The sequence below is a fragment of the Pinus tabuliformis genome, chromosome 2_2 (assembly GCF_031772625.1).
Source record: "Pinus tabuliformis cultivar Carrire ecotype Pingquan chromosome 2_2, CPIR1, whole genome shotgun sequence".
In the NCBI taxonomy this organism is placed as follows: Eukaryota; Viridiplantae; Streptophyta; class Pinopsida; order Pinales; family Pinaceae; genus Pinus; species Pinus tabuliformis.
In genome coordinates, this window is record NC_142300.1 from 786,746,889 (window position 1) to 786,818,977 (window position 72,089).

Here is a 72,089-nt window from a genome sequence, read left to right on the forward strand (position 1 = left end):
GAATTCTCTAGAAACTCACATGGATTGACTTAGAGATGATATCAATCATCGATTAAGTTTTAATCACGTTTGTTGAAGTATCAACTATAGATTATAAGAGGAGGTTGATGGGTAAATGGAAAAATAGATAGACAGAGATAGAGTGAGAGCCATAAGTGTGAGTTCCTTGGTAGGTCAAGTTATCCATCTTCAAAGGTCAAGAAAAGGAAGAGAGTTTGAGCAAGAAGTGACAAAGAGGGGTAGAGGCAGTGATTTTGAAGGAGGATTCTAGTTCCAGAGAGTCAGGAGAGGAGGCCAAGTTATTTCTCCAGCAGGCTATGCAGGTCCTACGCAAAGCCTCAAAGAGGCAATTTGATTTAGCTGAGTTGTAGGTAGATTCAATTTCCAAAGGTCGGGAAATTTTCCAGAAGGGCAGGAGGATCGTTTCCAAAGTGGCATCAGGCAAAACGACTTGAGCAGTAGTAGTTTCAGGCTGATTGTATGACAGGTTGTGCAGAGGTGACACAAAAGCCTGTGCAGAGGGCTTGGATGGCTCATGTGGAGTTGTCAGATTGTTTTGGGATTGCTTGGAGAGGAGGGTAATTTGCCTTAGTTAATTTTTCCAGTATTTCTCTCAAATAAAATTCCATTTTGGCATCATTTTATTGTACTCAAAATTTCATTGTTGCATAATAATAAAAACCCTCAAATGTTGCATCGATTTTCCCACTTGGGTTTTTCCAAGGACAATTTTACAAAAATAATTGTGTCTTTTTTATGTGGTTTTACTAGCATTTCTCAGTTCCTTTTTTTGCTTCCATGGTATTTTTTTATGGTGAAGAAATTGCAGTGTGAATTATTCATTGTTTCTCATAGCAAATAAACTACATAATACTTAACCAGTTAGAAGAATAATTTCCAGTTGTTGCAATTTAAGGAAAATTTCACATGGTATCAAAACATATTTGATAGGTAAGAGGTTCAGAGTCGAAGAGGAAAAAATTTGTTGTTCATAGGGAGGAACAAGATGAATTTTTCAAAGGTTGTGCAGTGCCTAGCCAGACAATGTGAATTGTTGGACAAGGTTCAATTTTCGAGTGGTAGAATGCAGGAAAGATCGATTTGTCCGAGGAAGCAATTCCAACAGGGAGAGGGAGCAACAAATCAGTATTTTCATAGAGCATATTTCTTGTTTATGCGTAGTAGGTGTAGAATTTTAATGCAAAATTGCAACTACTCAAGAAATTTTAATCTAAATCAAGAGAAACAATTCTACTCAATTGTTCTACGGACATTAATTCACAACTTAGAACAAAAATTTCGGACATGCAATGAGAAATAACACACATGCACGGTATTTTTCTAGGGGAAAGCAACTGCTAAAAACCCCTTAAGCCTACTTGCATTAAATCAAATGAATAGAGATGTATTACAATTGCTAGCTTTGTCTGAGCTCAACCTGCAAGTGAATAACCTATCACTATGCTCAATGAGAAGCTTTGACCCAGAATTAATCATTTTGTGATGCAGGAAAGTGTTCCCTCTGCGGACAGAGGCAACCCCTCTAGCCCTAGAGTGGGTCTAGTCATAGCAAGGACAAAACAACAATTAATTCCCTTAAATAGTCATCGTTGGAGGCCTACCTCAAACCAATGGTCGATGAAGTTCCGTTGCATTGCTCCAGCTTCCGTTTCCTTCTCCTTAACAAGCGATCAACCTGAAACACCACAAAGAAACAACAGAGCACGTAACCGAGAAACAACAATGATCTATTTACTCATAAAGTCAAGAAGTCATGAGCTATCAAGTAAATTACATACAAGACATAGGAAATCATCATTGATTGTATTAATAATAAATCAAGAGCAAAGCTTACAACCAAGTCTTGACGTCGCAAGCCTTCTCAGAGGGTCCAACTAGTGTGTTTCTTCAAGCATTCACTCTCAAAGATGGGTCTCCCAAATAGCAATATATCTCTCTCTCTCATTCACAAGCTTTAACATAAGGTTAAGGGCACTCCACACCTTCTTGCAAACTATAAAGCAATCCCACACTTGTCACACTCACACCAAAACTATCTACCAAACTCAAAAGCAGTAGTAGCACTGTACAACCAAAAGAACTAGCAGATGATAGCAATGGTGAGTGATTTTATAGGAGAAGGAGTCTCCATGAAATGAGGGAGAGGGAGCTTATCCTCAGGGCAAGCAGCACAAAATATGGAACTACCATGCCAGAGGGGGAAGGGCAACCCAAACTGACCCAACAACCAGGTCCAGAGACATCCAAAAGGCCGACTGTTGGAACGAATTTGCTCAATCTGGATTGTCGTTGGTCGATAACTAAGCTCTAGCGCTGACATCGCTAGGAAGCAATGTATTCAGTCAAACCGTCGCTAAAGATAGCAAATAGCCTCGTACCGGGGCATGAAATCCGACCATCGCAGGAAACAGATGTACTCCTGCGACGGGGGCGCGACTGGACTGTTTATGACAGGGGTCCGTCACGTATATTAAGTGTATTCTCGCGACGAGGCAGAAAACTTAGGAAAAGTGGGTCAATTGGCAACATAAGAGAGAATTTGTTCAATATGAGCATGTTTTACTGGACACATGACACAGTAGAAGGACTGGGGTGAAGGTAGTGACAAATTACTGTGTAAAAGATGCCCCCTAAAGTATGAAGCCCGAGAGAGTGGGAGGGGTGAAATTCTTTATGAAACTGTCTGAACTGGAACACCACTTGGAAGAACCTACAGGCACAAGGACAACTGATAACTCTGATAGTGAAATACATGTAGTCGAGGCATGGGCGCAGCCATCCAAAAGACATACGAACTAGGTCTATGGTATGGACGCAGCCATCCAGCTAGTAAGACCATGATAATGATAAAGGTATGGTCGCAGCCACCAATAATGCCAATGGCTCTCAAGGTACTGTCTAGTACAATCCACAAAGTGTGAAGAATGAGCTGAAGGAACACTCATGGAATCACCTAATCAACAACCAATGATGAAAGTCAACCGTCAAGTGTGAAGAACTTGCCATTGAGGCATGCAAGCTCCAATGTACCAAAGGGGATCCCTAAATCAATCTCCTGGATAATGAGCTGATGTCGATAGGAGACGATCCGTCACAGGAGGGCCATAATGTTTCCCTCATCAATGACACGAGATAAGGAACAAGTGGTAGATGGTGAAGCAGAGTATCAGAGGAGGAGGTAAGGATGTGAACTGCAAAAGGATTATACTCTTGAACATGTCGGCGACATGACTCCGGAGGGTGGCAGCATTCAGGTACCAAGGGATCAGAGGCTTGATGGAGACAACATGGATCAGATGGAATGAGGCTAAATGGCAACCCAAAAACCCCGGAAGGCCAAATGACGATGTATGGATATCCCAACCCGACAAGAAGCAAAAGTGTCGATGTTCAAGAGTGACTAGCTGCTGCAGGTAACCAATGACAACTTCCAAATTTTCCCCCACCATTGCTGGCGAGTACCCCAATTATTTTTGAAAACAAGCTTGAAGGGGATAACATATGCTTGTAATATAAGTTTGACCTTCGGTCGAATCCAACCTAGTAATAGTTTAACGAGCCCTAGGGAGGAGAAGCTCAAGTCTCGTCATGGTGATGAGTCCAACATCGTCAGGGTTTAACGAGTCCGACATAGGTAAAACTCAAAGTCTTTTTCATGTTTAGGGAATATGAAAAAGACACGGAAAAGAAAACTCTGGGGGGTCCTTTTTCGTAGATTTGTGTCTCTCGAGCCCGAAAAAGTATAAAACAACACTTGAGAGAACCGCTTGACCATTACGATGTTATGAAACCAGCTCAAGAAAAGATAGAAAAGATAGATCAACGCCTTAGAATTCAGCCTCTTCGAGGGGGCAACCTCCTTTACATTACATAAATGAACAATTCTTGGATGATTCAAATGACAAAACCTCCTTTCTATATATAGGAGTCTAAGGAGTCACAATATAATCCAGCCGACCTAACAATAATAATATAAAGCCACAAAAATAACAATAGAGGGATTCTATGGGGCACAGAAATAACAATATGGGGGTAATAGGGGCACAACAATATAAATAAGGGGTATAACTACAATAGTAATGGGGTAATCACTAGTATTATAGGGACCCAACATGCCCCTCTCCTTCAAAAAAGTGTTGTCCTCAACGCTTGAGTAGTTCTGGATACTTCTGCATAAAATTCTCATCCTCCCATGTGGAATCTTCAGCGGATAAGTTCTTCCACTTGATAAGATACTCTGAAATTGATCGATTTCGTAGCTGTCGAGTTCTTGTTTCTGTGACTGCTTCCGGTTCCAATATAATTTTTCCTTCCTCGTCAAGTTCTGGCAATATTGTTTGAATTGGGAGCTTGTCGCCTATAACCTTCTTTAAACATGAAACATGGAAAACTGGGTGCAATCGAGAAGCTGCAGGAAGCTCCAATTTGTATGCCATAGTACCAATCTTTTGCAACACCTTGTACGGACCATAATACTTTGGTGATAATTTATTATCCTTCTTAGCTTGCTTTAGGGACATTTGCTTATATGGTTGTAGCCGTAGGAATACCCAATCACCTACATCAAAACTTCTTTCACTGCGATGTTGATCTGCCTGTTGTTTCATTCTATTTTGTGCCAACACGAGGTTATCCTTTAAGAGTTGGAGGACTTGTTGTTGATGTTCGATGTGATGTTCCACTGCCTGAACCTTAGAATTTTCTCTTAAATATGATGTGATGGATGGTGGTTGATACCCATAAAGTGCCATAAATGGGGTCATTTTTGTTGCTGTATGGAAGGAAGTGTTATACCACCATTCAGCCAGAGGCAACCATTTGACCCATTGTGTCTGTTTATCAGATACAAAGCAACGAAGATATCCTTCCAAACATTTGTTTACTATCTCAGTTTGCCCATCAGATTGAGGATGATAAGATGAGCTATGAGCTAACTGAGTACCAAGACAAGAAAATAATTCTGTCCAAAAATTTCCAGTGAAAATGGGATCTCTGTCACTTACAATAATCTTTGGGTTTCCATGTAGCTTTTGAACTGTTTCCATAAATGCAGTAGAAACTGTACTGGCTTTAAATGGATGTGATAATGCACAAAAGTGTGCATACTTGGTAAGTCTGTCAACTACCACCATGATGACACTCTTTCCCTCAGACTTGGGTAAACCTGTGATAAAATCCATTGAAACCTCCTCCCAACGTTGGCTTGGAATGGATAAAGGTTGTAATAGACCCGGTGTCTTAATTGTTTCAACTTTATTTTGTTGGCAAACCAAACATTCCGCCACAAACTTTTGAATATCTGATTTAAGGCCATCCCAAAAAAATTCCTTCTTAACCCTGTGGTAAGTTTTTAAAAATCCTGAGTGCCCTCCTAAGGGAGAAGTGTGCAATTCCATAAGAATCTTTTGTTTTAGCTGGGAATTCTTACAGAGGTATAAGCGATCTTTGTACCATAACGAATCATTTTGCCAGCTAAATGTATCAGAAGTACTGGAATCTTGTTGTAGCTTTCGAATAAGTGCCCACACTTCTTCGTCATTCTTCCATTCCTCCCTTGCTTCGTTTATCCAATCTGGTTGGATAATAGAAATGGCACACAACAATGCTTCCACATCCTCATCCTTTCTTGAGAGTGCATCTGCCACCACATTTTGCTTCCCTTTTTTGTAGATGATTTCAAAGTCATAACCCAACATCTTTGTGACCCACTTTTGTTGCTCTTCAGAGGATAATCTTTGTTCTAAAAAGTATTTAAGGCTATCATGATCCGTTTTTACCTTGAAGTGTCTTCCCATTAGGTAGGGTCGCCATTTCTTAAGTGCATGGAGTATTGCCAACATTTCCTTCTCATAAATAGCTTTGCTTAAAAACTTTCCCTTGATTGGACGACTTTCAAAAGCAATGGGTCTTTCATCTTGCATTAGAACAGCACCAATTCCATTTCCTGAAGCATCACATTCCACAATAAAGGTTTTTGTGAAGTCCGGTGTAGCTAAGACCGGTGCTTGGCACATTGCCTCTTTAAGATGTTCAAAGGCCTTTGTTGCTTCCGGAGTCCATGAAAATGAATCTTTCTTCAATAATGTTGTTAGAGGTGCTGCTATTCTCCCATAATTCTTAACAAACTTGCGATAATACCCTGTCAACCCAAGAAATCCTCGCAGATGCTTTATGGATGTGGGGATTTTCCATTCCTTAATGGCTTTAATTTTGCTAGGGTCTACCTTAACTCCTTCATGAGATACAATATGACCCAAATATTCCACCTCCTGGACTCCAAAGAAACATTTGGATCTTTTTGCATATAATTGTTTCTCCTCCAATAGTTGTAGCACCCTGTCAACATGTTCAACATGATCCTTCCAAGACTTGCTGTAGATTAGTATATCATCAAAAAATACTAACACAAATTTTCTAAGGAATGGTTTGAAAATTGAATTCATCAAACCTTGAAATGTTGAAGGTGCATTGGTAAGGCCAAAAGGCATGACCAAAAATTCATAATGACCCTCATGAGTTCTAAATGCCGTTTTTGGAATGTCTTCAATCTTCATTCTGATTTGATGATATCCCGAACGAAGATCCAACTTGGTGAAGTAAATTGATCCATGCAATTCATCAATGACAGGAATGGGGAACTTATCTTTAATAGTGAGCTTGTTGAGCTCCCTATAATCCGGACACATGCGCCATGATCCATCCTTCTTGTGCACCAATACTACTGGAGCTGAGAAAGAACTTTGACTCGGTTGAATTATACCAGCCTCTAGCATTTCTGCAACCATACGTTCAATTTCACTTTTTTGGACATAGGGATATCTGTACGGCCTGATGTTTGGAGGAACACTTCCTGGAATCAGATGAATAGCATGATCATGATCACGCATAGGTGGGAGACCTTTGGGAGTCTCAAATACCTTGGAATGATTGTCCAAGACTTTTTGGAGATCTGGAGAAATAGATGATTCCAATGTGGAAACATCTAGCGAACATAATTGTGCAATTACACCTCTTTGCTCCTTTTTTAGAAGCTTTGTCATGCCATTAGAGCTGATTATCTTTCCTGGTTTCCCTGCAATACCCCTTAATTCAACTTCCTTTCCTTCCATAGAAAATTTCATGAAAAGTTCTTGAAAATTAAAAGCTATTGTACCCAAGGATTGTAGCCATTGGACTCCTAGTACAACATCGACACCTCCCATTGGAATGGAAAGCATTGGGCTAGTCAATACATATTCTCCCATGGATAGCTTGATATTATGGCACTTTCCAGAGCAATTTATTGTTCCTCCATTTGCAATCATCACTTGACACTCTGGTGCTGGATATAGGAAGCAATTCAATTCTTTTGCTACCCTACAATGAATAAAATTGTGGGTGCTTCCTGAATCAATCAACACTATTACCTTTTTCTTCTTGATTTGTCCTTCTATCTTGATGGTTTGAGGAGTGGTAATTCCCGCCAATGCATTACAAGATATGGTCGGATTTATTTGTTCTTCATCTAGGCTTTGTTCCTGGAATATATCCTCTTCTTTTGACCTTTCTTGCTCCTTTTCTTCTTCCTCTTCACAATCTATGTAGAATAATTTCTTCTCAGCACACTTATGACCTTTTGTGTATTTGCTATCACAACTGTAACAAAGCCCTTTTGCTCTTTTTTCTTCCAATTGTTGTGGTGTCAACCTTGTAGGTTGTGGAAGACTAGGGGCAACAACACTTCCGTCTTTATAGTTGTGAGTGGTATGCTTCCTAGTTGCCATAATTTTGCTTTCCATTTTTCTTGCTAACCTGAATGCCTTCTCTAATGAATCAGGTTCCCAAAGGCGAACATCATGTTGGATATTATCCTTTAAAGACCCTATGAACACATCAATCCTATGCTCCTCTGGAATATCTTTTACCCTTATGTTCAATTTTTGGAACTCCTCAATGTGCTCCATTATTGAACCCTTTTGTTTGAGACTTATCAATTGGCTAAAAAAAGTGTTGCTTTTTGTATCCTCATAATGTGCTATCAATTCTTCCGTAAAAATTGCCCAAGTGATAAATTGTTTACGAGAACAAAGCCATTGATACCATACAAACTGATTTGGTTCCAAATATACAGTTGCCATACGTACCTTTTGTGTGTTTTGCACATTATTGAGATCGAAGAATTGCTCCATCTGTAATATCCATGTGGCGGGATCCTTGCCATCAAACTTCCTCATATCGATTTTTGGAATATGGTGATTCTTCGATCCAACATTAGCGTCTATGGAATCATGATTAACATTTCTTTTGTTCTCATCATGAGTTTCCTTTACTACCTTTTCACCATTAGTAAGTATTTCTTGTAGAAAATTTGTCAAATCTGTCTTCAAATCTGCCATGCCTGTCTTCAAATTTGTATTCAAATCTATCTTCAAATTGTCCATCTTAGCTTCCACGCCATTTATCTTAGCTTCCACACCATTTATCTTAGCATCTGTTAACTTTTGTGAGCATGACATTTGTTGCACTTGTTCTTGTAATTTTGATATATCATGTAGCATTTCTTCCTCTTCTTCATGAGTCATGCTAGAGCTTTCAGGTTCCTTACTAGGTGTTTGCATTTTCTTTCCTCGGGGCATCAGTTACCGATAATAATTCTCTACTATGCCCTTTGAATTCCTTCAAAATAAATTTTCAAACCAAGCTTAAGCAAAAATTTAAAAAAATCTACACACCTTTTTTCACTTTGTAGGAGCTCGATATTGCCTCTGATGTATCTCTGTTCTTTCCGATCATCTAGTTCTGAATTTGTGACCTGTAGTAGCTCTCTGTGTCCTCTTTCCAATGCCACCAGTCTGATCCAAATTGGATTCTCCAAGAAAGAGTTATGCACAATCTCCCAAGATGACCTGATTATAGACCTTTCCAGAAGAGCGAAGTTGTATGAAGTGCCACGTGTACAATTTTCGATATTTGGTTCTGAAAATGATATGCAAGAAACTACAGTCCGTCCTCTTTCTGTACCTTCTTACGAAATTTCAATCTGATTCCCAGAGAGAAAGTTATGACAATTTTCCCCAGGTCACATGTTTTGAATGTAATTCAGGAGTTTGCAAAAAGACCAATTTCCTCAGATCATATCTCCGAAAATATCGCGCAAAAAGCTCTGAAGTTTGGATCCATGGTTCAGTGCGATTTCTTCTCAAATGGGTTTTTTTTGCGACTTCTGAAACATCACAGAAAAAAATCTATAGCGAAAATTCCACGATGACCTGTTTGGAGCAGCGAAACCCTAGAATCCAAAACTCTGATACCAAATGTTATGAAACCAGCTCAAGAAAAGATAGAAAAGATAGATCAACGCCTTAGAATTCAGCCTCTTCGAGGGGGAAACCTCCTTTACATTACATAAATGAACAATTCTTGGATGATTCAAATGACAAAACCTCCTTTCTATATATAGGAGTCTAAGGAGTCACAATATAATCTAGCCGACCTAACAATAATAATATAAAGCCACAAAAATAACAATAGAGGGATTCTGTGGGGCACAGAAATAACAATAAGGGGGTAATAGGGGCACAACAATATAAATAAGGGGTATAACTATAATAATAATGGGGTAATCACTAGTATTATAGGGACCCAACATACGATCAAGGAGTACTTTTCATCATTAGTGACCTCGATCCGAAAGAGTAGAAAAGCGATCGAAGACACGTCGTTTCGTAACCAATAACGAACCCGAAACGACAAAATCCCGGCAATATTTTCGTGTTTATACGGTCGGAAAAGAGCTCAAAGCGGACCGCCTCTTATTTCGTTTAACGAGTCAAAAGGAATAACTCGGCAATATTTTCGTCTTTTAAGTCGGAAAAGAGCGTTAAAGAAGACTTTTTGGAAAATACGGACCAAGTGTATACAAAGTATGACATAACCCCGCCACCTATAGTTCTGCACAAAACACGTCAAACATAAGACCCATTCGACATAAATAGATTATATATGTGGAAAATACGGTCAAAACCCAAAAAACCCTAATTAAAAATGCGATATAAATGAAAAAACCCACACCCTAAAGTATAATTTTTTTTTTTTTTTCAAAAAACTACTATAAAAAGGGGTGTGGTAATTCATTTTTTACCATTTACATTGCACATTTTTACCTTTGGCTTTTGGAGCACCAACCTGAGCGAATTTCCCAAGTCGATTCCGGCATCATCAGTCCACGGTTCCTCCTGAAACCTTCGCCAAGTAAGTACATTCTTCCTTGCACTGCATTTGAGTGGTTTTTTTATGCAATTTAGTGTTAGATAGGTGGTTTTAGGTGGATTTTCAAATCCGAGTCCACCTCTCGGTCATCGCGGAAAAGCCGCTCGGGTTCGCGACGACCGAGCGTGGTAACACGCACCACCTCCATGATCGTCGCGAGAAACAGATGTACTCTCGCGACGATCGCGGGAAAAATGAACTATTGACCTTGCGCCGTCACTGCTGTTTGGAAAACAGCCGTGATGGCAACGTGAAGTTGAAAGTTTTATAAATTATGGATTTAAGCTTATGAAAAGAGTTTTAATTCATTTTTCTTTTAATGTAGGGCATCATGGCATTTGTGTGGCAAGAACAAACTCATGATATCAACGATGAACAAGCGTTCAATGATGTTGGGTGCTGAAATGCTTTACGTGCTTGTGGATTGCTAAAATTTTTTCTCACTCCGCATCTTCAGGCCCAACCCTACTTGTTAGAGTTGCTAATTCGTGCTTGGAAGCCAACAGACAGAAAGTTCATTATTTGGGGCAAAGACATTGAGTTCGATGCTACGGATATATATTTCATCACTGGATTATCTCGTCACGACGAGAGGCCGATTCTAGAGGGCCAATGAACCGGTGGTGAATCACTGGACATGCTGATAGCACGGGTGTGCCCAGGGGCACATAAATCAAACTCTAGCGGGAAATTGGCGATCCCAACAGTAGAAGACCTGGTTCTTCGCTCGGTTCTATTTATGGTGACGAGGGTAGCGGGCTCCCAAGCCCAACACGAGGCAACAAAGACCCACCTTCGGTTGGCTCTTGATTGCCTTAACCCGACCATGTACAACTGGGTGGAAGCAGTGACCATTAACATGAAGAGGCAGCTCACCAAATGCCGTCACGGGGAGGCGAAGCAGTTTGGTTATGGATCCATTTTGGTTCCACTCATGCTGGAGCGAGTGCCATCCCTTCAGTTGCAGGACATGGACTTGGACAGACCTAGACCGCGAGAGACCCGAATCACGCGGATGACCAGTGTCATGGGGGACACTATTCTGAGAGTGGCTAGATCGCCAGATGATCTTCGTCGAGGACTGGCCATACGCTGGTATGGATTTTCGTGGAGACCCCGACATGCAGCTGCCCGTTGGCGAGCAGTGGGATGATGGAGGTAAAACACCTGATCACACTATTTTTGTATTTTGTCTTTTATGATGTTTTTGGATTTTTTCATGCATATGTCTTAATGATGTATCTTATGTTACTTGCAGATGTGGGACCAAAGAAGCCCGTGGGACTAGCTCCAGAGGCACGGAGGGATCCACAAGGCATCAGAGAGTTGGCCTTGGTTCCCCCAGTTGGCAGTTCAGTGGATACGGTGGCCCGCAATCTTGAGGGCCTGACAGAGGAGATCCCTGATTACAAGCGGATCAAGGAGGTCCCCATAGAGTATCAGATACATATAGTAGGGGTGATACCTAGGGTGCATAGACTCTTGAGGTGAGTCGCACGAGCAGTGGTGTGCTACAGGGAGCATAACCCACCGCAGTAGATGCCTAGGTTTTATTTTCCGCTGATTTTTTGAGAGACATGTGTCTCGGATGTATGGAGAGCACAGACTCTATTTGGACATATACACTTATTTTTTGAGCGCCTCGGTGCGCCACACGATATATATATATATATATATATATATATATATACATACATATTTCTATGGTTCATTATTGTGTTTTGAATGCTTCTATACACTGTTTTGATTACATGTTGCATAAATGTCTGTCTAATACATGATTTGCTAATGCATCAGTTAATGTGTTTAATCTTCTTGGAATGTGTTGATATGTAATAAAATCAAAATTTCTTTCCAACAATTTAACACGTAAATACAACCTTAAAATGCGATGATCTCTGACGGAATAATGCCCGTTAAGCTAGTGGACAACAAGCTGAGAATCCAGATTCACAACCAATGTATGAATATCGAGGTTGATAGCCTCGGTCAGTAATTCAATGACAGCACTATATTCAACGACATTGTTTGTGGTGCAACCCAGATAAACACCTTGAAGGTCTACTAACTCACCATGAGGATCGTAGATCACCCATGCCACAGAAGAAAGGTTCCGGGTACTGCGGCGAGCACCATCGGTGAAACCAACATAAGGTGTATTAGACATCTGCACAAGAAGCAAAAAGACACAATAAGTGGCAATTATGCCTACACACCAAGCCAAACATGAAAACACACACACAACACACCTGCTGAAAACACACGTATGTACAAATCAAATGCATGAGATTCATGCATAATATTTTTTCAGATAAAGCCCATTTCGGGGCTTATCTAGAGGGTTCCCTTCATAATCGATCAGCTCATAGGCCCCTTTTTGCAAAACTTGTTTCACAATGTAAGGCCCATGCCACATAGGCTCGAATTTGCCTGCCCCCAGCTTATCATTTGCTTGATCATAGAGCAGGACTAAGTCTCCTTCAATGAAAGAACGAGGATTGACAGCTTGGTCGAAGTGAGTTTTCACTCTCTTCTTCTGCGCTTCAATGGCTAGAGAGGCTAGTCAATGAGTCTCGTCTAACCGCTCTAGGTAGAGAAGACGTTCTTCTACCGAAGTAGCGTTGGGGAGTAATTCAACGGCTAATTTTGAGAGAAGGGATCTCACACTCAATCAGAAGGGTAGCCTCCAAACCGTAAACCAATTGGAACGGGGTGAATCCAGTGGCATCCTCCACTGAAGTTTGGTAGGCCCATAACGCGGAGAACAACATCAAATGCCAGTTGGACTTGTGCATGACGATGGTGCGTTGAAGCATCGTGACTAAAACTTTGTTGACAACTTCCACTTGGCCATTGGCCTGAGGATAGTACAGTGTTGATCTATCATGCCGCAAGCCCAACTGGGTTGTTAACTCAGTCATCATATGATTACGGAAATGTTTGCCATGATCAGTGACGATAGCCTGAGGGACTTCGAATCATGAAATGACATGATTAAATAAAAATTGCGCCACTGTCTGACCGTCCTCAGATAGTGTAGGCATCACCTTGGCCCATTTCGTGAAATAATCAACGGAAACGATGATATACCCATGCCCCCTGACCGAGCGAGGGTTACAGGTCATATAATCAATGCCCCATTTGGAAAAAGGGCCGACGGTAACGACAGGGTGCAAAGGAGCAGGAGGCGTGCGCATCTTTCGTTGGTAGATTTGGCACTCATGACAAGAGCGGACGGCAAGAATGCAATCCTTAAAAATAGAAGGCCAAAAATAACCAGCACAAAGGATCTTCTGAGCAGTAGCATACCCAGACATATGACCACCATAGGCACCAGAATGGCAGTCATTTAGAACTCATTCAGCTTCCTCGAACGTTAAACATCAGCGGAGAACAGAGTCGGCGCCGAGACGGTACAAGGTGTCCCCAATAATGCGATAAGGTTGAGAATGATGGCGAATCCGTCGCCGAGCATCCTTGGAAAAATCTGGACGAAAAGAGGACGTCTGAAGATATAAAATAATATCCCCGTACCAAGGATCGAGGGTACTAAACAAGAATAGAGTTTCATCCGAAATATGGTCCACTGAGAGGGTGCGGTAACAGATGGTAGGGAGCAAAGCAACTCAGCGAAGACGAGGGACTTCTTAGACTTGGCTGTAGTGAACTCCAAGTCGAACTCTTGAAGGATGACAATCCACTTTGAGTATTTGCCCCCCAGTAACTGACGTGACAAGATGTATGTCATTGGGTTGCAATCAGAAATCACCATCGTGGTGCACAATAATATATAGTGGCAGAAAATTTGGATGGCGCAAACAGTGACCAATGCCAACTTCTCGACATAGGCATATCGAGTTTCCGTATCAAGTAAATTGTGGCTGAGATAGTAAACGACATGCTCAGTGCCATCATCATCGTCTTGGACTAGAACCATGCCGATGGTGGTATCGACAGCGGCTAAATAAAGAGTGTAGTCACGGTGATAATCAGGCGGATGTAACAACGGAGCAGAAACAAGGAGGGCCTTGAGGCGCTCAAATGACTCTTGTGCAGCGGAATCGAAAAGAAAAAGGGTGTCCCACTTTAATAACCGCGTATAGCCTTTGGCCACTTCAACATAATTCGGAATGAAACGTCGTAAAAAATTTGCTTTACCCTGCAAACTCTGCAATTGCTGCAAAGAAGCAGGGGGAGGGAGATTCAGGATGGCTTCGACTTTAAGGGGATCCAGACGGATACCCTCCTGGGAGACGATGAACCCGAGAAGTCTGCCGGATTCCACGCAGAAGACACACTTATGTGGATTAAGACGGATACGATAGTGTTGACAGCGAAGAAAATTTCGCGAAGGTGGGTTGGATGGTCTTGGAATTTCACTGAATGAGTCGGAAGGTCATCCAGGTAAGGCTGCACAATGTGTCGAATATCATGAAATGCATAAGACATTGCGTGCTGGAAGGTGGCACCAGCATTTTTTAAACTGAAGGGGAGCTTTTTATAAGCGAAAGTTCCCCACGGACAGATAAAGGCGGTCTTGTGTTGATCTGCAGGCGAGATATTAATCTGGTTATAACCAGAAAAGCCATCCATGAATGAATATATCTCACTCCCGGCACACTCATCAATGAGTTGGTCAATGAAAGGTGTAGGGTAGTTGTCTTTGGGACAGGCACAATTAATGTCGCGATAATCAACACATACCCTAATAGTGCCCTGTTTTTTAGTCATAGGGACAATATTAGAAACCCAATCTGTGAGCGGGATAGGATAAATGAAGCCAGCCTTAAGAAGTTTTTCAACTTCCGCTTTAATAGCTGCATCCTTTCGGGGGTGCATGGGGCGTAGACACTGTCGGACAGGTTTGGCACCCGAATATGTAGGTATTTCATGCACCACGATGCTAGGATCGATGTTGGGCATCTCTTCGTAAGACCAAGTGAACACATCACGAAATTCGCGAAAAAGATCAGTATAAAGCTGAATCTCCTCCAGAGTACAAGTTACTCCAACATGGATGTGCTCGAAAATCCCTGGTTTAACAGAGATGTTAATTGGTTGAGTTTGCGTAATGTTCCCCATATTCCCTTCAGAAGACACTTGATGAATTTGGATGGGTGTCTGAAGGGGTTGGGATGGGAGACAAGGAGAAAACTGCTCGAGACAAGTAAGCATTTCCCAATGGGTAGGGAGAAATGAGGAACGATGGTGATGATCAGACCAAGGGGGTTCCTCAAAAGACATGGTCTCAATAATCACTTCATTAGAAGGAAAAATTTCCTTTAAAGGATCTGAAGAAGTGCCATCTCCAAGCCAAGGGGATTGAACGTATGAGTCAAGAGCTCTGCTCGAAGGAGCAGGTTCAAGGGATGGAGCCGATACAGAAACAATTTCGACGTAGTTGAGCTCGGCAGGACTCAACAACATCTCATCGCCCCAGGATTCTATCTGATCAACAGGAGGAAGAACCCAAGGATCAGAGCGAACAGAAATCATATTAACGGGAGCGATGTTGGGAGGTGGGAGTGAAAAAACACCCATAAGGGCAGGATCTTTAAAGAGTCCAGCACCCACACTCTCACATGGCACGGAGGTATGCTCCACGAAAGGCATGTTTCCATCAGAGGAGGAAGAGGCGAAGGACAACTAGTCTACCGTGACGATTTTCCCCTGATGAGGAAAACGAATAACATGAAATAGAGATGAAGCCACGGCTCGCATGGCATATGTCCAGCTTCGTCCTAAAAGGAGGTTGTAAGTTAAATTGGCATCGACAACTTCAACCTCCACTTCGACCGTCTTCCCTTCCAGAGTAATAGGCAAGTGTTGGAGTATACCATAAGGACGAGACTCTCTCCCATCAAAAGCTTCCAAGGTCGTGGGAGACTGGCTCAGAGTCGGAGAACCAATAGCCTTCCAACAAGCAATAGACATAATGCAAGTAAACGTGCCTTCATCAATGACTATGCGATGAATAGTTTTAGAATTGATGATGATCTGAATAAGGAAGGCAATTTGGTGAGGCAATCTCGGTATATGACTGTCTAGGTCAAAAGTGATCAAATCCGATTCATCTAGGTCAATGCCACCGATGGTCGATAGCAAGGACTTCCTCTGAGAGGGGTAGCTCTAGAGGACTTCTAATGCGGACATAGCTGACAGAGCCTGGGCTAAGTCCTCAACGATGCTATAGTGCTAAGCAGCACGAGCATTAGGGTTGTAAGAAGACTTCTAGAGCACCCCTTTAGGAGGAGGTCGGATGACCACTTCAGTGCTAGGTCACTCGATATGGAGAGGACCAGAGCTGGACGGAGGAGCATTAGAGGGGACCTCAGTTTCCTTCACGGCAGGCGACATATACTCTTTTGACTGAGTAATAATGTGGATGGGAATTGTCCCAACCATAAATACCTGAGAACCAAAGGGAGAAGAGGATTGAGATGGATCAGCCACCATTTGAGTTTGCTGCGAGGGAAAAGGCTCTTTGAGCATGGTAGGAGTCCCAGAGGCACCTTTTAACAAACGACTAACTTCAGACCGCCTCGGGCAGTCTTTAGTATAGTGATCCTTGTCACAAATAAGGCAAGGATACTTAGGCTTGTGTTTGGCACCTTCCTCGGGTGGAGGTTTAGGGGAATCTTGCTTCGGTTGATCGGCCTTATTCTTTCCTTTTCCCTTCTTCTTTCCTTTCGAAGCTTTGTTCGCCGTGGTGGAATGAACGACGTTAACCTCGGAAGTGTTACCAGAATTGGATACGGCCTGAGAAGCATTTTCATTCGAAGCATTCGACTTTTGCTTCCTAGGGTTCACAGAAGATTTCTTAGAGGACGTATTGACAGAACCGATGACACCATCAACAGATGGTGTTGATGGGGCTTTAGAAGTTCCGGGTCTCGGAGCGTTAGGCAAATAATCATATAGTGTACCAGACTGGGAGTAAACCAAGTCAAGGTACTGAGCACGTGCGATAGCTTGCTCTTCAGTTACACATTCCCTCATAGCAATGTCCCGGGCTATCAGACCGACAAATGAGGTTGTAAACCAATCAATCAGACGCTGATCAGGAGTCCAGAATTTAATCAAACGACGACGTCTCCTCCATTCATGGATATGATCGGAGATATGTGTGGCCATGGTCTGTTTTAAGGATGTCAGGAGATGTGTGCCCGTTTCATATCAAATCGGCAACTGAAAATGAGTTAAAAATGCCATAGCCAACGAGTTAAAGTCCTGAAAAGATCCGCGAGCTAGCTCAATATACCATTTAGCAGCAGAGCCAGTGAGAGTTCGTTGAAAAAGGCGGAGCCGAATTGAATCATCAAGCCATGAGTTTGACAAACACCATAGATGATAAGTCATGACATGGGCTTGGGGATCTTCTCCAGCTTTACCGTCAAACTTGGGACAATCACCGGGAATTTTAGTTGGAACCGGTGGCCAATACGGATTATGAAGAATGGGATCATTTGTCAGTTTGGACACATCCAGTAATTCCAACATTGCTAAAAAGGGTAATTGAGGGTTAAAGGACATCTGAGGCCACGGGTAGGAAGTAGCACCAGAGTTCCACCTAGTTGCTTGTTGCCCCCATTGATTTTGTCCGGACGGATTCGGCCCATAAGGGTTTTGTCCGTAGGGATTTTGTCCATAGGGGTTATAATTGTAACTGGACGGTTGACCCTGGATTTGACCCCCAGCATTCCACTGATTACCAACTTGGCCTGCAGGAGCAACATATGGTTGCTGGAAATTCTGATAAGGATTAACCTGCGGCTGTTGATAATTTTGGTATGGGGCAAATTGGGTTTGCCCTTGGGACTGCTGAAAACTTGTTGAAGCCCCGAAAATCGGGTCTACAACAAGGGGGATACCCACCTAGTCCGGACCTTGGTTAGCAGCTCCTTTTCCGTTTGGTGTAGTGGGTCTAACTGGGGATATGGGACCAGTTTCCCAATTTATGTGTGTGTGTGTTGAGAATTGATATTTCCTTTCTAATAATTTCTAAGTAAAATGCTTTTATTCTAAATATAATTTAATGACATGCAATTGTATTCTAATAAATAGAAATATCTAATTCTAAAACTACCCCGGGATTTGATCTTTCAATTATGCGATCTAAAATAGTTTCTACAGCAATTGGTAATAAAGATCATTCAATTGCTATAAGAAAGGAATTCAATAAAGATGATCTGTTTCGTATAAAAATTTAGTCGAACAGTTGTGAAAAACATATTGCATAAGAAGTCACTCATATATTAAGCATAAATAAATGTCTATCACTGTACAAAAGTGCCAAATGATAACTCAAGCATTTAAGCATTCATACATAAATAACTGAACATGAATATCACCATAACACATAAGCAGAATTTGTTAAGAGATAAAAGTACAATTTATAACGAGTCCTACTCATGAGTTCCGACAATAATGATCTATCTCTTCTTCATCCAACATCCACTAAGAGTACAAAATTGCAACATCAGTAGTAGATATTAAATGCAGATATCAATAAATCATGTTCCATTCATTCATCAAAAACTTCTCGGAGGGTGCAAAAGTGCATGTTCCGAGGACAAGTTTTTGATAAATTTCAGGACCCTTCTCTAAATGCATGAGAAGGGTTTAAATACTACTAGATAAATCTAAAAATAATTTATTATAAAAATGTAGGATACAGTTTAAATGACCATCCTCATTTTAGGCAAAAATAAAGCAAAACTAAAACTAATAACTAACTATCTATGTATCTGTTCCTTGTAGTCGCAAGCGTTCAGCATTTGCTTGAGGAGAGTTGGTTGGCCGACTTCCGACTTTAGCTGTCCTGCGAAAACGGAATCGGCAAGAGCTGGCGCCATCTTCTCGGCAGAATTAATGATACATTTGAGAGTCATGCACTGGCTGTGTGGTTTTACCAAGTACGTCCAGTAAGAATCCCAATTCAACTTGGTTAACCTTTTGATGGACTCTGCTTTTTCTTGAGCCTTTTGTCTCCAACTTGTCTATAGATGTTGTACATTTGGTAGATATCCTAGAGTGGTCTCTGATATTAGATTTTCCCTGTGCAAATTTTCATTGATGCAGTCAATGATATTATTTGCTGCTGTGGCTGCTTCTTCTGCCGATTGTTCTGCTTTCCTGATCTGTGCATCCCACTTGTTAAAGATCATTTCTTTGTGGGTTTCATTGATTATGGGTGCGCCTGCCCTTTTTCCTTCTTCTGATTCCTTCCAAGCCAAATATTCAGTAACTCTTTTATCAATTAAATCATAATCATGTCGCAAGTCCACGACTTGATTAGTAATTCTATCGCTTATTTCGCAATAAGAGCTCCATTGTGATATTCTTTGGCACAATGTTTCTTGTTGCTGCAGTAGTTGATCATTTAAGGAAATGGATTCTATGACGAATTTTGTAATCTTAGGATCATCCTTGTGCATCTCTTGCATAACCTGTAACTGTTTTTCTCTTTCGGCCAAACTGTTATGGTATCCTAGCTGCATCTGTTGAAAGTCCTGCTGTAGTTTTTCAAGTTGTTTCTGTGCTTCGCTGTTGGCACTGGCTTGTTGTAGCTGTTGCTGCAAAACTTGTATTTGATCTTCTTTTTCTTTCAGTATTTGTTGTACCTCAGATGCTTTATCAATGGTCGCAAAAGCATATGCTCCTGCGATCTGAGATAATTTAGTGAGATTTTCAGTAGGATCAGTGGTGGGATCTTGCCAAAGGATGTCTAATTGCTCTACATCATGAGAGAGCATGCTTTCCAATTTCCTCTTCTTTCTTTGTCTTCTCACTACCACCTTATGCTGCGGACTATAAAATATATCAAGAGGAAGAATTTCCTCTATTTTGAGCATAAGTTTAGAAGATGGGGTAATGGGAATATGTTCCATTTCTGGGACATTGTTGTTTGTCTATGTGACTATATCATTCACTGTCTGTACATTACTTTCAGGTGTCTTTGTGCTTTTTCCTTCAGTATTGATTAGGTCATTGAATGTCTCCCATTCTTTATCCAGCTCAGTTCTGATTGGTGGTGGCTGGACAATGAGAGGGGGAAGATTTACTTGTGGAGAGGTCAAAACCTGTTGTTCTGGGTGCTCCTTAGACTGGGTCGTATCTCTTACTGACCCTTCACTTTTATCATGGTCACTTTTGGACTTCTTGGAGTGTTCTGACGTTTCTTTCCTAGACTTAGATTTGGACCTGTCTGTGCTTGAACTTCCACTGAGACTGATACTGGGAGTTGGTTCCCTTACGGGTTCCAAGCGTAATTTATCCAAAGGGATATTAGCTAACCTTCTTTCTCTGTACATTTTGAACTCTTGAAATTCTGCTGGAGGAAATCGCATTTGGGCCGAATGCAGAACTTCTTTAAGTGTACTTTTCTGTTGAAACATATCATCAAAAATATCATCTTCTTTAGAAAACACTTTTATTTTGACTGCAGTAGTGAAATTCTTAATGATATCAGAAGGGTCGAACGGTCTTCCTGGAAATTTGAACAATCGTAAACATAACATGTTGTTTACTTCTTTGAATGCATGGCCTAAATCAAATAGTGAAAAGGCCCCACAGGCCACAGGAAATTGCGGCCAAATGGCCTTTTTCTTGTCCTTCAAATCTTTACTCATACCTCCTTCTTCGCAGGTCTAATAAGCAATCTATCGTGCCAATATTTTATCAGGAACATATAGTGGTAGGACATGAGGGGAAGTGAGACTTCCGAATACCCTGACATATGTGAAAATTTCTTCTCCGATCCATCTCGCGACAGGGAGCATATCAACCTCCACTTCGGGAGAAAATCTTGGAGGGTCTTTATCATACAACATTTTGTACAGAGGTAGCATGATTCCATGACAAATCTTGTAGAAATACAGAATGAACTTGGAATCCCATAATTCTTTGTGACCAATATGAATGGGTAAGGGGTCTTGAGTAGTCCATTTCCAGCCCATTAGAGGAAACTTGGAAATATAACAGATTGCATCCATCACATAAGCAGATAAGTAGAAAGGGGGATAAATCCTTTGAGCTGTAGTTCTTTTGGACTGGTAATTCAAAATGGTTGTGGCTAAATTGTCAGACAATATCTTATCCCAATCCACAATAGTAGCATTAGTGGTGGCATCCAATAATGGAAACCATTCAGATGAAAATTTGTTAACATCTGGCTTTCCAAAAAGTCTATAGAGCATAGCAGTAGCAAAGCAATATGGGGAGGTGAGAGAACCAGTACTATACATACCGTGCTTATCCTTTTTAAGTGGTTCGTCCCTTCTTGACCAGTCCTTGGTGCATCCTGCCAAATCTTCATTTTCTTTAGCGAACTTCTCCATGAACCGTTTGTTATAAGTCGCCTGTGACTCTGGTAGATGATACATGAGCCTCAAATCTTGTGGAGTGAACGAGCCAATGAGTCCTTGACCCTGAGTCTTAAATTGTCTACTCGTGATATCAACGCTATCCAGTACCCATTTGACCATGTCCATGTATGGAAGAATTTTGGGCCTCGCCGCTATCTGGTGCAAGAAAGAACATGATAGTTCTGTAATAGACGATTCAGATGACCCATGTGAGCCAGCAGTAGCTGTAACCTCCATTACCGAGGGATTTTCTTCCTTGAGTAGACTTTACATGCCTTCCCAAGTAGTAATACCAGCATCTTTGTTACAAGTGGTGTCTGTGTATAAGGGCATCATCTCTTTATCTTCAGAACTTGGAGCTTTACCCTTCTTTCCCATAATATTCTGAACACTACTATGTACACTTCTCTGTTTTTCACTACTGCAGTTTACAAATGAGGCAAGGCTAATGATAAGAAAAAAAAAGTGACGGGAAAGCTTTAAATGCCGAAAACATATAAAATATATCACCTTACGTGAAATGGATCCTCGATCAGATCAAAATCATATTTCATTAATGATTGCCAACTAAATCATTAATTAATATTAATGTGCATAACTGGGCATCGGTTTATGGAAAAAAGCTTTCTCGAAAAACGAGCCCTGTAGATCTGCGATAAGGCGATTTGCTTCGCAATATCGCAAATTCGTTGCATGTGGCAATCATCCATTACAATGTGTTTTCTGCGAAATGCGGTTTGTGAGATGCGTCATTGCATATCGGCGGTTTGAGGCATTTCAGCTTAAGTGATATTTGAGGGATGCGATGCGATGAGGGTCTTTTAATGCGTGATTTTGCATCACAATTTCGCAATCTTAGGATTCCGCTTGTAGGAAGGCATCCATTACCTTTTTGCGATGTGATGCTTTTTATTAAGGGAACGGTTTTGTTTGAACTTATCATAAAACTCAAGTCTTTTTGGGATTTTTGGGTATTCTCCTAGGTTTTATGATAGTAAGATTTATTCAAAAAGGAAATACAAGTCCTAATTTATTTTTTTGAATTTTATGGATAAGGGTCCCCACTTATTTAGTATTAGAAATAAAACTAAATAAGAAGGGGGGTTGTTGCTGGCCACAACAATTGGCGATTCACTTGGAAGAACCAGTTATCTCTGCTTTTCTTTTGAATTTTCTAAACTTCCAAAACATAAAATTTTCCAGAAAATCAAACTTTATTATAGAAAGATAAAGAACACCATGCTTTCAGCTGTCAATGATAGTTTGTTTCTTCTATGTCAACTTTGTTATTTACTTCCTAGAGCTAGTCATTGTATCTACATCAGTCACTACTTAGTTTATAAAGATAAAAACAAAGGCTTCTCTGTAAATCAGTTTTAAATATGCTCATTTGTCGTAGGTAGAGCCTCTGCTGCCAGCAGGCGTTTATAGCCTCGACAGGGTTACCTGTTACCTAGCAATGGCCCTGTATCCTACTTAGAGAAATATACGATTTTCAAAGGGAAATCCATATCCACACTTATTGCTTTTTATTTTATTTTAATCCTTAAAGAACAATGCCTTGGTTTGGTAGCCAAATTATGACAATGCCACTCACTTGATTTATAACTTTGCTGAACAAGCTGGCTCGTGATGAGACCCCTTGTATTTTGATTGCAACAATCTCGAGTCATTGCCCTGTTGTGGTATGCAGTTTTGGCAAAGTCAGCAAGCTATAATATCTATGATCATGATAAGTCAACTCATGATGAGACCTCTTATTCTTTAAGTTAAAGTGTATCACTGGATTATTCCTTGAGGCTCGTAATTCCCTAGGTGGGGAGGAAGTCATTGTTTCCTTAAGAATAGCTTTGGACAACAATGGTAGAGTTTTTGGAAAGAGCTTTTCTACAGAGAATCTTCGTTTTGTTATTGATACCTTTCATTTGACTGATATAAAACAAATTCCAACTAAAGGTCACTTTTTATCAAAATTTACAAAGTTGAAACTAGTATCATTTTGAAGCTTATAGCCCTTTGACAATATCTTATAATAATAATGATCAATTTTCTAAATCGGTTCTATTTATACAAGCGAAAAAACAAAATTTTAAAAGAAATACTTGTCTTTTTCGTGAATTCCAAATGTAACCATTTACAACTAGTTTTATTATCAAAATAAAGGAAAAGCTAATTTACAAAAATACAGAAGAATGATCTCCTATGGAAAGTATTTTTTGAGGATTTGTCCGTTAACAGGTAAAGATTCTCTTTTTCCTGTTAAATCCTGTAACATAAAGGTAGATGGACCTACGATTTCTGCGATTTGGAAAGGGCCAAGCCACATTCGTTGAAACTTCATATGTTTGCCCTTTTCCTCATGAGCCTTATCCCATTTTAAAACTAGATCCCCTATCTGAAAGTCTTTTCTGGACATCATGTTTGAGTCAAAAGAAGCTTTTACTAATGCTTGGTGATGCGCATGAGTTATTTTAGCCTGTTCTCTTTGCTCTTCTAGCTTAAGGATTTGCAGCTGCCTTAGTTGTAAGGAAGAGGTTGGTGTTTCATCAATATATTGAACTAAGGCCAATGAGGGAATTGCTAGATGAGTTGGAAGGACCACTTCTTTCCCATAAACCAAATTAAAGGGAGAAGTGCCAATGGAGGCTTTCTGCGTTATTCGGTCTGCCCATAGAGCGTATGTTAAAGATTTGTGCCAATTCTTATGAGTTTGATCAATGGTTCGCTTAATGATTCTGATTAAGTTTTTATTTGTTGATTCAGCTAACTCGTTCCCTTGCGGATAATAATTGGCAGAGTATTTAAGCTTAAAACCTCTTTTGAGCGCAAATTCAGTCATAGCATTGCCAAAAAAATACGATGCATTATCAAACATTAATGCAGAGGGTAAACCAAACCTGGTGATTATGAACTGATCTATGAAATCAATGATGTGTTCGGCATTGGATGTCTTGAGAGGAACTGCTTCTACCCATTTATTAAAATAATGTGTAGCTGTAAAGATATATCTATGTTGTTTAGAAGAGTGAGGAACGATCTCACCTATTATATCCAATCCCCATTGATCAAAAGGTTGATCAATATCCAGCAGCAGTTTGACAAACTCGACATTTCCTCATGTAGCTATGCGCATCTTTAAATAGTGTAGGCCAATAGTATCCTGTGCGCAAGATTTTATGCGTTGTAGTATCTCCAACATAATGTCCCCCTGCTGGGCCATCATGGAGTTCTTGCAACACTTTTTCAGATTCAGCTTTCTCAAGACATCGAAGGAGAACAGAATCATAATTTATCCTAAAAAGTACATTGTTTACGAGTTGATATTGCTTAGCCTTCAACCTTAGGGCTCTTTTCTTTGTATAATCTAAGTTTGAAGGAGCATATCCGTTCTTTAGATAAAATATGATATCAGCGTACAATGATTCAATATCGTTTAGGCTTACCTCATACATTTGTACTTCTAAAGACAGTATTTCGGAAATAAGCGATGCTCCAGCTAGCATTTTACAAAAGCCTTGACCTTTTATAATATTTACTGGTTTAATCTCGATGTCGTATTCTTGTAAGGCAGTAACCCAATTTGCTCTCTTTTCACCCACATCTTTCTGTACTAAAAGATTTCTTACCGCTGGAAACGACACAATGATTTTTGTATGGGTTTTAAGTAAGAAGGGTCTGAAATGTTTGATCGCTTTGAAAACGGTGTAAGCTTGCTTCTCGACGTCAGAATAATTTAATTCAGCCCCTTGTAGATTTGAACTAAAAAAGGCAATTGGGGCTTCCGCCTTGTCTTGATTTGCTTGAGTGAGTATCGCAGCATATGATCTATCAGAGGCAAATGTATATAAAATGAAAGGGTCGGAAAAATTTGGAGTTGCTAAAGATGCGGCATTAACAATCGCTTGTTTAATCAGATCGAATGCTTCATATTCGTCTTGGCCCCATTCGAAGATTGAATTCTTTTTAATCATTGCTTGTAAGGGAGATACAATTCTTGCAAAGTCGGGAACAAATCTCTTTACAAAATTAATCTGGCCAAGGAAAGATTGCATAGCTTTCTTGTTGTGAGGTAAGGGTATTTCAGAAATCTCCTTGATTCTGTCGGGATCAATATGTATTCCAGATTTTGACACTATAAATCCAAGAAGTTTTCCTTCACTTAATGCAAAAAGGACTTTTTCGGGTTAAGTGAAATTCCGTACCTTTGGCAACATTGGAAGATCTGTTTCAAATCTCTTAGATGATTACCTCGTTTTTTGGAATATACAGTTATATCATCCAAGTAGATTACTACCGATTTGTTTACTAATCCCTTAAATGCGATGTCCATGGCTCTTTGAAATGTGGCGCCAGCATTGATCAGACCGAAAGGCATCTTTTGATATGCATAAGTGCCCCATTTGGTTCTGAATGTAGTCTTTAATTGATCATCAGGGTGGACCAAAACTTGGTTGTAGCCGAAGAAACCATCCAAAAAGGACATTAATTTTGATCCTGCAATTGCTTGTAATATTTGCTCCATGGGAGGCAAAGGAAAATTATCCTTTTGGCAGGCTTTGTTAAGATTTCGAAAGTCAATGCAAATTCTAATATCTTCGTTTTTCTTTCTAACGGGAACCATATTGGAAACCCATTTAGAATGTCGAACGGGAAAAATGATTTTGGCTTTCAATAACTTATTGAGCTCAGATTTAATCTGGTTTTCTAGGTTAGGATGGATCTTTCTCAGCTTTTGCTGGACAGGTTTTTCATCATCTATCATTGGGATCGTATGCTGAATGATAGAAGTGTCGTAAGTCTTAAGTTCATCATAGTTCTAGGAAAAGACGCTTTTGTATTGTTTCAAGAGACAAACGTATGCTAATCTTTCTTCAAGGGCCAGGCCAAGACCTAGATTGATATTCTGTGGCTTGGTATCAGTTCCTAGATTTACCAATTCATAGTTTAGAGTTGAACTTTGAAGTTTTGAATTGGTAGATATTTTGAATCGGTCTTTCAAATCGTATAAGTCTTCCAATTTGACTACTAATTTTGGCATAGCATTATTAGTGCTATCTTGTTGCAATTGTTTGTCATGTTGGTCTTCATCTATAATCTGATTATTGTAAGATCCCTCTGATGTGAGGAAGCTTACAATATCAGGATCATCATTGAAAATTCTCCAATTTGTAATGTTATCAGGAATCGAGGGTCTAAAGATTAATTCGATTGAAAATCTATCAGGGCTAAAGTCTTCTAAGGGAATAAGCTTGGAAGCTACGTTTGCCAAGAGGTCAGCACTAGCATTTTGGAGTCTAGGAATTGATGAAATATTGAATGCTATAAAATGTTCAGTCAGATCTTGTACTAAAGATTGATAATGCTTTAAATGACCTAATAGACAATGTATAGTATTTCGTACCTGTCTAATTACAATCTCGGAATCTCCAAAAACTTGTAGATACTTGATATCTAGTCCGATTGCTTTGTATAATCCTTGGATTAAAGCCTCATATTCTGCAATATTATTGGTACAATCGAACTCGAGTCTGCAAGTTAACATAATTTTGTTTCCCTTTGGACTAACTAATACACATCCTGCTCCTGCTCCCTCGTTAGACTTAGAACCGTCAAAAAATAACTTCCAAAATAAAGATTTATTTACAGGACTATCTATAAAATTAACACATTTAGAACTATCTGTTTGAGAAAAAATTTCCACTTGAGATAAAACAGAATGTTCTAAGTAAGGTGAAGTATGAGCATTAAAATTTCCTAAGAAGGAATCAACAAAATAGTTGCCAATTATATTGTTGTTGTATGCTACAGGTTCATTTTCTCCTTCCAATTTTGTTACTATGTATTTCTGATGTCTTTCTCGCTCAACCTTTATTTGATTTGGTTTACCATTGTAAGGGAGCCACATATGCGACCAATGGGTTGAAAAATATCCATGAAGCTTTTCAGACCAATCTCTGCTAAGAATTAAGCCATAAAATTCTGGAATATCTGTAGCTAAAATATTGATAACTTGACATACCTTTGGATTAGATGACAGCCTTATGGTAACCTGATTTAGTTCTCCGATTACTTCAACCTGCAACCGGTCCAGCTGAACTATGCGCACTGCAGATTTTTGGGGTTGAACGTTTAGCTTTGCACATATTGATTTAGGTAAGATATTGGATGAAGCTCCTGAATCAACTAAACAATTATGCAAATTTTTATTGAAAATTTCATAAGTAAGAAGAAATGGTGGAGTATGAGATCTTGACCTTCCTCCAATTAGAGCGATGTCGTTAGGATCAACTTTACTAGTGATAATATTTGGAGGTCTTCCCATCTCGTGGGAAGCTTGCAAGATTACAACGGCAGGCAAAGGTGCAACTGGTATTGCGTGCAACTCTTTCAAAAGTATCTTTTGCTGGTGTTTTAACTTGCTCAATTCATAAAAAGTGATGTTAGCCCTAGTATTCTTCATGTCTTCTATGATATTATACTCCATCTCATCAGAAACAATCAATGTTTTATATGGAGTTAGTGAATCTGTTTGGACTGGGCTTGTTTGAGTCGCTTTGGGTGACGTTTTCTTAGCTGTGACTTTATCCTTAGTCATTGAGCTTGTGCTCTTTGGCTTAGGAGTAGGTTGAGGAGGATCGAGTTGATTTCTACTTCTAGTACTGATCGGTGATGCCTCTTGATCCTCTTCATCTAAGAGGATAAAATCCCACATTCCCTGTACTTCTACAATTTCTTCTTCATCAGTAGGCTCTTCATTGGAAATTTCCTCTTCTTCTTCCTCTGATTCAGCATTCCTAATAGCATTGGGAGGCTTTGAATCAGTTGAAGGATTTCTTCTATAAGGCTTGTAAGGTTTTTTAGAAGAAGTCTCTGCTACTTGTTTCTTTATGTCAACCATTTCGTTAGACATGGTTTTCAAAACTTTCTACAATCCCTCTAAATCAAATGGGTCTTTGGGCTATTTTTTCTTTGGATCTTCTTTAAAAGTAACCTTCTTAGATTTTTGTTCATCAACGACGTTTTTCTTTTCTAAAGCTATGATACGTTTCTCTACCGCTATTGCTTCCTTCATATTGTCAGCTAAAGTTGTTTTGTTAGCTCTATCAACGAAGATTGCTATGTTTGATGGTAGAGCAGATATGTACCATTCACTTCGAACTTCTTCGCTAGGTTTGGAGGTGGTAGGAATTTTGTTCAAAAGTTTATTAAAACGCGAGTTAAAATCTTTGACAGGTTCCCTTGATTCAACCCTAAGGTTAGATAGGTCATTGATTAGTGTCGCAGTGGACCTGTCATCACCGAACTTAGTCAAGAATTGTTCTTGGAAAATATCCCAACTAGTGATAGATCGGATGGTAATGAGAAATACCATGATCCGGCTACTCCTTGCAAAGTGTAAGGAAAGAGCCAAACGACAGTGTCTTCATTAGTAACCCCATTGAGATTTATGGATAACATAAAGTTGTTTATGTGTTCTTCTGCTAGCATACCTGCTTCAAGATTAAACTTATGCAGCCATTTTTTGGCATGGGCCGGTAATTGACTCAAGGGCGCAGGCATTAAGACTGCCCCTGGGTTATTCCATGGCATTTGGGCCATCGTTGAACTACTAATAGAGGAAAGCGCAGAAGATGATCCCTGCGGTTGGGAAGATGAGGATATTACAGTTCCAAATGATTGAGAAGGAGATGTCGAAGTTCCAGTGGTCTGGTGGACGATAATTTGAAGTGGAGGAGTGGATGGTTGACTTCGCGATGGAGAGGTTGAGATGGATGATGATGACGAAAGAGTCTCACTATCAGACCCTTTAGGTGATTTCCTTGCTCTCTTCCTTGTAGGTAGAGGTAATTCAATTGGTTCGATACCAAACTTTTCACTCTGCAATCTGGTAAGGGGATGAGAAGGGTTATATTGCGAAGTCACACTACCTTGAGATTTTTCAGATTTTTGAGGAGATATTGAAAATCGCTGAAGTTTATGGATCAAAGATTCAACTTCAGGAGGTTCAATAGTAGATTTCTCTGAAATATTCGAGTTTGTGGCAGTGGTTGTTGTTCTATCGACTTCTCGCTCAATATTTAAAGATTCTAAATGCGATGGAGAAGTCGAGGGAGATGGTGAGGGCGATTTACTCTCAGAATGGTATTTAGATTTAGATTTACTTGCCATTCATAGTTCGGAGGCCCTCCTTCTAGCGCCAAATATGTTGAAGCCCCGAAAATCAGGTCTACAACAAGGGGGATACCCACCCGATCCGAACCTTGGTTAGCAGCTCCTTTCCGTTTGGTGTAGTGGGTCCGACTGGGGATATGGGACCAGTTTCCCAATTTATGTGTGTGTGTGTGTTGAGAATTGATATTTCCTTTCTAATAACTTCTAAGTAAAATGCTTTTATTCTAAATCTAATTTAACGACATGCAATTGTATTCTAATAAATAGAAATATCTAATTCTAAAACTACCCCGGGATTTGATCTTTCAATTATGCGATCTAAAATAGTTTCTACAACAATTGGTAATAAAGATCATTCAATTGCTATAAGAAAAGAATTCAATAAAGATGAACTATTTCGTATAAAAAGTTAGCCGAACAATTGTGAAAAACATATCGCATAATAAGTCACTCATATATTAAGCATAAATAAATGGCTATCACCGTACAAAAGTGCCAAATGATAACTCAAGCATTTAAGCATTCATACATAAATAACTGAACATGAATATCACCATAACACATAAGCAGAATTTGTTAAGAGATAAAAGTACCATTTATAACGAGTCCTACTCATGAGTTCCAGCAATAATGATCTATCTCTTCTTAATCCAACATCCACTAAGAGTACAAAAGTGCAACATTAGTAGTAGATATTAAACACAGATATCAATAAATCATGTTCCATTCATTCATCAAAACCTCCTCGGAGGGTGCAAAAGTGCATGTTCTGAGGACAAGTTTTTGATAAATTTCAGGACCCTTCTCTAAATGCATGAGAAGGGTTTAAATACTACTAGCTAAATCTAAAAATAATTTATTACAAAAATGTAGGATACGGTTTAAATGACCGTCCTCATTTTAGGCAAAAATAAAGCAAAACTAAAACTAAAACTGAATCTAAAACTAAAACTAATAACTAACTATCTATGTATCTGTTCCTTGTAGTTGCAAGCGTTCAACATTTGCTTGAGGAGAGTTGGTTGGCCAACTTCCGACTTTAGCTGTCCTGCGAAAACGGAATTGGTAAGAGCTGGCGCCATCTTCTTGGCAGAATTAATGATACATTTGAGAGTCATGCATTGGCTATGTGGTTTTACCAAGTACATCCAGTAAGAATCCCAATTCAACTTGGTTAACCTTTTGATGGACTCTGCTTTTTCTTCAGCCTTCTGTATCCAGCTTGTCTGTAGATGCTGTACGTTTGGTAGATATCCTGAAGTGGTCTCTGATATTAGATTTTCCCTGTGCAAATTTTCATTGATGCAGTCAATGATATAATTTGTTGTTGTGGCTGCTTCTTCTGCCGATTGTTCTGCTTTCCTGATCTATGCATCCCACTTGTTAAAGAGCATTTCTTTGTGGGTTTCATTGATTATGGGTGCGCCTGCCTTTTTTCCTTCTTCTGATTCCTGCCAAGCCAAATATTCAGTAACTATTTTATCAATTAAATCATAATCATGTCGCAAGTCCACGACTTAATTAGTAATTCTATCGCTTATTTCGCAATAAGAGCTCCATTGTGATATTCTTTGGCACAATGTTTCTTGCTGCCGCAGTATTTGATCATTTAAGGAAATGGATTCTGTGACGAATTCTGTAATCTTAGGATCATCCTTGTGCATCTCTTGCATAACCTGTAACTGTTTTTCTCTTTCAGCCAAATTGTTCTGGTATCCTAGCTGCATCTATTGAAAGTCCTACTATAGTTTTTCAAGTTGTTTCTGTGCTTCGCCGTTGGCACTAGCTTGTTGTAGCTGTTGCTGCAAAACCTGTATTTAATCTTCTTTTTCTTTCAATATTTGTTGTACCTTAGATGCTTTATCAATGGTCGCAGAAGCATATGCTCCTACGATCTGAGATAATTTAGTGAGATTTTCAGTAGGATCAGTGGTGGGATCTTGCCAAAGGATGTCTAATTTCTCTGCATCATGAGAGAGCATGCTTTCCAATTTCCTCTTCTTTCTTTGTCTTCTCATTACCACCTTATGATGCGGACTATAAAATATATCAAGAGGAGGAGTTTCCTCTATTTTGAGCATAAGTTCAGAAGATGGGGTAATGGGAATATGTTCCATTTCTGGGACATTGCTGATTGTCTCTGTGACTATATCATTCACTGTCTGTACATTACTTTCAGGTGTCTTTGTGCTTTGTCCTTCAGTATTGATTAGGTCATTGAATGTCTCCCATTCTTTATCCAGCTCAGTTCTGATTGGTGGTGGCTGGACGATGAGAGGGGGAAGATTTACTTGTGGAGAGGTCAAAACCTGTTGTTCTGGGTGCTCCTTAGACTGGGTCGTATCTCTTACTGACCCTTCACTTTTATCATGGTCACTTTCGGAATTCTTGGAGTGTTCTGACATTTCTTTCCCAGACTTAGATTTGGACCTGTCTATGCTTGAACTTCCACTAAGACTGATACTGGGAGTTGGTTCCCTTACGGGTTCCAAGCGTAATTTATCCAAAGAGATATTAGCTAACCTTCTTTCTCTGTACATTTTGAACTCTTGAAATTCTACTGGAGGAAATCACATTTGGGCCGAATGCAGAGCTTCTTTAAGTGTACTTTTCTGTTGAAACATATCATCAAAAAGATCATCTTCTTTTGAAAACACTTTTATTTTGACTGCAGTAGTGAAACTCTTAATGATATCAGAAGGGTCGAACGGTCTTCCTAGAAATTTGAACAATCGTAAACATATCATGTTGTTTACTTCTTTGAATGCATGGCCTAAATCAAATAGTTAAAAGGCCCCACAGGCCACAAGAAATTGCGGCCAAATGGCCTTTTTCTTGTCCTTCAAATCTTTACTCATACCTCCCTCTCCACGGGTGTGATAAGCAATCTCTCGTGCCAGTAGTTTATCAGGAACATATAGAGGTAGGACATGAGGGGAAATGAGACTTCTGAATACCCTGACATATGTGAAAAGTTCTTCTCTGAACCGTCTCGCGACAAGTTGCATATCAACCTTCGCTTCGGGAGAAAATCTTGGAGGGTCTTTATCATACAACATTTTGTACAGAGGTAGCATGATTCCATGACAAATCTTGTAGAAATACGGAATGAACTTGGAATCCCATAATTCTTTGTGACCAATATGAATGGGTAAGGGGTCTTGAGTAGTCCATTTCCAGCCCATTAGAGGAAACTTGGAAATATAACATATTGCATCCATCACATAAGCAAATAAGTAGAAAGGGGGATAAATCCTTTGAGCGGTAGTTCTTTTGGACCGGTAATTCAAAATGGCTATGGCTAAATTGTCGGACAATATCTTAGCCCAATCCACAATAGTAGCATTAGTGGCGGCATCCAATAATGGCAGCCATTCAGATGAAAATTTGTTAACGTCTGGCTTTCCAAAAAGTCTACAGAGCATAGCAGCAACAAAGCAATACGGGGAGGTGAGAGAACCAGTACTATACATACCGTGCTTATCCTTTTTTAATGGTTCGTCCCTTCTTGACCAGTCCTTGGTGCATTCTGCCAAATCTTCATTTTATTTAGCGAACTTCTCCATGAACTGTTTGTTATAAGTCACCTATGGCTCTGGTAGATGATACATGAGCCTCAAATCTTGTGGAGTGAACAAGCCAATGAGTCCTTGACCCTAAGTCTTAAATTGTCTATTCGTGATATCAGCGCTATCCAGTACCCATTTGACCATGTCTGTGTATGGAAGAATTTTGGGCCTCGCCACTATCCGGTGCAAGAAAGAACATGCTAGTTCTATAATAGATGCTTTAGCTGACCCGTGTGAGCCAACAGTAGCTGTAACCTCTATTACCCTGGGATTTTCTTCCTCGAGTAGACTGTACATGCCTTCACAAGTAGTAATACCGGCATCTTTGTTACAGGTGGTGTCTGTGTATAAGGGCGTCATCTCTTTATCTTCAGATTTCAAAGCTTTACCCTTCTTTCCCATAATATTCTGAACACTGCTATGTACACTTCTCTGTTTTTCGCTCCTGCAGTTTACAAATGAGGCAAGAGTAATGATAAGGAAAAAAAAAAGGTGACTAGAAAGCTTTAGATGCTGAAAACATATAAAATATATCACTCTACGTGAAATGGCTCCTCGATCAGATCAAAACCATATTTCATTAATGATTGCCAACTAACTCATTAATTAATATTAACGCGCATAATTGGGCATCGGTTTATGGAAAAAAGCTTTCTCAAACAACGAGCCCTATAGATCTGCGATAAGGCGATTTTGTGATTTGCTGCGCAATATCACAGATCGCAATATCCCAAATTCGTCGCATGTGGCAATCATCTGTTACAATGTGTTTTCTGCGAAATGCGGTTTGCAAGATGCGCCATTGCATATCGGCGGTTTGAGGCATTTCAGCTTAAGTGATATTTGAGGCATGCAATGCGATGAAGGTCTTTTAATGCGTGATTTCGCATCGCGATTTCGCAATCTTAGGATTCCGCTTGTAGGAAGGCATCCATTACCTTTTTGCGATGCGATGCTTTTTATTAAGGGAACAGTTTTGTTCGAACTCATCATAAAACTCAAGCCTTTTTGGGATTTTCGGGTATTCTCCTAGGTTTTATGATAGTAAGATTTATTTAAAAAGGAAATACAAGTCCTAATTTATTTTTTTGAATTTTATGGATAAGGTTCCCCACTTATTTAGTATTAGAAATAAAACTAAATAAGAAAGGGGGTTGTTGCTGGCCACAACAAAACCATAAGGCGGCTAGGCTCCAAACTGAGCCTAGGGACTAGACTGCGTTTGATAAGCAGGTTGGGATTCGGATCCAACCTGAATTTGGAGACCAGATTGGGTCTGGAGCTCAAACTGGGGCTGAAAACTGGGTGGAGCTTGAGAAGCAACGATCATTTGAGTGTCTGGTTGAGCAGGCCCAGAAGGATGTCCTTGAGAAGATAGAGGTTGAGCCATCTGGCTAGAAGGTTGGCTCAGTTGAGGTTGAGGTTGGCCCATTTGCCCAGAAGTTTGGACTTGCTAGGGATTGGGTTGACCTTGCGGAAACGAAGGCTGTCCAGACTGACCAGATGGTTGAGTAGGCTGGACAATTGGCTGGCCTTGTTGAATTTGAGGCTGACAAACTTGTCCAGAAAGGTGGCCTTGTTGGGTACCAAGTTGGCCTTGTTGAATGTAAGGTTGTCCTGGGTTACCAGAAGGTTGCCTGAAGTATGTGAAAGAAGACCCACTGAAGGCCAAAGGTTGTCCCTGAATGGGTTGTCCTTGTGGGCCGACAGTTTGCCCTGAATAAGGTTGCCCATAGTACAGTTGTCCGTAAGACTGTTGTCCATAAGACGGTTGACCTTGATAGGGTGGTCCTTGAAAATTTGAAGACTGTGCTTGGCCACCATGGTAAGCTGTGGTACCCCAAGCAACAGACAACGGAACCGAGACCTCAACAAAAGGTTGAGATGCTATGGGTCCAGGGTGGTAAATATGGGTTCCTCGAGAATCATAGTAATTATACGGATTTTGAGGATCCAGATTCTGAGGAATTTGAAGATATTGATCATATGCCCCCCCTACTGGAATGGAACCAGAAGAAGGTGGGGCACTAAGGCTAGGGTCAACAACCCTAGATATGGGTGCCGAGGGGCCACTATTTGAAGGACCTGCCAAAGGTCCAGCAACAGTGGTCACAACTGAAGATGCAGTGACGGCACTAACAATAGGGGCTGAGGAAGCCACACAAATGGTTGGAATAGTCAGGACAGATGTCACATTGTGAATCTGGGGAGTGAAAGATCCTGAAGTCGGAGTGACAGTACGAGACCACATGGAACTTGTAAGGGGAGACCTAGAACCTATGATATCAGCCAGAGCATTATAGCGTAAAGGCAACATGATACCAAGGGAGGTGATACAGAAGGGTGAAGTTTCTGTAGGTATAGGAATTTCACCACTTGCCATAAAGGACTCTTCACTCGTGACGGGGTTCGTCTCATCCATGTTAGAAGAAGACATTGGGACCGAAACACCAGGAGGAGTAAGGGGAAAATATTCTTCGGAAGGCTCCCAAATGGGGTTCCAACGAATATCGTAAGACTTGTCTTCTAGAGCGCGAGAGTTAAGCAGTTGGATACTCGGAATAACAGGAAGAGTATCACTAGCAACCGGTACCTCAGGAGCGACAAAAGATGGGGATCCTTGGTCACTTGGAACGGGAGACGAGATTGGTGATTCCGCCAGGATGATTTAACTCAAAAGCCCTAGGGAGAACTAATCAAGTAAGGAGGAAAACCCTACGCAAACTAAAATGCAACAAGATCTAACAGGGTAAGTGTGAACGTGGCCGAATAAATTTTAAGACACAGGAACAGAACTTGACCTTTTCATCTTTAAAGAGTCGAGAAAAGGATGAAAAGATGACTCTAGTCGCCTTCAAATATTTAATGAGCCTGAAGTGACAAGTGCTTAGATGGACCTTTTCTTTTAAGGAGTCTGAAAAGGAACGAAAGTGACTGCTCTGGAGAAACTAGGCAAAAGGTTTACCAAACATCCCATAAAACTGCATATACACCTTGGCGATCATATGAAAACCAAGGACTTTCCGTACAGTAGTCAATCTTCCTGAATGTTGTGTTCAGTGCGTTACGGTTTGCAAGGCGGCAGACATGGCTTCCTAGGGATATAGGATGATAACCTAGTGGGGTCTCCCAACATATACTCGACGGTACTGGGAGCACAATTCCGTACTAGACCGCTATTGAGTCACAGAAGGAGGAATCACCCAACCTTGAGTGAAAACAATAGTGTCTAGGTTTAACGACGCCAAAGCATGTATCTAGCCTAGACCTCTAAATAGTGTGCATTATGTTCCAATACGTTGTTAAGTTCATTTTAGAGTTGAGCTTGAATTATGTTTCAGTTTTCAGGCTTTATCGTATGTATACAACAAAAACATAGGATGCAGCTAGAATGAGTGAAACATCTTTTACTTCATTGAACACCTACCTACATGAGGGTAGAGAGATCATTCCCAAACCAAGAAAACCAAGATAAGCTAAGAGACACAATGCAAAAACACATCAACCCTACAGTGCACGAATACTACTGATGATAGATTTTATCATTTGCTTTCCAATATGCAAACTTGAAATGCAAATACACTTTCACTTTCGTATACTAAATGAATGCAGTCTTTTGATTTTGATTGTTTTGAATTTAAAAGAAACAAACAAGCAAGTGTGAAAACCGGTCGATCCAAACAATTGTGATCTATGTTCGGTAGTGAAAAGAAATCGAATCAATACCAAAGATTGGTTCAATAATTGTCACTAAAAATCAACCAGAAAGAAACAAGCAATGGAGAAGGCTCAAACAAATCGACAAGAAGGCTGCAAATGAACCTTGGGCAAACAAGCAACCAAGCCAAGTAATTCAAGAACTTGAAAGAACAAACTAGGTCACAAAGCCAAAAATGCAAGATTCACTCAATAAAGCCAAAGAAAGAGTACCTTAACCATAAGCAATCAAAAACAAGCTACTGAGCAAGAGAAAGAAAGCAAGGGATCAACAGGACTGGTGGATTCAGGAGGTAGAATTGAAAAAAACAATTCTACAGGAATCGTCACGGGCATAACACCAGCAACTAGGGACGATCAGCCACTAGCTGTAGCAACAGAGCGACGTCGTCGCAAGAGTACACGTCTCTTCCGCGACGGGCCGATTTCAGGAGTCGTCACGACTGTACGACGGGATTCAGCGACGCACAGGACTTTGCAAAAGAGACAAAGCGACGTCGGCGCGACTGTTAAACTATTTTCAGCGATGATCTTAAAAACAATGACAAATGAACAAGAAACTCCCAAACAAAAACCAGTCAATCCTACAGGCAATAGAGGGATTTCCCAGATCGACCCAGGTAACCCAAAAGACTGATAGTTTATCCCCAAAATTCAAGAGACACCAAATCAAAACCAAAACAAGAGAAAACAAGAGAAGAAACATGCAAAGGACTCCCCAGTGGAGTCGCCAACTTGTGATGCAGGAAAGTGTTCCCTCTGCGGACAGAGGCAACCCCTCTAGCCCTAGAGTGGGTCTAGTCACAGCAAGGACAAAACAACAATTAATTCCCTTAAATAGTCATCGTTGGAGGCCTACCTCAAACCGGTGGTCGATGAAGTTCCGTTGCGCTGCTCTAGCTTCCGTTTCCTTCTCCTTAACAAGCGATCAACCTGAAACACCACAAAGAAACAACAAAGCACGTAACCGAGAAACAACAATGATCTATTTACTCATAAAGTCAAGAAGTCATGAGCTATCAAGTAAATTGCATTCAAGATATAGGAAACCATCGTTGATTGTATTAATAATAAATCAAGAGCAAAGCTTACAACTAGGTCTTGACATCACAAGCCTTCTTAGAGGGTCCAACCAGTGTGTTTCTTCAGGCATTCACTCTCAAAGATGGGTCTCCCAAATAGAAATATATATCTCTCTCTCATTCACAAGCTTTAACATAAGTTTAAGGGCACTCTACACCTTCTTGCAAACTATAAAGCAATCCCACACTTGTCACACTCACACCAAAACTATCTACCAAACTCAAAAGCAGCAGCAACATTGTACAACCAAAAGAACTAGCAGATGATAGCAATGGTGAGTGATTTTATAGGAGAAGGAGTCTCCATGAAATGAGGGAGAGGGAGCTTATCCTCAGGGCAAGTAGCACAAAAGACGGAACTACCATGCCAGAGGGGGAAGGGCGACCCAAACTGACCCAACAACCAGGTCCAGAGACATCCAGAAGGCCGACTGTTGGAACGAATTCGCTCAATCTGGATCGTCGTTGGTCGATAACTAAGCTCTAGCACCGACATCGCTAGGAAGCAATGTATTCAGTCAAACCATTGCTAAAGATAGCAAATAGCCTCGCACCGGGGCATGAAATCCGACCGTCGCAGGAAACAAATGTACTCCTGTGACAGGGGTGCGACTGGACTATTTATGACAAGGGTCCGTCGCGTATATTAAGTGTATTCTCGCGATGAGGCAGAAAACTTAGGAAAAGTGGGTCAATTGGCAACATAAGAGAGCATTTGTTCAATATGAGCATGTTTTACTGGACACATGACACAATAGAAGGACTAGGGTGAAGGCAGTGACAAATTACTGTGTAACACATTTTATGCTTCAGCTTGAGCCACTATTTCCTTGCGCAAATCCTAAGGAATTAGGCCCCTATTATTTAGGAATTTTCCTCCAATTGATTATGCAATTCACAAGGTTGATCATCTCACTCCATGCAACACCTTTACACTCAAGACCAGTCTACATGATCCAAGTGGATCCAGAGAGACACACAGGACAAAGATGGCTTAAAAATAAAAGTGTTTGGATTATGCTCGAAACAGGTTCATGTTAAGTATCTCGTCGTCGTGATCATGGAGGTGTGAATGGCTCGTCAAATCGAGCTCGTATGCGAAAGATAGAGCTCTTCAAAGTTTGATATGACAAGGGAAAAGAGGGGCCCACAGTGTGCCACATGGCATCCCAGTAAGCAGGTGGGACCCACATGGCAACCCATCAAGCATTGACACTTGGCGTTTTTTTCATTGGTCTCCTAAACCTGCATAAGAGACAAAAATCATTTTTATGGAAAATGGTTAGTAAATAACCATATAACAAAATTTGTTTTAATATATAGTTCTTAAAATAACTATATAAAACAATAAACAATATATATGATTTCGGTATCGGTGGCCATAACCCCCGCCGAACCCTTTAAAACCATCGCATATATATTTTAAGGCCGACAGCCATAACCCCCGCTGGCCTTATCGCAATCGCAACCCATATATATATATATATAGATATCGGCGATCGGCGTTTTAAACGGCATATGTGTTGGGCCGATATATATATATATATATCGGCCCAACACATATGCCGTTTAAAACGCCGATCGCCGATATCTATATATATATATATATATATATATATATATATATATATATATATATATATATATATATATATATATATATATATATATATATATATATATATATATATATATCGGCCCAACTCCTTATATCGCGCTGATTTTATCGGTGCCCGATACCATATATCACTGATTTAAAATGCCGATCGCTGATTTAGTCGGCGATGATCGCTGATATATAGGTGAAATCCCATAAATCACGCCGATAAACGCTGCCAGCACCCATGTTAATCGTTGATACCATACGCTGATCGCTAATTTTGGATAGCACCGATATTTACTGCACCGACAACAGATTAAGGTGATAATGTTGTTTAGTGCGGGGTTTAAGGGGCAGGCTGCCCAATGCGGACCCAACCCCCATTTCAAATACATTTATGGTTATAAAAATATATATATAGAGGGGTGGGATTTGATCCCCCGACCTCTCCTTAACCATTTGCCCATTTTACCAATGCGCTAACCGAATCACATTGGTTAATCCGCCGAGGAAATTAATTTAAACAGTCATTTTTTCCTCTGCACACAGTTCGAGACAGAGGAGAGAGACTGCAGGCACATATTTCGAGGCAGAAGGCAGGCATGGATTTCGAGGCAATTAATTAATATTTTAATGCAGGAACCATGAATTTTGCAGGAGGGCAAAATTTTCACTTTGTCAGAATTTGACAAATTTTATATGGTTTTTACACCTCTCGTCGCCATGAGCGCAATGGTGTTGTCCATTTCTCCATCAGAGTTCTGCAGTTTTAGTTCATTTCCAGAATGCACACGGAACCATGATTTCAGCAAAAACAGGGAGTGGAACCATGAGCCATGAAATTTTTCCAAGGAGGTAAAATTTTGACATTTTAGAATATAATCAAGTTTATACTTGTTTTTCATGGTTTTCCGCAGGGATCATAATGGAAAGATCGGATTCGCCAATTGAGTTGCAGATTTACAGTGCATCCATCGAACAAAATCTTTGAGGAATCCCTGGGGAATCTAAGAGATTCTTGTGCGAGCAGCCATGTTTATACGAACGATGCCTTGAGATCGATGGTCCGAGCAGCTTCAGTAGTGTGACATCCACTTCTTTAGATGGCCCTTGGTTGTGAGGTATATATTGTGTTCATGTACTTCTTCTTTATGTATTATGTTGCACAGATCCTTGATTGATGTTGATGCAAGATCTTGTTTCTTACATGTTGTCATGATTCCTTGCTTGATTTGATGCAGAATCTTTTATGTGATGTACTTGTTGTCATAACTCATCATGTTATGCTTTGAGATCCCTTGTTGTATGTTGCTGGGATACTCTTGTTGTCGTCATACATGATTTTGCATTGAGATCCCTTTTGTGCCATGTTGGCAGGATGCTCATCATGTATGTTTTTGTATCATACTGATAGGAGTCTTTTGATTGAGAATTCCGGTTGTGGAATATCTCTTAGAGCCACTCCTGTGTGAGGGAATTTTTCCTTGTATGATTGCGACATCATCTCTTGTGTACATCACCTTTATTGACAGCACTTAATGTAGCGGCCTACACCATCTTGACACCGAGGCCCAGAGACGTAGTCCCTCCTGGATGAACTTCGTTATTAACGCTTATGTTTTCATGGGTTGATGATTGTTATGTTCCTCTTCTTTATAGCACACAAATGTATTCATTAATGTTCTTTTAAAAACACAATTTTAATACATCACGAAAGTAAAAGGTCTTGGCAGGGTCCTTCTTCACACCCGAACCTGGATCACTACAACTGATGTTACACAGCCTTGGAATCCCCACCATAGTTGGGGAACTCGAATTCCTTTCATGCACTAGCTATTTTGGGTTGATTGATTAGTTAACTAGATGATCATTGATTTAGACTATTGTCCCACTGCACAGCTGACCTTCCACTAGTTCCATCAACAATTAAAACTAGTTTAACTAAAAAGCAACTTGAAATAGTTGACCTTGATTGCTAAAAATTAGCAATCACACATGCTTAATTGAAATCCAAGTCATCTAACTTGAATCTACTAAGCTAACTAAGTGACAAGAGCCATGTCACACAAGTTAATTGCCTCCAAGTTATTTTCTCATGTGGAAATTCAAATTTTCTCAATTTAACCAAGGCAAAGTCAAATTGAGACTTTATTGTTGCATTTTCCAACACTCCCTCTCAGCAAGAAAGCAATTATCAACCACCCCTATCCAACACCTATGGAATTCAAACTTCCCTCTTGAAAAGGCCTTTGTCAAGATGTCAACATCTTGTTCCTCTGTCGAAATGTATTGTAGCAACATTATTCACCTCTGCACACAATCCCATAAATTGTGATACCGAATATCTATACACTTGGATCGAACGTGAAATATCAAATACTCAAAGAGATTGATGCAACTTTGATTATCACAATAGATCACAATTGGATCCATCATCTAACCAAATAGTCCCACAAGTATCTTTCTCATCCAGATCACCTCACATGTTGCTTGACTTGCAACCATATATTTTGCTTCTATCGAGCTTAGCGCCACAAATATTTGCTTCCTGCTATGGCAAGAAACTGCTGTGAATCCAACACTGAAAATTCCACCTAATGTACTCTTTTGGTCACATGGACTCCCTGCCGAATTGGCATCTTTGAAGCCACATAACTTCACTCCTTCTATCCATCTATACCATAATCCATACTGGGTAGTTCTTTTGAGGTACCGTAAAGCAAGATTCACTACCTTTAATACAATCTGGTCGGCCTAACCATAACTTGGCTCAGCTGGTTGACTGCATAGCACATATCTGGTCGTGTGGTCACAAGCTACATGAGTGAACCAACTAACTTCCGGTAAATGGTAGCATCCACCTCTTCACCTGAAGTGGCAGTATCCTTCCTCCACTTGATCTCTAGAGTTGTCTCCATGGGTTTACAACTCTCCATGCATAATCTTTATAGTATCTCATTGGCATACTTTCCTTGAGACACAAACAATTTCCCATCACCTTGCCATACTTCCAGGTTGAGGAAGTAGTGCATGAAAACCATGTCCTTCATTTCAAATTCCCTTGCAAGGTCCTCCTTGCAAGAGTTGATTAGCTTACCATCACCGGTTAATATTAAATTATCAACACATAAAACAATGATAAGCAATTTACCTTCTACCAAAATGTGATAGAGGTTCGCATCCGCTTCAATTTTGGTGAATCCAAAACCAATGAGATAATTGTCAATCCTGATGTACCAATCATGGGGTGACTGTTTGAGACCATACAACGCTTGCTTGAGTCTACACACATGAGACTCCTAATCAAATGTCTCAAAACCTTATGGTTGCTCGATCTACACCTCCTTCTCAATAAAACCACTGAGAAATGTTTTTTTTACATCCATCTGGTGCATCTTCCACCGCATCTGCGCAACCAGTGCAAGAATAGATCTAATGGATGAATACCTTGCTAGAAGACCAAAAGTTTCCTCATAGTAAATTCCCTCTGGATGGTTTTGCATGAGTGGATGTCTCAACTCTCTGCTCCTTAAGTTGTGGTTGCTCCATAACTTCCTGAGGCTCCTCCTTTGGAGCTAAAATCTCCTCTTATGGTGGGATCTGAAGCTCCCTCTCAAGAGAGCACCACATCACTTTCTCCTCATAAAATTTTACATCCCTTTGCACAATTGTCATGATGAGGGAAGGTAAGTACACATGGTAATTTTGTGGAGTTTCAGTGTAGCCCACAAAAACTCTCGACTCTGTTTTCAGCTCAAGATTCTTCAGTGTTTAGAAGCTACCAAAAGTTGTGTTGAAGATTACAATATAACAGATAATAATTAAAGCATTTCATAATACAATGTGTTTAAGAGAAATTATGATAATACATTGTGGTGCAAGGAAGAATATATTAAATCATGCATTGAAAGATGAATGTTGGTGCGTTGAATAGGTTACATTAAACACTACAAACGATGTAATGAAGATTGTGCACAACAGGTTTCATAATTCCTCATTGACATGAGGACATCATCTAGAGCCAATACTACAAGAAATAATAACCATTCAACAAGTGTTAGATAAGGATTGCAAGTGTGCAGAATACCTAACCCTAAAAATTGTAAACTTCAATAATCCTCGAGATGATTCCTCTTCCTCTGCTCAATGCAGTCCATCTGAGCATTTCTCATGTTGAAAGAAAAAATAGTCACAACTCCTACATGAATAATTTTTCCTCTGAGTTATTGATCAAATTAATTGTTGAAAGGCTCATACCGAATTGCATAACAATCTCGTGGACGATTATTGGAAATAATGAAGCAACTTTGAATATTGATCATGTTTCTACAATGTCAATGAACTTACTTTCATGATCTTTTACCTTGTTATTTTTGTTGTATTGTGCAGGATCGACATTCTGGAAGACATATTGAGACCGACGGAATATATGGCGACTTTGCTCATTTACATCACCTTCATACTTATGCCTTTGTTATGCATATTGCATCTTAAATGTTTTCACTTGTTTTATGGCACAATATATTAGGTTATATTATGTTGCTAGACCTAGGTATATGCTCTCACAAGCAAGGAGAAACTTTGGGGCGATAATTGTTACCAGATCTCCAAATCTTCTTCACTATTTCACGAACACATTAATTTGATGTGATATTGTTTCAAATATATTTCAAAATAGTTAATATATCTTTCATTATTTCTGTAAGATATTAACCTATAATACACTATGGTTTCCATTCCAATCTGTTCCCTGAACTCTTTACATGTTCTATGCCACCAATGAAAGCAAAAGAACGAAAAGGGATTAAAAAAACATAATAGTGCAGGAAGCCTGGGAAAGTTTGTTTTACCAAATGGATGAAAGGGTTAATCAACTTTGACCTCAAAAGGGAGAATGAATTCGACATTTTAGGGATGTAAATTAATTTTGAATTCCTAGTGCAAGATATATTTATTTTGCAATTCAATGTGGTAAATAAAGCAGTACACTTAACCATTTTGTATATTGCAACCTAATATTTTGATTGTGGTTGCTTGCTTGTAGGAATGAAGCTAGATGGAGCTACTTGGAGGATTACTCCATTACATAAATTCATGGCATTAAACCCATTGTGTTTCAGTTGCCCTATTTTAGATACTATTGTATTCTAATGGTTGATTTGAAGATGAAAATGTTATTTATTTCGAAGATCATAATCATAGGAAGGCATAAGGCATAAATATCAAGGTTATAGAAATCTAATATGTCTTTGAAAAGTATAAGTATAGAGAGGCACCTACTAAAAATTGTGCCCTAGCTTGTATCAACACTTCTGCTTATTTTTCTTTTCATGATTTTCATGGTTCAACCATTAATGCATAAGCATCATTGGTCATTTTAGTGTAAACTGATGCATTATTGAAAAGGTACTCAATAAGAAAACTAATAGGATTTTTAATTGATTGCAGGAATGTTACCAGAAAGAATCCTATGAATATGACTCAATTAATGCATTGTAGCTCTTGCTAACAAACTCAAGAGTGTTATAAATCCTCTATTACTATTTAAAAGGAAAAACTACTAAGAGGATTGTCGGTCATAATGATTTTCATGTTGAAGCCTATTCCATTCCTTTTATTATATTGTTATTTTATGTCAATGATTAAAAATAAAAATCATCTAAGAGTTACTTGGAAGGCAAAGAGTTATATGAGCCAGATAGGCAATAAGGGAATCTGAAAGGTCATGGGAGAGGTGAACAATCACCCACCCATTTGCATAAAAGACCCTCATGCCTTATTTATAGAGGGGGTATTTGGCTCTTGAATACTATAGCATTCAAGGCTTTAACGCAACTAATCTTGGAAGTTTATAGGTTGAGGATTGTGAGGCTAGGGTTTGTGTTTTAGATATGATATGAACTCCTCTTGTTCCACTATTAGATTTTGAGAGACTTGCATATGCTTGAATTTGTCATCATTTAATGAGAAGTTTTCACTTCATGCATTGATTCTCATGCATCTTAATAACATCTGCAATGGATATCCAATGCTTTTGTTGGTGTGTTTACATATTGGATACATGTTAATCAACTAATTTGTTGCATGCATCTTGTATCTTCACTTTGAATCTCTGTTGTTTCATTCCATGCAAATGTTAGTAATTAATTATGAACTAATTTGCAATTATTTTATGATACTTTCCTGCTTTTGTATGTCTTGGTTAGTCTCAGCTATCTAATTCTCTCTTAAGGCATACTCTTCCTCATTATTTTGTTGTTACTTTCTTGTATTATGTTCTACAAGTCATCAATAGAGAGTTGATCTTGTCCTTATTCTTTTGAGATATTACACTTTGTCTCACACTTGTTTCTTTGCATTAGAAATCCAAGAGTAACACACACACATGGTGGCAATCGAGCCCATAAACCAAATGGGGCTCCTATCCCAAATAATGTGAGGTTTAATTGGGACTTCACACCAAGGAGACTCCCTAGAGTTGGCAGCACATTCTAGAACTGTCAATACAGTAGCAGCTTATTGCACACAAGTACTTTGGATGAAACAGACTCTTCAAGACATTAAGGTAACATACAATGAACCAATATCTATCAAATGTGATAATACAGGTGCAATGAGCATATTAAAGAATCTAGTGCTACATTCTAAAACTAAAACATTCCTATAAATTATCATTTCCTCATAGAGCATGTTGCTGAGAAAATTGTGCAACTAGAGTATATATCAACTAAAGAACAAATAGTTGGTATATTCACCAAGCCTTTGGCCAGGGAGCCCTTTGAATATCTAAGGCAAAGTTGGGAATAGTCCTGTCTCCTTATTATCATTAGTTTAACTCTAAGGATTGTTGGATAATTGAAAATTGATGGATCATCTAAGGGGGAGTCTTGTTCAAAAGTGCAATAAAAAGGGCATTACTATCCTTGACACATGAGTATCTCTCTAACATTATAGCAACAATATTATTGGAAAAATAGTCATCTTTGAATTCATTGTGACAAATCTTGAGGCGAAAAGAGATCGGTTATAGCAGCAGAGACTTGAGAGAGCTCATGAACAACATCATGAAGATTTGTGTATATTATAGACACAATTGGAGCAGACATAATGACTATTGGATGAATAGTTATAAGACAAAGAAGTTATCATAACAATAACCAATTTTCATCACATAAATAGCAACAATTTTTTTATATATAAGAAGGCATTTCTAACTCAATGTTGGAGGAGTAATGGCCAGGCTTGAAAGAGGATTAAGTTTCATTTTCAAATCCTAGTATGAATGCATGAGGAAGAAAATGCACTAATTCCATAAAAGTTATATCCAACACTCCATTGGAAGATGAGAGTTATCATGCTTGGTTTATGAACAGAGTAATGACTAAATAGATAAGTCACACCTTGCAATCGAATAGTGATGAAGCATAGTGCCTCCATGCATGGGGAGAAAAATAAATAAACAGAGACAATAAGCATTGGAATTGCCTTAACTAGACTAAAAGAGCGAAGCTTGTAACCATAACACATAGGAGAGAAGCATTCCATATTTTCAAAAGTGAACTACACTAGTAAGTAGTCAAACATATTCGTGCTTCATAGGAATAAATAAATTACATGAATAACAACTGAAGAAGAGATGTTGCCTCCATGTGGAATGAGAAGATGCACTCGTAAATGTTAGAATTATGAATATTTCTGATAAAAATCACATTAAAAGCATGAAAAAATGACCCAGTCCCAACAGGCATCGATCTTCAAAGGCATAAATACTAATAACTCAATCAAGATGCAATCATCGGAAGCAAGTCTGGCTCTGGAAACACGCCATAACATCATCAACTTCATGCCCTCACCAAGTTATTCAAAATAATTCTCCTAGAAAATGTTTATAACCACTAGAGATTCACTGATACATGAATAGTCATGCGAATAAAAACGACAACCACTGCATGTGTATCCAAAACAAAGAAAGATAAATATTGATGGAGGAAGGAACTAGAGAATTAGATCATCACTATGGCCCTCGGCATCGAGGAATTGTATCAAAGATTATTTTTTTGATAATGAAAGGAATATTGGCACCATTGTTGGATGCACCACTTAGTGAAGGAAGGTATACTCCATTATAGTATTTTCAAGCTCTTTCTATTGGTGATAAATGCAAATATATTACTCACAAAAGCCACAATGCTTAGGAGCTAAGTCTATAACATCTGAGTGAATGCCTTCACGAGGAACAAATAAAGGTGAAATTACTTGGCTAATACGCTAGTTATGAATACTAAAAGAAACAAATACTAAGCATATGTCAACCTGTAAACATGTTGTGTCAGCCAGTATTGTAGTGGTATGCCAAACCATCATTAGACCATCGCAGATATGAGGAAATGTTACCTAGTCAACGTTAGTAATATGAAAATGTGATATGTGTTATAAGTTGAAACATTATAAGTCTGAACATTACATATGTTAGCAGGGTATGGTTTGGAACGTTACAATGTCTACAAACATGAGACATTACATAGACTATGTACTTGGGAGAGTCGTTACATAGTATACATTGTGTGCCAACATACATTACATAGTCAAGGAGGAAAAAACAACTTCAAAGGAATCAAGACAGAGGATACCAAAAAGAAATCATTCTGATGCCAGGGTAGAGGGTGCCAGAACAAAGAATTCCATAGGATGCCAAATGTATCCGCTATGGTTCGATCCATACCATCTGATTGGAATTGTAAAAAAAATTGATCGATGACACTCCCCTGAATGACCTAAATGTGAAGTAGTGGTGCATGAGTTCATAAAAACTATTAGCAATGTGGTTTATTGATCATGAACTCGGTGCGATGAATTTGTTCTCTGGTAATACATGGGAACTTGAATGTTTGTCTTGATCTTAGTGTTGACCCTCATATCAACATTAAGATAAAGAGACTACAACAAAATGGAGAATTTTAGGTTTGTAGCAGTGATATTTTTGTTATTGAATAAGGAGATAACATTCCAGTTGTTGAGAAGTTTCTACGTTGGGTTGACTTGTGAATACATGGATTATCATGTTGATTGATTGATCATATGCTTAGCCTATAGTGTTGACAGTCAAAGGAGGAGAAATCATCCTAAACCTGTACAATATACAATATACAATGGTATTTCAATATAGATTGGCTTTTCAAACATTGCATCAACACTAAAGGTAAATCTAAAACAACAAACAAACACCAAATGTCACATATTTCTACCTTAGTCACATATCTAAAGTCATCATCAAATGGTCCCTAAGGTGCCTGATGTGTTGTCATGAATTCCTATAGTTGCATCAAATTTACCTTGGAGCAACAATACTCTTATGCAAATCACAAAGTTTATCATACTCGTCCTTCATACAGAGCATGTTTATGGAACCTAAAACAAATTTGTTATCACCAGACTATCTTTTGACATATATGGAGTTGCTCATATACATCAATGGGTTGTACAAACACTAGAGTTTGTGGTCTTCTTCATCATTAATAGTGTGAAGAGGGACCTTTCTTTGTTGAGTTTCATCACAAACCAAACCCCTTGTCATTGATGTCAAAGGGGAATGAAAGGAGAGATAAGGAGAAATGATTTTTAGGACAAAAGAGGGAGGACAAAATTAGTGTTTCCATTAATGCCAAAGGGGGAGAATGCTAGTAGTGTTGGAATTTATGTCAAATTGTTATGAAGGCTTGATGTCAAATGGTTATGAAATTTTGATGTAAAATGGTTATGAAGGCCAACACATGTAATTAGTTTCAATATGGAATTGGATTTAAGAAGAAGTGACTTGCTCCAATGAAGAAGTGACTTGACAATTGTTTAAAATAGACCAACAATAAACGCATGATATGGAGAATTTATTTTATTTCGATTGAACATGCATATTATCATCAACTTACAATATGTTATATGTTGAGTTAACATTTCCAATAAGTGCACTATCCTAGCTTATATCCAAGCCATGAACTCTCTGATTAGTATCCATCTTGCAATCTAATTCGCATGATCATGTTGTTGGTGTGGAAGGTGTTGCAGAAGTGCTTGAAGTTTTTGTGATGCAGATGGTTGCATATCTAGGAGAGGAACCTTTAGTTTACCTTAATTAAGAGAACATGCACATATTAAAGCACAGTTGTTTGCATTTGCAGCTCAGATTATCAGAGGAAAACCAACGTCCACAACCCATATTACTAATGGGTAATCAACTTCTGCGTCCTATACGACAGATAAAGAAAATTTTAGGCCTTAACTTATGCAATCATTGTTGTCAGCCTATGTTACTTCAAATTTTTCTAATAGCACAAGGTCCATTTGCCTTTGCTTGATCTTCAAAATTGGAAATGAATAGGTATACCACAAAGAGACAACCTTTCACTTTCAAATCCCTGCATTGGAATACAAACAGTCAATGAGCTATGTTTATAAAAAAAGATTCATTTTTGGATGTGTTGGGCCTAGGAATTATCCTTAAAATACATCCACTTTCACTCCATTCACACATTTTCTCACCTCTATTCCACCACCATGTCACCAAGTCAGCTTCACTTTCATCATTAAATGGGTTAACATTGTGTTTTCCAAAACATTATTAATTCTTAGTATTTAAGTGAATTTATGGTTAAACTTTAGAAAGTAATCTCCATATACTTATACCTAACAATTAGAATAAGTTTGTTGACATGTATATGTACAAAGGAAGCTTCCAAAGCATCTTTATGTGGCACTCTATGTTCAAATTCGAATTTGAGGAGATCATGGACCTCATGAAGAAGATCATGGACCTCATGGAGGAGATTATGGAGGATAGGGTTATGTGTCACCATTGGTTGAGAAATATGTGAGTCAAAGGAGGGAATAGTGGATTTACATTTATGAGTTTGTTATCATAGCTTTTGTATAAATAGGAGTGTTATCTCCTTCATTTGTAACTTTAGATTTTAGAATCATTGTAATGTAGAGTTTAGGACCTCTTGGAATGTAGAACTTGGAGCTTGTAATTGCAATTTGCAATTGACGATAAATAAAGTGGATTGGATTTTCTTCTACATTTGACTTCTTTCTAAAGCGTGCTTGTGGAACTATGGAGGGCTCCCATTGCCTCACTTGCATACTTGTTTTGGTATAGTAAGATTTCTTTCATTTATGTTTTTAATTTCATTAGTTTAAAGATCTTGATGCTGAAAATATAAATGAATAGTCTCTTGTAAGAGAACTTTAATATTTCCTGTAATCAATTTGAATTATGTTTAAATGCCTTCATTTCTTAGTTAATTGGTTAAGATGTTAGAAATATTAATGAACAGTCTCCCGTAAGGGAGCTTTAATATTTCTTACACTTGTCACAATGTCTTTAGATTTCATTTTGATTAAATGACTAAATAGGTGTTGGAAATCCCAATGAAAGACCTCATGTAAGAGAGCTTTGGCATTTCTTCACCTAGATTAGTTTAGTTTGTCTCTAAGTCCATATCTATTGGATAATCCTTGAAATTTACTTACCCGGATTGATAGTAAATGGAACTCTAATTTGCATCCACATTTTAGACCAAACATTTTGGCGCATTGCTGGGGAGGATGATTTAGAGATAGACTTAAGAAGTTATTTTTATTGCAATTTCTTTTTATGGACTAACTTGTGAAACCTCATGATAGCAGGATCATCATAACAGAGTTCAAAGTTTGAGCATTTTTTATTTAATTTCCGTACTTAGTTAGATTCAAATTCAGTCTTTTGAAACCCCCCATTTCTTACTAATTCATCTACGGATGAGAAATTTGCAGATGTTAAACAAGTACTTCTTGGAGAGCAAGGATAATATCAAAGATTGGTTTCAAAAGAACCTTGCACCAAATCCAAGGATCAAACATGTTACTCACATCCTTGCAAACAATCAAGTAAAAATTTTAAATTTAGATGTGAGCATTTCTGAATTTTTAGTCTGTAGATGGCTTCACTGGAAGCATTCTTTTACCTAAGAAATAAAAAAAACATTCAAGTTAAAATAGAATAGATTAACAAAATAAAACCAGATCTGGTAGAGTTTTCTTTTAGTCTTGTTTAAAAAAAAAAAAAAAAAACATAAAAATAATAAAAAAATCATCATCATTTTTCATAAATAGATTTACATCCACGCTAACCTGCAAAAAAAAAAAAAAAAATCAATATGTTAGTATGTTCTCTTCCTACGCTTCGAGTGATCCGGGAGATCAGAAAATATATTAATTTATTTTCAAAATTAAAAAAATAAAATAAAAACAAAAAAATAAAAATTGTTGGGAATATGCTGGAATCATTTCTTCAAACAAACCAAATCTGCATATAAACAATTCAAAATCAGTGTTTAAGGAATAACACTGCAATAAAAATCCATTCGAATTGATCTAATTGCAAACAAATATTCTCTCTTAATCTTTTTGAAACCAGACAATGGAAGTTTTACACGATTACTCTATTCTCTCTCACAATTTCAAGTTAAAACTGAAAACAATTATAAAGAAATTGAAGCAGACAAGCAGCAAATAAACATTGTTTGTAAAACAATTCTAAAAACTTTTGCATAAAATTCTTCTTTAGACTCTGTCTTGAAAAAGCTTTCAAATTTTAGGCTCATGTTTTCCAATGAAAAAAAACCATTTTTTTCAAGGAATTGCCTCCGAAGTAGCATCTTTCAATATAGTTGAACCAGAATGTACTAGTCGCTCCAAGAAGACGCATTTGGAAGGATTGCCTTTCCATATCTTGTGCACCCATGCAAACAACACACTTTCATATTACCTAAGATAGAATCAGAACCTCGTTCAAAACCTGCGCGATTCCTTTCATATTACCTACTTTCGCTTTTAACCTCGACAAGGGTATCGTCTTTGAGTATTCCTTTATAAACTTCTCCAAAACCATCGATGTCGAGCATTCGGTCCTTTGAAAATCCGTTTGTCGCCCTTTTCACCTCTTTGCTGGTGAAGAGTTTGGCGGACATTCTTACGCTGTTTTTTATAATATTTCTAATCTCATTTTCACAAGTCGAGTTTGAATCTGCATCTAGAACATTTCACCCCCATTCAATGAACCATTTCCTCATCTGAATGCATGGGATTTGATATATTTTTGGTAAGATTTGATTGTTTGGTTGTGGCTATATAATTTTCATCGACTGCATTCAAACCACCTGAATATTAGGGATCATGCTAAGATTCGAACAAACCCAAGTCCATGTGCTAGGAATTCATTTGATTATGGCGATGTAAAAGTGATCGACCCTAGTGGAAATCATGTAAAATCCCAACATCAACGGAATATGGCCGTGGCCCTAAAATGACTAAGATGCGTCATTAAGCCGCCTTGGTCGTGGGGCGCTTGATCGTGGAATTCTGTACGTATTTATTTGCGTTGAAATTTTCATGTAAACATTCTCTGTAATATAAGTATGCCAAAGGAATGGTTTTCCTGCTATTTTCTTCCAGAATGAATTTTATACCATAGTTTTGAAATTCGGAAAAATTGGCGTAAAAGAATTGGAAATTCAATAATTCGGTGTGGTTGGCAGATTAATATGCCAATTCGGTCTATCCTCGATGGCATACAATGGCATACTAAGGCATGTTTGACAAATAGCACGACGGTCATCATAAATAGCGGAAACGAACTATTCATTGCGATATCTTCATGGAGAATTCCTGTCACCTGTAGCAGTCTGTGGTCAGCTCCGCGTTTGGATCTCAGCGTTGGCTCTCAACACTGCAGCACCAATGCCAACATCTAGCTCTCAAGGAAACAAATGCAGATACCACCGCTTTCCCAGATCCCAACGGTCGGCAAAGCTTGCTGAAACTTGCTCAGCGAATGACGAATGATGAGTGTCCACACGGAAGAAGAACCCCGAGTTTCCTGGCCTTGTTGTGCTCACAAGAAATAGAAAAACTGTGTTTTTTGTTTCATTTTTTCTCTCATGTAGCTGAAGAAAATGGCAAAAATGATTTTTACTGTCATACCAATACTGATTTTGTTGACATTGACAACAAATGTTATCGCTCTGGTGAGGCATAACTGTCAAAACAATGAATGCTGCACAGATTTCTCAATATTCTGTGATTCCGGGTAGTCTAGTGAGCGTACTCCCAGTTATGAGTCCGAAGTTTGTTGTCAGCCAAACTGGTATCCCCCAGCTACGAAGACACGAAAACTGGCTAAGACATCTGGTAATAATATTGCGCTATGTTTGATGTTATAGATTGTGATTTACAGTTCACAATCTTAATGCATCAAACCGAACGTTAAATAGTAGATTTACTTTAATATATATTAATAGATTTTATGTTAAAAAAAAATTAACACCAAAACAATGCCTCAAACGAACGATAAATAATAGATTTACATTAACGTTATATAATAGATTTATTTTAATATATATTAATAGATTTTAAGTTCCAAACAAATAAAAACAGCACCATCAAATGAACATATTTTAATATATAATAAAAGGTTTTATGTTAAAATATATATATATATATATATATATATATATATATATATATAATCAAAACAAATAAAAAAAAAACACAAAACAAAACAAATAAACAATTAAAAAAAAAATTAAAAAAATAAATAAAAAGCAACTTCATGAAATTCAGATCAAATTTCACATGTTTTATCATGGAATTGCGGACATTGTTTTACTTGTCACTTTCAAGATGCCATGAGAAAGTTGGAAATTTGAAGGAAATTTTGCACCCCCATAAATTTAATCCATTAAAATTTTCTAAGATTGATAAATAAAGTTATGAATTGGCCTTTCTAAGATTTCATTAATTAAAAAAATGCGCCATGCAAATACTTGGAAGCAAATCTCACAAAGTAGGATTCATTTATCGAACATTTGGAGGATGCTTAGAATAGGCATTAAAATCTATGCTATTATCATAGCTGTAGGCATTTATGAGACAAACTAGTCAGTATCATATGCTCTTGTCATGCACATTCGAGGAGACATCTGACACAAAGAGGGAGATGAGTTAATTTTCAAGGTAATTTTTTTTATAAAAAATGGACTGTTAACAACATCAGGAATTGGACTAAAATTACGCTTTTGATTATCCATAATCCATTTCATTTGGCATGAATTTTTGCGTAAGAATCATCAAGGAATTGGCCATTCCTTGTTGAACACACTAATCTTTTTTATGCCAAGTTTTCTTTGCAGATTTCGAATGATCAACTGATCATTAAGGCAACTAATTGTATGCACAATTGGTCTTCAAAATACTAATTTCATGAGAAATCCTAAAGAACAAGTCCATGAACATAAACGAAATTTCTAAAAAATTACAAGTTCTTGCACTTCCAGTAATAGTTTAATGGTTTGAAATGTTGCATGACAGATAAGCAAATTCGAAGACTTGCGGATTGTTCGTAAAGGTACAAGGATGGTGAAATACCTATCCACACTTGAATTCGATGTGAATATTTGCTATATTTGAAAGTTTGCATGCCATAAATCATTTTTCCCCAGCAAGAGTCATTATCCATTCCTACATAACACTTCATTATATTCCACATACACTTCATTACATTTCCTTCAATCCTGACCCACCAATAAAACCAATGAAGCTCATCTACAAACTTTTTGTCCCACTTTACATATTCATTGTCATTTTCATTTTACCTACACTTGCAAATAAAACCTTGCTTCCATACACCATTGAGTCCATAGTCCTTGAGTCTAAATATTTTTCTAAAAACACCTTGAAGCTTGCATGCCTTAAGGGCAAGCTATCATACCGATAAACAAGGGAATACATCAATGTCCCTTGTTCGTCGGATTTTCTGAGTATTCGACTACAACAAATTCATTCATACTTAGAAAGATGTGTTTGGGGCATCTTGACTCTCATCCAAATCAAGGATGGGAGCTCTCCTGTTAACTAGTGGCATCCATCAATGGCCACTAAGTTAACAATTTCTTGTTATGTTTGACACCGAAACATTTATTCACATGACAAGAATTGTGCCAATGAGCATTGAAGACTTGAATACCAATCATTTTGAAGCAGAGGAAGAAGATTTGCTTTCATTACTTTTCAGTTTTTAATGTAAATGACTTGAGGACAAGTCAATAAATAAGGCTGGGGGGGAAGTGTAAATTCTGAATTTTGTATACCGTCCAAGCCTTATACATTTTCAGCCGTATTCAGCAGCAAATTCCAAACATTCAGCAGAAGATCCAACAGCAAATTTAGCAGCAGATGCAACAACAATAAAAGATTCACTTTTTTGACTTCATCCACCATTTTCACAACCAAGTAAAAAAGACTATGATCAGAATTTTACAGCCACACATGCACAACTCTCATCTATTTTTGAAAGGGTAAGTTGAGGTATGATATTTTCTAACTTTTAACCATTCAATTCCTTGAAAACTACAATGATATTTTTGGAAAAAAAAACTTCCTTTCTTCATTTCACAAAATTGCCAAAACCATCAGTTTGGGGGGGGATACATTTACATTCATACTTTGTCACTTTCATATTTTTCCATCTTCATATATCACATTCTAAAACCCGTATACTTTCAAAATATATTTATTATTACACCATCATGAGCATAAAAATGGCTTTGTCAAAAGTACTTAAAAGCTAATTGGATGCAACACAATCATGGTTGTTACACAAGAACCAACCATGATGCATTCCAACAAAAATACTTTGCAATAAAAATCACATTATTATTATGCAAAGATCATACATTGAATTTGAATGCAACAAACAAAATACGGTTGAAACACAAGAACCAACCAAGTTGCAATTCAACAAACAAACTTTGCAAAAGTTAAGCAAATGATATCATGCAAAGTCTAAGCCAAAGCTCAAGTATCAAAAGTAATGTAATAGATTGGATGAGGAAATGCAATACCTTCAGTTTGGGGGTATGTTGGGCCTATGAATTATCTTTAAAATACATCCACTTTCACTCCATTCACACATTTTCTCACCTCTATTCCACCACCATGTCACCAAATCAGCTTCACTTTCATTATTAAATGGGTTAACATTGTGTTTTCCAAAACATTACTAATTCTCAGTATTTAAGTGAATTTATGGTTAAACTTTAAAAATAATCTCCATATACTTATACCTAACAATTAGAATGAGTTTGTTGACATGTGTAGGTACAAAGGAAGCTTCCAAAGCATCTTTATGTGGCATTCTATGTTCAAATTCGAATTTGAGGAGATCATGGACCTCATGGAAAAGATCATGGACCTCATGGAGGAGATCATGGAGGATAGGGTTATGTGTCACCATTGGTTGAGAAATATGTGGGTCAAAGGAGGGAATAGTGGATTTACATTTATGAGTTTGTTATTATAGCTTTTGTATAAATAGGAGTGTTATCTCCTTCATTTGTAATCTTCATTTTGTAATCTTAATTTTTAGAATCTAGAAACTTAGTCCTTCATTTGTAACTTTAGATTTTAGAATCATTGTAATGTAGAGTTTAGGACCTCTTGGAATGTAGAACTTGGAACTTGTAATTGCAATTTGCAATGGACGATAAATAAAGTGGATTGGATTTTCTTCTACATTTGACTTCTTTCTAAAGCATGCTTGTGGAGATATGGAGGGCCCCCATTGCCTCACTTGCATACTTGTTTTGGTATAGTAAGATTTCTTTCATTTATGTTTTTAATTTCATTAGTTCAAAGATCTTGATGCTGGAAATATAAATGAATAGTCTCTTGTAAGAGAGCTTTAATATTTCCTGTAATCAATTTGAATTATGTTTAAATGCCTTCATTTCTTAGTTAATTGGTTAAGATGTTAGAAATATTAATGAACAGTCTCCCGTAAGGGAGCTTTAATATTTCTTACACTTGTCACAATGTCTTTAGATTTCATTTTGATTAAATGACTAAATAGTTGTTGGAAATTCCAATGAAAGACCTCCTGTAAGGGAACTTTGGCATTTCTTCGCCTAGATTAGTTTAGTTTGTCTCTAAGTCCATATATATTGGATGATCCTTGAAGTTTACTTACACGGATTGATAGTAAATGGAACTCTAATTTGCATCCGCATTTTAGAACAAACATGACGACAAAGTTGTTAGTGAATCAAATTCTATAAGAATAATTCATGAATTTCCTGACAAAGAGAGAAAGAGGAAGAGGAGAAGAAGTAAAGAAGATTTGAGGAAGAGGAGCAGAGACCGAGTGTAGTGTTAGGATCCTATAATCTAGGAATCAAAGTGTGTTTGCCTCTTACTATTTTTCTTGGGGGTATATTGGTTAATATTAGCTTATGGTTTCATGAGTCTCATAGTCTAAGGGGTCCTTGTACAAAAGAGTCAGTTTGGTCAAAGGGTCCTTGTAAATATTTGTGTCAAAAAGGAGTCTATTAGCCTTAATTCAAATTTGTAAGGCCATGAAGGGTCCATGAGGAGTCATCATTTAAAATTAGTAATCATGAGGGGTTAAAGTTATTATGGAAGTGTAGAGGGGTCATGTCATGAGATTTGGTCATCATAGGTCAGTTTGTTGAAGTCATGTCCATCATAAGAGTTAGTTTGAAGAGTCAGTTATTGGTTAAATGTGTCATGTCCTTTTCATTATTGCAAAAAGTGCCCCTCTCATCACATCCTTCACATCATCAAGTGGCCTATTATCATTCCAAAAGGAGGATTTGGGTGGTATGAAAGTTTCAAATTTATTGTGAAGTCTCTCATTCTTACCCCATTCGAAGTTGATACTAGCTCTGAAGCAAATTTGAAGGCTGAAGAAGTGAGTTGCAGGCTCATATAAACACTTGTTGTGAATTTGTTGTGCAAGTGGGAATCATCCATCTAGGAGGTCTGCAAGCATTGAAAAAGCCACTTCAGGGGTTCTACACTATCACAATACCATTCCAAACATACCCGTTTACTCTATTTTCTAGGAAAGTTTTGCAACCATATCAACCATGGAAGTCTGCCACACTTTGCTACGAATTTGCTGTGAAACTGACTATTTTTGTCATCATTTTCAAAAGTGTTTTATGACCAAATGGAAACCAATTTAGGAACACTGGAAGAGGTTTTTTCCAAAAACGGGCCAAATAACAAAAACCTCCTTCAGTTTATGCACATGTTTCATATATTGGAAGATTCAAATGCATCTTTACAATTTATTTTTCAAGTTTTGGAATTTCTTGTTTTAGTTATGGTGTTTGGGTGCATATTGTTAGGAGATGGAGAGGAATTCTTAGAAACTAAGAGAGATTTCTCTCAAGGAAAATTTCATATACAAAACCCTCCCTCGTTTTTTCAATATATGTCAGGATTCTGGATATATGATCTCGTCTTTGAACCCTATTTTTCCAGAAATTTGGTCCCTGTTTCTTAGCAGACTTGCTGCGCAAACTGAAAATAATCATTTTGAATGCTCGTAAGCATTTAAGGAAAGAACTCAGTGGGTTCTACATCAACACCAAGTCATCTTAGACACATATACATACTCAGTTTTGCACAGAAAAAACCTGAAACCATACTAATTTGAAGACTTATGCCCTCTGTTGTGCAAACATATCAATCAATCTTATTTTGTGAAATTTCGAATTTTAGATCTTCTAGAAGTCATTGTAGTTGGTATAAGTGTTAATAAGTTCAAATTCAAGTCGATAAGTTGAAAATCATGTAGTTAGAGTTGTTAACCAAAGATGCCTTGTTTGAGTTGATGTTTCTAAATTGTAATAGTAGTTTCTATTTTTTCTACATAGCAAGGGAAGATGCATTGCATCTAGACCATTCTACTTTTGTGAAGTGAATTCGACCACCTAGAGTGGTAATTCAAACTCCTTGTTGTATTTAAAGATGAAAAGACGTGAAAAATGGTTATGGTTGGTAGTGTGACATGCTAGACTACATTTTTTTGAAACTTTGTATATTTTTTCCAAATGAATAGAAGAAGGTAGATGCAATTTGGACAATGATTCTTGTGTCAATATTTATTGGTATGTGTGTTTCCTTGTGATCTGGTTTATATGTTACCTTCTAATATGTTTTTAATATATATTTTCATGGTGTAAACATTCTTCATGCTCAGTTTGAAAGGAGATATTTCAAAATTCATCTAGTGCTCTGATTTTATTCAGTTGATCATATGTGTTACTTTTCTTCTATATGGAAATATGAACTCATCAGTGTTTTGATGCTCTATTTGTCATCTTTTCTCATGCTACACTCACCCATTTACTACAACAAAATTTGATTTGTTACCAGTAATTCCGCCTATCTTTCCCTTGTGTCAATTGCATCATATCCCTTATTCATTTGGATTTGTAACAATGCTCCGATCCTAAGTAGTTTTTCCCTCTACACGCACCTTCAATTTAAAAAAAACAAATGTTGAACTATCTTTTGATTAGTATAACTAGCCTAAAACCTAGATCCTATTAGTCATTTATTTGATTGATAGCACAAGACAGTGAGAGAGCCCTCTCCAAGGCTAGGGGGGTTGGACCTTAGCCTCAAAGAGGTTTGTGGTTACCCTGTGATCCTTTTTTTCAGCCTAGAGGTTAATTACAGGGTGTTAACATGCAGAAGAGAGCCAAAGACAAAGAAGAAATTAGAATTCAAGGACTAGGTAAACCAAGTAAATTTGTAATCTTGTCAAGGGATTGGTGTCTCCTTTCAAGTAGTAACCTGAAAAGGAACAAGCTGGAGCCTGAGGGAGTGGGTGCTCCCAATAAGTTTTATCTTGTGGAAGAAACGAGAGGTTGAAGCCTACAAAATTAATGTAAATGAGGAAACGAGAGGTTGAAGCCTACAAAATTAATGTAAATGAGGGAGTGGGTGCTTGCCTTTACATCACAACAAAAATTTATGGTTTTCTCCCTTTATGGGTTTCCACTTATATATGGTGTCTACATGTGCTAAATGCATTGCTTGTGTGTATGATTTTGAATTCATGGTTAATTGTTGAACATGTATATAACTATACTAACTATAGAAGAAAATATTAAAAAGTTGTTAAAATAATTTGAAATTGGTCATTTAAAAGACAAAATTATTGATTCACCCCCATCTCAGTAATTGCCCAGGGTTTCGATGATCGATGATGCTCTCGCAGTCGAGGTGTTTTAGGGATCCGCATCAACCCAGATGATAGTGGCAAGGATTTGCAAACGATCGTTGTTTTTTTCCCTGCACAAGACTCGAGTCCAACTCGCACGTGGGATTTCAAAGGATGGTCCCAGATCTGCTCCAGCGAAGGATCTCCTGTACTATTTGAGGTTCGTATTTTTTGTACTAAGTTTTCTTCCACTCGGTGTTGTGGCTTGCTAAAACACATGGGGATGCAGTTTTTCACACCCCCATTAGCACAGAAGGGAAGGCCCCGCTCTCAATAGGGGAGCAGATAGAGTTACTTTTTGCATAACTAGTGAAGCAATGGGTGCCCACATTTTGGTCGGATCGGGGACGAATGAATCTGAGTTGTCTCTGGAGAGATCTGGAGGCACCATCGCAATAGAGCTGTGGATGGGCAGATTTGGAGAAGCAGCTACATAATGGACCACAGTAAACAAAAATCGGCCAGCGCATGCACCGAATAGATCAGACGTGAAGTATACATGAGTTCGAAGATGCGATTTTTACCCCCACAGAGCATCAAAGTGCAATCTCAAGGCGAAAATCTAGCCAATCCATATCAACAATCGTGGGAGGTATACACCAAGCACTCTTCCTCAAGATAAACATGCCGATCTCAATATGGCTCATTGGATCACATGAATTACAACAGAATGGGAACCCCGACACCAACATTCTCGCCAAATTTGAATACTTTACCCCAAATTCAAACACTAATCCCCCAAATGAGGAAGTCTCCACTTTCTTACCAAAACAACGCAAGGGCTTCGGAAACAGATGTGTACATTTTCCTCTGCATCAATTCTGGGATCAGTGCCCTGGGGAGGCAAAATGCACTCAATAGTGGGAGTTGCAAGACAAGGATGACAGTGTCCTTGATTCATAGTGAGCAGTAAAGGTATGCCGAGAAGGATGTCCAGCGGGGAGTAATTCAAAGTTGGATCTTGAAGATCCAACATCAGAATCACTTGAAGGAATCTCGATCCCTCCTTTTATCAAATCACTTGAAGGGAAATTGATTTGTTTGAGGGTTTGGAGTTGGGAGTGGATAAAAACTCTTAAACAAATGATTCAAGAAAGGATGGGTATACCAGCTAGACTACAAACTCTGATTTATGCAGGGAAAGTTTTGCAGGAGGAATACAAGCTACAGGATTATAACATTGGACGTGATTCAACCATCTTCCTTAACACAAGACTTCTAGGAGGATGTCCTGGGACAAGCTCAAAAGGCCCAGCTTCATTCAAAGATGCAGTCAAAGGGAAGATGGAGCCACAAAAACAACCAGAACAACCTCCCACTATTCTTGGTCCCTACATTGTGGAGCAGATGACCCAGGTGCCAACTCTGACAATTAATTTACCTGAGGTAAATGAGATTCATGATGATTTCCTTTCTAAAGTAGTGATTTGCAGATTTAATGGGTTCTGGCCCAAATCAGAGGCACTACATCAATGGGTTTTTTCCACATGGACAGAAAACTGTGACATCCATTTATGCTCTAAAGGTTTCTTCATTGTCAAATTCGACACAACAAAAGATAAGGAACATGCTTTACATGAGGGACCATGGTTTTGGGGTAATGCAAGTCTATTCATGATACCATGGTTTCCAGGATTTGATGCAAATACCATGGTGGTTTCCAAAATTCCAGTGTGGGTAAGATTACATAATCTACCTTTGCATTTTTGGCATCACAAAGTATTAGCAGGCATTGGGAATGCCCTAGGGAAATTTTTAAAAGTAGATGCAGATCGCGTCACAAAGGGCATCTTCACCTTTGCCAGAATTTGTGTGGAGGTAGACCTTAGTAATGGATTAGTTGATCACATTGTGCTATACCACAACAATCGGCAGTGGCCTAGCCCCTTGACTATGAGAAGACGACCTTCAAATGTCGTACATGTCTTCAACCTGACCATCTAGAAAGTGCTTGTCCTCAAAATAAAAAAGAAAGAAAAAATAAACAACCATAAAAGCTAAAAGGATGGAAGTTTTCTGAAACAAGGGCAACTGAAATAGGAGAAGAAGAAATTACAAACAATACCACAAATAACAATCCTCATAATCACCAAGACACCACATAGAAGGACGAGACATAACACAACTAAACATTAGTTCCAATGCCTACTAAACAACAATAGAAGATTGTGATGATTACCTCTGAAAAGAAATCAATTGGTACCAAATGAACTCACGCGTCAGAAGCCTCAGATTCTAACAAATAAATATCGATAAATATAAATGAATCCCAAAGGACCATTCTATCATCCACACCCAACTCTAGTGGTTGGCGAAAAGTGGAAAAAAAATAAAGGTGGGAAAGAGTAGAATAGGGTAACTCTCTTATGAGTTTTTACTAATCTTGGTCAACACGATCCGTCATTATGCATATGATTTTAGCATCTAGTATATGTAATTTTGTTCACTTTTATCTGAAAAAATTTGCGATTTTTCCTTATATATATATATATATATATCATGGAAATTTAGGATTTTTATCTACAACTTGCTTTATGCTACAATTCATCTTTTTTCCAAAGGAAAAAACCCATAATTTCATTCATTTATGGAAATGATAAAATTACACTATGTATATGTACACTGTGTGTGCATTAAAAAATCAGGAAAATGGTTTGGGTCCTAGACCCATCTGTGGCCTAATTAGTGTAACATACATATATCAACCTTTAATATATTGAGCCATGTTTGGCCAAATTTACAAATAAGCATGAATCAACAATCAACAAGCTGTGAAGAGAGTGAGCAAGTGATGTCTAAATAATAATAAAGCATAAAAAAATGATTATAAGCCACATAAGTGTTGTTGAAAAAACCCAAGTACTTGTTGCCTTGAGAGTAGATCCCTATATGGCTTGTGATAGAAAGCATAACTAGAAGTACCATCACATTGTTCCAAAAACTCCCATGGGCCTTCATCCATTAGCAATCCTTCTCTTGAAAGGCGGTTTACTTCTTTCCTCCTTTCCATGTACATGTGAAAGCATGAGAAAAAAAGAAATAAGTTTTTAAGTTGAACTGCTTCCTCCAAAATAGGCAAGAGTAAAATATTTTTCCATCCTTGAGTGTTATTTAGCTAGTTAATGATAAAAATGGAATCTCCCTAAACTTGGATTTATGAACAACCCATTGCTAAAGTGAAAAGAAGTAGGTTTTTGCATACCATGTTTTTTTCCATGTTATTAGACTGTGTGTCAGAACCCATTTTGACATGACAAAAAGTGATTATGAAAGGAAGAGAATGAAACCTCCACCATTATTCTGCCCTGAGTTCCTTGATGCTCTGTAAAAAGAAAACCCAAGGTTTAGAATGATTGTGTTGTTTTGCAATCATTATTTTGGGAGGGACTACACCTTTTTCCTGTGGAAAGTGTTCCAAGATTGTTAGGTCTCTTGCAACAATATGTTCAGGAATGGAAGAATTTTCCTGGAATATGGCTTTGTTTTGTACCAATGATACCCCTAGTTTATGATAAGGGGCAAATATTTGTAGTCTTTGTTACTGTAAAATATAGTAGGCCTTGGAAAGGGGCACCTTACAAGGCTAACACTAGACCAAGTGACAACAATGGGTGATGACCCACTATCACCACATCTAAAACCCATTGTTCTTTACGAATTTTCATCGATGGGAGGTGTCTTGGTATGTGAGAAAGTCACATAATGGACATTCTAGGGTTAGGGTATAAGGTGAATCGATGAGACCTTCTACAAGAAAGACACAATTTAGGTCTATTCCTCATATTGGAGGCAATTCACTTTATTTGTAGATGCCTAGGGTTGAATGCACAAGACATAGGGCTTGATTTATTGTTTGAGTGTTGGGCAGGCCAAAGTTCAAAGCAAAGAGAAAGGGTTTCGAAAGATGATTTTCAACAAGATAAAGGCACATGAAACCCTCAAACAAACCCCTAAGTTGAAGCAAGACTAGACTAGGGTTTTACCTTAGGGAAAACAACTAGGACAAATAAATTTATGGACAATATTGAAGTGGATGCCCACCAAAAGAAGAGATTTTGTGGCAAATACCCTCCTCTTGATGTTTAGGCTCTCCAATCCCATAAATGAACTTTGCTTCGGGGTTTGCACCAAGACCTAGTTAGTAATATTGGCCTTGAAAGGGCCAACTTAGGGCAAGAGAAAATAAATAAATAAAAACACGGACTTGATCATCAACAAGGAAATTCGATGCCTAAATCCTTAGGAAATTGGAGTTTGTGATATGATTGATTGACCAAAAAGTTGTTAAGGAGGCCAATTTCTTGATGCCCTCGCATCAAAAACCCTAACAATTACATATGTAATGAGTTAAAGAGTTTTATGGGAGAGCTAATTAAATTTCACCACTAGTAAATTCATTCACATGTTATTTATGAGTAATGCATGCAATAGTGACCTCTAAATACCATTCAATAAATTTTCAACAAATTAGGGCACAATAGCAAACCCTAGATTCAACATATTCCATACATTAGACTTGGGGAAAATAAATATTCACAATGAGTGCACTTACAAGATAACATGTAAAATATTCCATCCATTTATCTAAGACACTAGCTCAAAATACAAACATTTTTCTCCAAATGTCAAAATGCATTCATAGAAACCAATTACTCCATAAGACAAGAAGGTTGAATTGCTTAAGAAGGCTAAAATTCCAAGTGTGTGATGATGAATTGTTACAAATGATCTCTCCTTTATATATATGAGGGATCATAAGATCTATTTTTGTATAATTCCCCCTAAAATAAAAACATAATGTGCTACTACAAGTTAGGTCATAAGCCAACCTACTATCCAATGATAAAACATAACAAATCTCCCACACGTGTCAATTGTATGAGAGAGAATGATGAAAACATCCATGTGCAGTCCCTTCTAGGGTATGCATTGAGGGCTAGGGGTTCCATGTGATGTGTAGAAGCCTTCTAAAATCATCTCCTAAGGGTTGTCCCCCTTAGGTCTTTCTCAATGATCCTTTGTGGACCCCAAATTTCATCTCGAGGCACAAAATTGGTCTCATGGATCTCCACATGATCAAAATGCTTGTCTCTGCTCCAACATTAAGAGATCTCAAGGTGGTGCTAACCCTCCCATGTTTCAAGGTGTGATACCATCCTCCTCTGGGCCCTGGATCAACTGCCAATCCCTCATGAAGTGCTAAGCCCACTGGGGGCATGTTGGGTGTAGGTGCATCATCCCATAAAACTCATTAATTTAGCGAAAAGTGTTGGAAATTTGTGGGTACTTGAGGTGCTCATGGTTATGTGGGATGCTCTACTACAGTTTGGAGACTCGTGGCTCTCAATGCTCCACCTGTGGTATCAATATGTTCCTCTAAAAGACTAGGGCCCTAGTTAAGTTTCCCAAGCCATGGTTGTGAACCATCCTGACAATTACACACAATATCCATTTCTAGCCACTACATCATTAGGCACATTTAATCATTTTTGCATATAAGTGAATCAAGCTTGAAAGTAATGGATAATTTGACACTTCAAATAAGGCGTCGCTTCCCAAAATTAAGGCTTTGAACTTGCAATGATGTTACCTCCTGAAGTAGGAGTGGTTAATAGACCACCCTATCAAGTGTTTCCCCCTCCCAAATGTAGGTTTTAACCCTGTACAGAAATTACCTGCATACGAATTCTAAAACACAGAAAATAAACAATGCGAGAGCATAACACATAAAACACATATACACATAGATTTTCCCCTGGATCCCAAAACCGGGACTACCAGCTTGATTTTTCATTATGTTCCTTTCAGTGTTACAATAAATATTTATACATGCCGTAGCATCCAATACCATGGACCAAAAACCATCGCGTCCAAAACCATGGACCGAAAACCATCATGTCCAAAACCATGTGCGAAAATCATGCACAAAAACATAGGTAGGTCTGCCCAACCTAATATAGGGTCCAAAAACAAAATTTTCTGGGGCGTTGCACTGGACCACATAGAGTGGGGTTACCTGCACCCCTCAAACCCCCTTTTGACACCCCCCCCCCCCCCCCCCCGCCGCTATGCAATCGGCGCAACAAAGAGGGGGCTCCAACCCCCTCCTAACCCCCCGGTTAACTACGTGGGCTAGTCGTGGAAAGAATATAACACAACCCAACATTCTCCCACTTGTTGTTTTCTTTCCACAGGGGCACACAAGAGAGCTTAGTCATTTATCCAGCCCTGCAATGCCCATTGTTTCTCTACACCAAGAGAACTTCTCAGAGCTCACAGATTTTGTCAATGCATCTACAGTATTCTTCAAAGTGTCCACCTTTACCAGCAACACCTTTTTGTCTTCTATAATATCCCTCACAAAGTGATACTTAACATCAATGTGCTTTGTCTTTGAATGATATGCAAGGTTCTTTGCCAAGAAAATTGCACTTTGGTTGTCACGGTCTATTCTTATAGCTCCCTGTACTAACCCCATACTTAAACACAATCTCTGCAACCAAACTGCTTCCTTGCTTGCATGAGTGGCTGCCATGTATTCTGCCTCTGTAGTTGATAGTGCCACTACAGATTGTTTCTTACTCATCCAACTGACTGCACCTCCAAATAGGTTAAATAGATACCCATTTGTAGATCTTAGCTGATCCAAATTTCCAGCCCAGTCCGCATCAACAAAGCCACGGATATCCAAAACTCCGTCCAATCTTGGTCTTCCTTGGTAGCACAAACCATAATCGCTAGTGCCACGCAAATACCTGAAAACCGCTTCACTATTGTCCAATGCTCCTTCCCTGGTTTTGACATAAACCTACTCAATACTCCCATTGCATGTGCAATGTCTGGTCTAGTGCAGACCATTGCATACATCAGGCTACCGACTACACTTGCATATGGAACACGAGACATATCCTCTTCCTCTTCTTGTGTCTTGCGACAGTGTTCAGCAGATAACTTTACACCTATAAGAATAGGAACCTTCACCGGTTTAGTATCCTGCATATTAAACCTCTGCAGTATTGTCTCGACATACTTCCTCTGGTTTAACCAGAGCTTCCTCATTGCCCGATCTCTTTTAATTTCGATGCCCAAAATATAGTTTGCAACACCAAGATATTTCATGTCAAATTTGGAGGAAAATTGGGTCTTCAAATCCTGGATAATTTATTTGTCACTTCCAACCAGCAACATATCATCACATACAAGACCAGATAAATAACACAGTCGCCAATTAATTTAAAATACACACAGTGATCTGCTTTTCTTCTGGTGAAGCCAAGTACCCGTATGAATGTATCAAATTTCTGATACCACATCCCTGGTGACTGTTTTAACCCATACAAAGACTTCTTTAACTTGCATACCAGTTCTTTCTTACCCTTCACCACAAAGCCTTTAAGTTGCTTCATGTAGATATCCTCTTCCAGATTCCCGTGAAGAAATGTTGTCTTCACATCCATTTGTTCTACCTCAAAATCAAAAGCAACAACAACAGATAAAAGTAGTCGAATAGAAGTTACCTTGGCAACAGGAGAAAAAATATCACCAAAATCAATTCCCGGCACCTAGGAATAACCTTTCGCTACCAACTGAGCTTTGTATTTCTCCACCTTTCATTCTGCATTTGTCTTCTTCTTGAACACCCATTTGCTACCAATGGGTTTCCTTCTAGCCAACAACTCCACCAGATCCCAAGCCTCATTTTTGTGCAAAGATGCCATTTCATCAACCATGGCCTCTTTCCAGAGTTTTACATCCTTTGAATCTACTGCTTCCTTCACAGTTCTGGGATCATCATCAATAACAGATAAAGCAAAATTTGAACAGAAAGCAGATGGACTATACCTTTCTGGCTGACTTCTTTCTTGAACTGATCTTCTCACACCCTAAGTTTGTGGCTCTTCATCTTCTGATTCCTCCTATGCTGTAGAGTTTGATTCTTCCTCCTTTAGCTCAAACTCTATCTTCTTAGGTTCCTTTGGTTGGACTTCATGTTTAATAACATCTTTCACCTCTCTAAACACCACATCTCGGCTATACACAACCTTCCTTGTTACTGGGCTCCAAAGCTTATAGCCCTTTAAACCGTCCTTATACCCAATAAAGATGCACTTTTCAGATTTACTATCCAACTTGGTTCTTTTCTCCTTTGGAACATGTACATATGCATCACATCCAAATACCCTCAGATGTGAAAGAGAAGGTTTCTTACTAGTCCATACCTCTTGTGGAGTCTTATCTTCCAATGCTGATGAAGGTGATCTGTTGACCAGGTAACATGCAGTCTCCACCGCCTCTGCCCAGAATTCTTGTCCTAACCCGGCACCACTGAGCATGCTTCTTGCCCTTTCCATCAACATCTTGTTCATTCTTTCTGCAACTCCATTTTGCTGAGGTGTATATGGAGTAGTCTTCTGCCGTGCTATACCACACTTCTTACAGAATTCTTCAAATTCCTTACTACAAAAGTCTCCACCGTTATCTGTCCTCAGCACCTTTATCTTCTTCTCTGTCTGGCTTTCCACCAGAGCCTTAAATTCTTTAAACCTGTCAAAGGCTTCAGATTTCTTCTTAAGTAAATATATCCATGTATTCCTTGAGAAGTCATCTATAAATGATACATAGTACACAGACTTACCCAGTGATGGAACCTTCACAGGTCCAAACACATCACTGTGCACAAGCTCTAATATATGTTTTGCCCTCTTACCACCAGAGGGGAAACTCACCCGATTCTGCTTCCCATAGACACAATTTTCACAGAAATCAAAATCCAGAGAGCTAATACTCATACCTTCTACCATACCTTTACCATGAAGTATTTGAAGGCCCTTCTCTCCAATATTTCCAAGTCTTTGATGCCACAACATAGTCTTCTCTCCAGAGACCACAAGATTTTCTGCTCCACTTTCAAGAACCACAGAACTGTTGGACCCATCAATAACAGTGCTACTTGCAACTTGTACAGAGTTCCAATCCGATCTCCCCACATCAATACTAGTGCTTCTTGGACCATTTTGCAGGTATACTTCTCGAACACTGTTTTTACACTTGCATCATCTAGCTTGCTTACAGAAATCATATTTCTGGCCAATGCAGGAATATGCAAAACACCCGGAAGTGTTCTAACCCTTCCATCTTGCAACTTCAACTTTACTTTTCTGCGACCAACGATTCTATCCTTCCTGTCATCCCCCAAGAAGACATCACCACCATCATATTTCTCATACTCACAGAACCACTCTCTATGGGGAGTGAAGTGAAAGGATGCACCTGAGTCAATCAACAATGCCTCATGATCTACATGTGTACTTGAGAATCCAAGTACACATCCCCACCTTCCTCTGAGGTGGTTTTCGCCTCTGCAGAAGGAGCATCGTCAGATCCCTTTCCTTTGGCATGAGCTTTAGATTTACAATCCCTTTTTTAGTGCCCTTCCTTTCTGCATTTCCAGCACACCACCTTTACAGGTTTTCCTGGAGATTTAGATCTACCTCTAGATTTAGATCTCCCACTCGATGACTTATTTTTGTTTCTGTTCTGGGACCGTTCTCGTACAAACAAGGCATCACCATTCTGGCTCTCCATATTTTTCCATCTCATCTCCTCCGTCAACAAGGATTCGACTATTTCATCAAACTGCAAGGCAGCTGCATTACTACCTATTGCAATAACCAGACTATCCCACGAATCTGGTAGAGAACACAACAAACTAAAACACTTATCTTTATCTGAAATTTTAATATCAACAGATAATAATTGACTTACCACAATATTAAATGCGTTCAGATGCTCTGTCACCGAGTCTCCATCTTTCATCCTCAGGTTATACAATTTTTCCGCAAGAATACTTTATTGACCAGAGACTTAGATTGGTACAAAGTCCCTAACTTGTCCCACAAAGCCTTTGCCGTAGCTTCCCCTGATACATTCAACAATACTGAATCTAAGACACACAATCGTATTGTGCTCTTTGCTTTCCGATCCAACTTCTTCCATTCTTCATCGGACACTCCTGTTAGTTTAGTACCCGGATCTACCACGATCAACTGATCTTTATCCACCAACAGACCCTCCATATTGAGTTTCCACAACTCAAAACTCTGACCATTAAATTTCTCAATCTCTATCTTTCCACTGCTCGCCATCTTCTTTTACCACTAGAATCGATCTCGTAGATCTCCCATTGAACAGGGTCTACCACAGGCCCGAGTGAAACCCCTCAGCAACAAATGCGTCCCCTAGAAGTCAAAACAGCGCTGATACCAAATGTAGGTTTTAACCCCGTATAGAAATTACCTGCATACGAATTCTAAAACACAGAAAATAAACAATGCGAGAGCATAACACATAAAACACATATACACAAAGATTTCCCCTGGATCCCAAAACTGGGAATACCAGCTTGATTTTTCATTATGTTTCTTTCAATGTTACAATACATATTTATACATGCCGAAGCATCCAATACCATGGACCGAAAACCATCGCGTCCAAAACCATGTGTGAAAATCATGCACAAAAACATAGGTATGTCTGCCCAACCTAATATAGGGTCCAAAAAAAAAAAAAATTGGGGCGTTGCCTCGAACCCCATAGAGTGTGGTTACCTACACCCCTCAAACCCCCTATGACCCCCCCCCTCCCCCCACACAATGCAATCAGTGCAATGAAGGGGGGGCTCTGCCCCCCTCCTAACCCCCCAATTAACTACGTGGGCTAGTCGTGGAAAGAATATAACACAACTCAACAAAGGGGAAGTGACATGTCCTTGGTCCACCCTTCAATTGATAGATGTCATGTGAATAGTGATGGAATGGAGGCGAGAAGATTTCATGGCCAAATGCCATGGTAAAAGGGACCAACTATGATGGGATCCTCATCTTGAGTGTATAGATGCGAGAATGGAGCCATCATAGATGCATGAGATACCAACTCAACCTTTCTTTTTCCACCCATTTTGAGTGACTTTTACTTTTTCCTAATTGTTCTTTATATTATTGCTCGTAGCTCAAAAGGTTAGAGCTTACTTTGTATGATGTATAATAGTTATTACCCCCTTAATGGTGAAGAAATTCATCGTCCACTATGGGTAGGGACATGCAAGGGTTACTTCTCATAATATGAAGCCTACAACATGTGCTCAGGAACCAGAAGATGACCATAATGAATGAGGTAGATCTCATGCTA